Below are 72,089 nucleotides of genomic sequence, written 5' to 3'. Positions count from 1 at the left end.
AAAATGTTACACATGTTATACCTCATTGCTTAAATTTGGCCGAAAAACGTATTTATTAATGTTATATAGAGGTAACAAGGATGTTACAAGGATGTTACATGGATGTTACTTATGTTACGCGTGTCTAAGAGGAAGCGTCCTTTTGTAGTCAAAATGTTACACATGTTACACCTCATTTTTTTAAATTTGGCCGAAATACGTCTTTAGTAGTGTTATACAGATTAACAAGGATGTTACAAGGATGTTACATGGATGTTACTTATGTTACGTGTGTCTGAGAAGAGGTCTCAATTTGTAGTCAAAATGTTACACATGTTACACCTCATTTCTTGAATTCGGCCAAAATACGTCTTTAGTAGTGTTATATAGGTGTAACAAGGATGTTACAAGGATGTTACTTATGTTACGTGTTCTGAGAAGAGGCGTCTATTTGTAGTCAAAATGTTACACATGTTACACCTCATTTCTTAAATTTGGCCGAAATACGTTTTCAGTAGTGTTATATAGATGTAACAAGAATGTTACAAGGATGTTACATGGATGTTACTTATGTTACGTGTGTCTGAGAAGAGGCGCCTTTTTGTTACACATGTTACACCTCATTTCTTAAATTTGGCCGAAATACGTCTTTAGTAGAGTTATATAGATGTAACAAGGATGTTACAAGGATGTTACATATGTGTTACTTATGTTACGCGTGTCTAAGAAGAGGCGGCTTTTGTAGTCAAAATGTTACACATGTTACATCTCATATTTTAAATTTAGTCGAAAAACGTCTTTATTAATGTTATATAGAGGTAACAAGAATGTAAAAATAACACTGTCTTGTCAAACAAAACTAACCAGTACAGCTCGCGTTTACCGGTAAATCAAGCTTTTAAAAGCATTTTCTACACCTTCCTACAAACAAACTGTTCATGTAATATTTCTGTGGTATAGATGGAGGCTTTCGATACTCTTCTTTACAACAAAACATGTCAAGTAGCTGATCAACCATCTGTTCACACAAAGATTAGTGCTATAGTGTGCATTCCTGCATCGTCTGCTACACCTCTTGAACATACTAAAAAAGGTTGCCCATTAGGTTGGGCACATATGGGGATCAAGTGTTCTATCACTTTCCTAAAATTCCAAATCAAGATAATAAAGGCTGACCTGAGGTATCTTTGATAAATTGGAACCTTTCTGGTAGTTTTTGCCTCAAGTACCTGAGTCTCATACCAATAGCTCCTCAAGTGCATTTGCAACCTAGATAAAGGCTGTAGAGGAAGATGTAATTTGTCGAAAGTGCAGAAATGTTCTGCACTGCCTTATGCAAATTAACTAAAGTTGTCTACAATCTCGTACTTGTGTGTACTGACCTGTGTATCTGACATGTACCTTATTTCAGATTTCAGCTCAGTGTGCAGAGTTATATATTTCACAGAATAGTTACTAAGTGTTGTCCGTGAAAGCAACTTTAATATTTTCAGCCTTACTCTTTTTGTTACACAGTTAGCATTACATAATCAATGATTATGTGATCAATTTATTATGCAGATATTCTGACTGTGAGTGCATAATAAGGAACGTTGTTTCATTTGACCCTACTAGCCCGTCGCTATAATCTATTCTTGCATTTCGAAGTCCCAAACCGAATGAGGTAGTTGTCGTACTTGGTGTCGTAGGAACTAAAATTTTACATAGAAACTAAATTAATTGACCTTCACATTCTCCATATTACCTTCCATCTATAAACAAGGTTTCATAAAGAAGTCATTAGAATTTGCACTTTTGAAGTTAATGAAGAATCCGCCATTTGCGAATGACGGACAGACATACAGACGATCAAAATGATGTACAAAAGGAGAAAATAAGATAACAAGCATGCTTTCAATTTTTCCTCCTATATATGTATTTCTCAAGAAACAATCTCTCCTAGTTTTGAAGAATGCAGGATGATATTTTTGTCATATTCATGCACTATTTGTTGGCATAGCAACAACATTAATTGCCATAGGAACAAATTTAAATGACATTGACATTCTCCACATTGCCATCTATCCATGTACCACGTATCATGAAAAAATCTGCTTAGTTTTAAAGTTAATGGAGTATGCCACTTTGCATGGATGACGTACTGACATGCATATGGGGCAACCCATAAGCCCTCTCTGGCTAGGCACTGGTGGGGGAATAACAACAATGTTTCAGTATGCTGCTGTGGAGGGAATGCAAGTAAAATAATATAAATTACATGTAGTAAAATAAAACATCCTTTAGAATATGAAAAAAAACAACACAATGATAATATTAAACAGAGTTTTAAAGGCTAGATTTTAGCCGTTACCATGGAAACAGAAAGAAATTAACATCATTTGAATTTTAATTTTTGCATTTGATGCAAATTTAGGATTTATTTTATCATATACATTTATATTTGGTGCATTTTGGGGATGAATGTAAATATAATGACCTTTCATTAGAATCTTGTAAGGTAAATATTGAGTTTTGGCGGCCATTTTGGAAAATGGCCGCCGTATCGGCCATCTTGATAGATATGAAATGGGTCCCATGAAAAAAAAAATATGCTTTAATAAAAAGCTGTGCCAATTTTGGTGCTTTTCCCATTTTTTGAAGTATTTTTGCATTTTCTGTTACGAATTGATCGGACTAATACAAATATAACCAGTACAAAATGCTTTGAGTGTATTTATGAGATTCAGTCGAATGGTAAATTGCTGTACGTTTTGTGTTACAATATAAAATGTTTAAGAGCTTCTTTCATGTTAATATTTGATATGGTTTTGGATAGCTAATAATAAAGAGTTTATAAATCTCGTTCACTCAAATCTTTGTTTAAGCTTTAAAATCTCGACTCATTTTTTATTTTGAATGTACTAAAACAAAACAGATATCACAATATATGTTACTTTAAAGTATAAGAGTCATATAAACCATATTCTATTGAATTAATGTACCTGTTGAGACTTTTGATAGAGACTAAACTGATGAAAACCGTCATAAAACTTCGTAACATTTCACTGACGCACAACAACTTAAATGTCCGGTGTGAAAGAATAGAATGATATTTTTGAGGTGAAGCTTTAATAAATTAAGAAATTCTCTTTCATGCAATTTAAGGCGATACTTGTATAAACACTCTTATTTAAGGAGCATCAACCAGGCAATATAACATAGCTTCTTAACATTGAAGAATGATACAAAAACTGTCACATTTATAAAATACATTCAATTTGGCTGATTTGCTTAACGTCTGCGATTAATGTAAGTAATGCTTTATATTTACAACTTGAATTCATTTTGGAAGATTGTATTTTATTTCTAATTATTGATTATACATTTCTCTCGTAAGATGTATAATGCAATTATAGCTCCACATCCGCCACGCTTATAATTACTAATATCTAACTTTACAACACTTTATTTGCATGAGGAATTATCAAGCCAAATTTGCTAACCTATATAAACTTCTTTAATACTTTTGCTCGGGTGAGATGTCATTAATTTGCACTGTACCTTTGGACTATATGATAGTTTCTAACAAGATTGTCCTGGTTAGCTTTAGGTCATGATCACACGACTATTGATAAATAATTGAAGGAAGAAATACAGCAAGAATTTGTCTCCTACACAGTGTCATAAAATCTCTGGCACGATCTCAATTGTTTGACCATGAACACTACATTATAAAAGACAATGAAAAGCCGTTCAAAATGAGAAGTTTTAAAATTTATTCAGTATTAGCTCCGCTTATATCTAATTGAACTTAAGGGAAACATTTCGAACGACAGGGGATTAATATGGGGAATGTTTCTGAAGCCTTTCCTACCTTAGATCTTGTAGAACCTAGCGTGGGGACCTAGAAGAATTGTTTGAACAAACAAGGAGAGGATAATACGATGCTGCTAGAGACAAGGTGAAGATCTATCAAATGGTACATGATGCAAAGATGCGATATTTACATTGCAGTGTTGCATCGTATTTTTCGTTTTCGCGTTGTATTTTGTGTCATTCTAAAGGCGATATTACGTAAGCACCAATGTGCGATGTTAATATCACTTTTACGCATCGTAATATTGTTATTTTGCCATTATGTCGAAGGGCAATATTGCAATGATACGATGCGAAAACTGTTTTTCGTTTGCGTTTAGTTGGCTTCTCCCAGCAGGACTAAGTATGGCAGTGATATATTTATTCTGACTCCGCCTTCCTCTTGCGTGCACACGTTTTCCTAGTTTGATATACTTTTCGGTAACTGGAATGTTCGTAAATGTCTGCTTTATTTTGGCAATTATAAATCACTTCAAAGGTTCCCAAGGGTAGGGTAGAAACATTTTGAATTTTAAAGATAATTCAATTTTATAGCCAAATATATTTTCCCAGTGTAAAGGTGTGACCCAAGAACATATTCGAAAAATAGCGTATCAATGCCATTCTTTGACGATAAGATCAAAACTAGACAAGATACGTATATTTTAAGAATTAAGAACGTTCCTATAACCACTCTTTTAGTTCTTAAAATAATGTATAATATGAATGGTAATGCCATATACTTTTGAAGAAATTAAGGAAAAAAGTTGTTACGGAAAACATGGTAATGTTATTAAGCGGAACTGCGTAAATTAGAAGATAAAATGTCAAACTTACTTCTCGAAATGTTAAAAATAAAGACAAGAAAAAAGGAAACAACGTCACCTTATTTGTTCTTATCTATTTTTTGTATTCTTTCGAATTCAAACAATCATACAAATTAAGTATATCAATGACATTTTTTTCACCATCCGATTTTCTATTACCACTTTTGTTATGGCTTTTCGAATTAGCAATGCTTAAGTGTTATTGTTCCACCTACTTATTTCCTAAATTTAATTTACTACAACTCCTATAGTAGTGTCAATTTTCTCAGGGAAATTTATGTTTCCACCGATTTCTGGTTTATAGGCATGTAAGGCAATAAAGACTCGAGGTTAACACACACATCGTTCGTCATTTTAGAAGCCTTCATTTGATAGGTCCGAAAAGCATTTGATGCTTGCTTGGAACGGCTCATTACGGCTCTATCATCGAAACGTTGATTGTATAATGTCGGACATAGTGTCACTGCCAGAATGATAAGTAATATTTCGATTTTTAGTTGAAATACCAGCTTCCAAAACAAATAATCATACTCTTAACGTCATTCTGTGAAACTTTTTCAGAGCATCTAGTGGTTCCTGTAGAAATTTCCAACACGAAGGATTTCATTAAAATAAGTCTCGTGCATCAGGTAAAGTGAAATATGAGTTTCAATTTGATTATAGTGTTTAATTTGTTTCATTAAAGCGTTCATTTGTAAAGCCCACCTTTTGTGTTTTTCTAATCATAGGGCTGTAAACTTCACACAATATGTTTTGTAACATCATCAATTTCAAGGTCAATTTGCTCAGCCAGTAAACCTGTAATAGCCCAGTAAAATCGTGAAAAAATACTTCAGAAAATGGGAAAAGCACCTGTGTTAGGGCAAAACCGAAAAAATGAACATGAGACCCACTCTAAAAAATCCAATATGGCCGAAAAATCCAAGATGGCCGCCATACATGTATACGATTTTAATCCATATTAAAAAGAGCTTTCAATTCAAAAAATGACTCAAAGTCGTTGTTTTCTGACGTCCGAAAGGAATGCTGACTCTTTTATTTTTTAAAAATTTGGGATTAAGCTCAGTATTGCACATGAAACTACAGACAATCAAACTTCAGGCTAGAGGGCGTGGACGGTAGCATGCATTTCCACTACCGTCCATGAACAGGCTCAATCAAACCGAGCCTGCAACATTTTCGTTTCCGTCGTGTTGAGCGACCTGTGAAGTTTTCCACTTTTCTCTATTCTAATGTAATGTACATCAAATGACAGCATATTGTCTGGAAGTATAATTGCAACATGCATTTGTTCCCAATGATAACACCACTTGACATTTGTGGCACATACGAATAAAAAGCAGTTTCCCTAAGTTTCTGTTTAGGTCAGTGATTCTGTGATTTAAAGTTATAATTTCTGTTTGCAAGCTTTGAGTGATGCTTTGCCTTCACAGGCTGTGAAAGAAACATAGGTTTTCCTTGTGCGAAGTATAAAAAATGCTTGGGAAACATTGACCAGTTTCTTTGATTTCACAACATCATTCCCAGTTCTTTTTTTCTTTTAAAACTGAACCCTTCTTAGATCAAATACCTGCGATAGAGTCTTTCAATGCTCTTCCAAACAAAAGAACATGTCCAACAACGAAAGAGTCTTTCAATGCTCTTCTAAACAAAAGAACATGTCCAGCAGCAGGTGTCAATGAGGCTCGCAAGCATCTGTTCACGCAGAGTGGGTCTACATGAAGCGTGCATTACTCCGTAGTCTGCTGCAACTCTTGAATATACTTTAAAAGGTTGCTTATCAAGTCGGGCACATATGGTGTCAGATATTCTATCCCTTTTACCTAATTCACAGCGCCGTGCGATAAATTAGTTTATGATTTTCCTTACAGTTTTGGAGGCATCATAGGTGGCTACGGGCTGCGACGTATCTGCTCACATTATATACGAGCATCGTGACATTTTTGTAAAGGCTATCGCGGGAATGCCAGGAGAAATCCGTACCGATGCTACGCAGAGATTGTATGGAAATCGTGCAATTTCAGTGCAGCTGCCGTGAAGTCTCCGCAAGCTTCTTGCGGAATTCGTAAGACCATCTGAAAAATATTTTGTCATATCAAGGCCGCTACATGGCAATGGTACGTCCGAATTAGGGTTGTCGCGCAATAATTGCTCAATATCCGTGCGAATTCAAGGGTACTGCACGGGCACCGAGCTGCAACGTTGCGGCAGCTATGCGAGAGACTTGCGAAGGACCCGCGAGTCTACAATCTTCGTACGATATCTTTTGGGCACCATGCAGCGTTGGCTGCACGAACAGCGCGCATCCTCTTAACGATGCCCGTGCACGGATTGTGCAATGCCACCTGCGACATGTCTACGGGCTACGGGCTTACGACTTTTTCAAATTTGTACAACACAATCGTAAAGGCTGCGGAGCCCGTAAATCCGAACGAAAATCGCACTGCTGCCCCCTGCCTTCGCACAGAGTACGCACGGAAAGGAGGATACGGGTAGTCTACTGGCTCCACAGACGCATCGCCTAATATGAAACAGGCATTTCCTGAGATTTTAAGTCAAGAGGAATGAGGCTGACCAAAGGTATTCTGACAAATTAGAACCTTCTGGTATTCTTGCCTCAATAGCCTCTCATATACATGTGAAACAATACAAAGGCTGTTGAGGAAGATATAATGCTAAGTGCTGAAATTCTCTACACAGCCTTATGCAAGTTTACTCATGGTGTCTACCATCTTGTAATAGTGTGTACTGATACATATACCTTTTGTCACTTTGTTGAATTGTATATATCACAGAAAAGTTACTATGTGTTTTCCAAGTTTGACCATGAAGGCAAATTCAATATTTTTAGACATATTCTTCTTTGTTACACAGTTTGTATTGCATAATCAATAATTATCTGACCAATGTATTATACAGATAATGTGACAGTCGGTCCAACGTTATTACATTTGATTCTACTAGCCCGTCGCTATAATCTTTATAGTAAATAGTGCATTTTAAGCCCCTAACCGAAAAGGGTATTTGTCATATTTGGTGTCACAGAGACAACAATTTTTGCACAGAAACTAAGTTAAAGGACCTGCCTATTCTACAAATTACTTTCCATCTATAAACCAGGTTTCATGAAGAAATAAAAAAAATCTTCTGAAGTTACAGAAATATTCACCATTTTTCACAGACATACAGATGGTCGAATTGATGTAAAATGGACAAAATAAGATAACTATTGTGTTTTCAATTTTTTGTTTCTATCTATGTACAATTTGTCGAGAAACAATCTGCCTTACTTCAAAAAAATAGCAGGATGACACTTTTTGTCATGTTGGTAGACTAGTTGTTGTCATAGCAACCACATAGGTTGCCATAACAACAAATCTAAATGATTTTGGCATTCTTCGCATTGCCATCCATCTTTGTACCATGTTTCATGAAAAATTACATTGTACTTTTAAATCCCAATTTGCATGACTGACGGACTGACAGACATATGGGGGCAACGCATAAGACGCCTCCGGCTTAACACTGGTAGGGGAATAACAGCAATCTTCTAATGCGTCGTATTAGATAAAATACAAGTAATATAGTACAAACTACATAAAGTAAAATAAGATAAAAAAATAAAATATCAGAAATTGACAAAGATTTTGTTTGATAATACAAAAATGGTGTTTTGTAGCTACTTTTTCGCCGTTACCATGGAAACAGAAAGAAATTAACTGCATTTGAATTGTTATTCTATGTTTTTTTTTATTTAAAATTAAGATTCATCGTATCATATACATTTATATTTCTGTGCATTTTGGGGATGAATGTAAATACAATGAACTTTCATTAGAATCCCTAAAAGTTAATATTAAAAATGGCCACCGTATCGGCCATCTTGAAAGAAATCAATTGGGTCCCATAAAAAAATGTGTCTTTTGCTTTGGTAAAAACATGTGCCATGTTTGGTGCTTTTCCCATTTTCTGAAGTATTTTGGAATTTCGTGTTACGAATAGATTGGACTATATGCATTTCTCTCCCTTATAAACCAACAACTTTACCATTATAGTAAAATTCTACATTACTAAGACCACTGGCTGTCTCCATAAAACACCACATCAGCTTTTCATCTGAAGCCGTCAATGACTCAGCCTGTTTTTTAATCTATATATTGACCTTAATACGATTTGCAATAACATGCAAACGTTTTGCTACAGTCGTACAAACCCCTTTGAAATTGTCTAACACTATCTATAACACAGAAAAACTATAATTAATACATACATTCTTAGTCCTAAACGCGCAAACAGTATAATATAATTTTTATTTTCTGTTTGCGCGTTTAGGACTTGGCTATGCATAAATAGGCATACAATACACTAGCCTGAATATGTTGAATGATGATGTTTAGACTAATGTCAAAATACGGATTTAAACTTAAACGGCCATGGTTAAGTATACAAAGTGCATTTAGTTTCTGTCTATCCTTCATTATATCAACATGTGAGACGTTTTATTTTATATATTCGTTTATTATTTTCTACAGTAAATACTGTCTAAAATGTAAAGAATCTATTTATTTCTACTTTTCATTTGCGAATACAAACAAATAAAAGAGCCATGCTCTATTAATTTTATAAAAGTTTGAAATGAAACATTTAGACTTTACTGTTACTAGACCTGATAGACGTTACATCCTATCCAGATGTATACTACGGGAGCCGTGGTTATGTTCGGGAAAATATACGTATTCTTTCTCACCTAAAACGTGCAGCTCAGTAAATGGGCAAGTAGTTCGCATATTGATCAAATAGTAATTTATCTTCAGGCGTGCACCATTCACATTGTCTCAGTGGTTCTAATTACAAAAACCTCGGATGAAAACTCCGTTTACTTAAAATCATATGCATGGAAGATAACTCATTTTGGCTTTAATATATTGCTGGCTGCTCCTTTTTAGCTCACCTGAGCAATGCTCAGGTGAATTATTGTGATCGCTCGATGTCCAGCGTCCGTCGTCTATCGTCCGTCGTCTGTTTGTCTGTCAACATTTCGCTTGTGTACGCGATGGAGGCTTTATTTTTTTTACTGATCTTCATGAAATTTGATCGGATTGATGGCCTTAATGAAATCTAGGCCAATTTTGAAAATGGGTCATCTGGGGTCAAAAAACAAGGTCATTAGGTCAAATTACAGAAAAACCTCATGTATGCGATAAAGGCTGTATTTTTCAACTGATCTTCATTAAATTTGGTCATAATGATAGTCTTTATGAAATATAGGTCAGGATTGAATATATGTTATCTGGAGTAAAAAACTAGGAATGATAATCTTGATAAAATCTAAGCTAATTTCGAAAATGGATAATCCGGGATAAGAAACTAGGTCACTTGGTCAAATAAATAAAATGAAGAACAACAAAAAACATTGTGTATGCGATAGTGGCTGCATTTCATTTTCCAATTGATCTTCATGTAATTTAGTCAGAGCAATTGCTTTGATAAAATCTAGGTCAAGTTAGAATATGGCTTATCTGGAATCAAAAGCTAGGTCAGTAGATTAAATCAAAGAAAAACCTTGTGTATATGATAGAGGCTGTATTTTTCAACTGATTTTCATGAAATTTGGTCAGAATTATAGTCTTTATGAAATCTAGTTCAAGTTTGAATATATGATATCTGGAGTAAAAAACTAGGTCACTAGTTTAAATCAAAGAGAAATCTTGTGCATGTGATAAAATCTGTATTTTCCGTTGATCTTCATGAAATTTGGTCAGAATGATTGCCTTGATAAAATCTAGGTCGAGTTAGAATATGGGTCATCTGGAGTCAAACACTAGATCACTCGGTCAAATAAAAGAAAAACATTGTGTATGCGATAGAGGCTGTATTTTTCAATTGATCTTCATTATATTATAGTCAGAGTAATTTCCTTAATAAAATGTGAGTCAAGTCAGAATATGGGTCATCTGGGGTCAAAAACTAGGTCACAATGTCAAATCAAGGAAAAACACTGTGTATGCAATAGAAGCTGTATTTTTCAATTGATCTTCATAAAATTTGATCAAAATGGTTACCTTGCTGAAATCTCAGTATTATCTAGGTTGAGTTCGAATATGGTTCATCAAGGTTCAAAAAGTAGGTCACTAGGTTAAATCAAATAAAATCCTTGTGTATATGATAGAGGCTGTATTTTTCAAAAGATCTTCCTGAAATTTGGTCAAAATAATATCCTTGATAAATTCAAGGTCAAATTTGAATACAGGTTATCTGGGGTCAAAAGGTAGGCCACTAGATCAAATCAAGGAAAAAACCTTTTGTATGTGATAGAGCCTGTATTCTTTAATTGATGTTCATAAAAATCAGTCAAAATAATTTCCTTGATGAAATCTAGATAATGTTTGAAAATGGGTTGTCTTGAGTTAAAAAGTAGGTCACTAGGTCAAATCAAAGAAAAATATTGTGTAATGCGATAGAAGCTGTATTTTAAATTGTACTTCATGAAATTTAGTCAGCATGATTTCCTTGATAAAATCTAGGTCGGGTTTGAATATGGGTCATCTGGGTTGTCACTAGGTCAAATGAAAGGAAAACCTTGTGTATGAGATAGAGTTTGCATTTTTCATTTGATCTTCATGAAATTTGGCCAGAATGATTTTTTTTGATAAAATGTAGGTCAAGTTTGAATAAGGATCATTTCGGGTGATAAATTAGGTTACTAGATTATATCAAAGAAAATACTTGTTTAAACTCAAGAGAATGCATTTTTGGTCCAGTCCAGAATATTAGTTTCCAAGAAAGTCAAACATGTTTACATTGTTATGGTGTGTTTTAGAGTCGAGCGACCTAGGACCATCTTGACCCTCTTGTTGTCATTGTTTTTCAATTTCATTGACTTGCTACTTTTCTGTATACCAGTTTAATCCCTTCAATGGTGACTTGTCTCTGACCGTTCCAAGCTAACCTCCATTTCATTACTCCATCTGTTTCTTTTGTCTTTCTCGTTTATGTTTTAATATGCTTATTTATTTGTGTATATATTTTCATGATGTTCACATCCATATTAACACTGATTAAAAAGATTCAGTGTGAGTGGGCTGCATTCTCTTGGCTCTTTCTATTGCATCTTCCATTTTCTTCCTCAGATCATAACTTGAAACGTTTTGGATGATAAAATTACATACAAAAAGTTAAAGATGATGACTGCCTGGCCAATAAACCAATTAAAGAAATACAATGGGGCATTGCCCCAGTGACAAAAATATCAAAAGGAAGTTTTAACCGGTTAACTGTGCACTAAAACCCACAAGACTGCTTTAAAGGCAGGTGTATCAAATGGTAACAAAAGGCACGATATGCAAACCAAAGAAATGCTCATTTATGCGGATACAAAAGGAACAGAGATAGGCAATTTATTCATTCAGCAAAACAGTTGTTATCAAAAAGAGACAAATAATGAAATAGTTGGTACTAACATGGACATACATGTTAGGAGCTTCGAGGTATAGTTTAAACTTACATAAAGGATACTTCACAGTAGCCAGGAACTCTTTAGTCTAGGCGTCTGAAACAATAAAGGCTTTGCAATGCAACAGATCTTTGTAACATTTGAATGTATATATTTGGATTAATTATTTTGACCTATCTGCCCGTTCATTGTTAAAACAGCACCATCTCCTGAAAGTAGTTGAAACCAAGGTAATGATTACACGCTGGATCCTGTTTTATTTTCATGATTCTCATTGATAAGGTTCTTTTCTAAACTAAAATCATGTACAATATGGACGCCCTGGGAATTCAATTCCATTGGTTTAGCTAATATTTAGGCAGTTATGTAGTAGGAGAACAACTCAGTCAGAGTAGAATGATCTCTCACGGCATACGTCAGAACAAATAGTATATAACTCTAACTTGGGATATCATTAACCCTTACCATGCTAAATGTCTATAATGAACTTGTCAATTTTTCGATAACGAAAATACCATAAACTGTTTAAATGGGTGCTTACTAAAATATACTGACTGAATGGCGAACAGTGCAGATCTTGATAAGACTGAACATCTAGCAGTCTGATTATGATCTGCACAGGTCGCAAAGACCAAAACAATCGTGTCCAGCAAGATAAGGGTGAATTGGTAGGTCACTTGTGTAGACATGAAGTAACGAGAACAAGGGTGGCAAAACATTGAAATGAAACTCCGTGAAGTAGAATTTCCACCAATACAAAGTGCGCAAAATCTGATCTATTCTTAAGAGTTGCAGTTTATAGAACAATAATAATAATAATAATTAATAATTATTATTATTACCATTATTAATATTATCATTATTATTATACCCGATTTATAGCAATTATATCACTTAACTTTACAGATAAGTTTATTTATTGTCTGAATCAGTTTAATGCAGTTTTACCTCTTTTCAAGGATAGAAACAGAATTTAACGAGCATTTATCATTATGTGATTTCACCAATCTAAAATATGCTAACTGCTCGACCTAGCCGGAAAAATATCACATAAATACTTGTAGACAACGATAAGCCTGTTACCAACATACCTTTTAAATTATGTACAAGTATTAATGTTTGATAAAAGCCACGTTTTGTTTTGTAAGTCAAGGGAAAATGGTTAAACCTAAAAATCACTCTGCGTCAAAATTTTGACATGTTGGCCGAAAATTCACATCCCAACTTAGACGACCTCAACGTTCACAGAGCTTGATAAAACGAAATGCAATTTATTGAGAGAGAAGAGCGATGTATTTTCAATGTAAATTCAATGTCCATTTTTTCGCCAAGTAATAGAAAGTAAAAAAGCCAGCCCTTGCTGTATTTATATCATACATGTATATAGTACCTGAATGTAAAAACTATTAATACGTGATTGACTATTATCTTAGATTTTGCTCTTGAATATACGAGAGAATAGTGTAACAATCAAAATATGCAGACAACCATTGATATTTGTCACGTTTTTATTATTAACTGAACGAAAAAGCCCCTTTAAGCTGTCATAATTTCTTTTAAGAAATTGAACTAAGTCCTCTTTTGAGGGCTGATGAACGTTCTATTATTTTCCTTTATCTGTATCTTCCTGAAGAATATGATCATAATCTATGGCCGCGTTGTTAATATACATTAAACACATATTACATTGCACCGATTATATTTACATAACTGAATTTTACTTCCTAATTTTATTTTTACTTCCTAATGCGGGTCGTGGGTATTAACATATTTTCAGTATGTAACGAGAAGTCAAATTTATTAGCTTTAAAATGAACGGATATACGTTTATAGTGAGTCATACTTTTTTTTATCCAAATAAGTGTAGTTTATTGACTTATAGTATTTCAAAATAGAACGCACTATGTAAATGCTCTATATGATGGATTATTTTTAGATTTAAACTATGTTGTAGATCTTCTTTTCTTCATTGCATGTACTTAATTCATTATACCTTATGTTTATGATGATATGTTGTCAAGAAAAAACAATGTAGTGCAATATGTGGGCCGGTGGTCAAGTGGTAACACGCTTGACTGTCAATCCAGAGGTTTGGGGTTCGAATCCAGGTCCAGGTACTGGAAATTTCTGAGATGCTCTTGAGTGTCTTCCAGCTAACATAGAGGCCTGTACTGGTTCTTCCCAAGAAAGCCGGCTTCGCCTGTATCGATGCTATACACCGGGCACGTTAAAAAACCAGATAGTCTATTCGCACAGAGCCATGATAAGTTGGCTGGACAAGTCTGTATCTAAAAAAAAATATTCCTCTCTATCTGTTCTGGGGGCTTTATCTCACTCTGTCCCTCTGGTCGATTCGCTCTGTGTCTGTACTGGTAGAGGACGAATTTCGCGCCCTGTGTGGCTGCGTTTGCTATATGTAAAGCGCCTTTGAACGTGTTTATCATGAAAAGGGCGCTATATAAAACCGGTATAGTACATGTAATAATAATAATAACAAAAATAATATGAAACAAGTTACATTACTATCTATACATATTGTCAGTTTGCATGTTATGTTTAACATCATTTTGGCCTACATACCTACATTTTTAAGTTGTTAATCTTCCATTTTGATAAGATTATAAAATAATTATTGTTATTTACTTATACACCCATGCACACCCAACATGTGGCAAGCAAAGACTTTATAATTGTTTTAATTCGTTAATTCTTGTGATGACTAGAGGCGATCTATTCAGATATCGCTATCATCTCCCGGACCGACATATTTTGTTTTAAAATGCTGTTTTTGCGTTTCAAGAAGTGTTGTAACAGGGATGTAAACTATGTAAAACTTAACACAGTTATTCTCGCGTTTACGCTCTACTGACACACCTGATTACGAATGCGCGTTACGCGCTACTGGCACACATGATTACGAATGCGCGTTCCGTGATAGACAATAAACGTGTTACAGTCCTAAAACGCATAATTCATAAGGAAAGGATAACAGTGACATTCCTGTGTTTTTAAAATTTTAATAGGCATATTCTTTTCATGTCATAGCATCTGCAGAATTTGTTCTTTCTTCGGGTACTTACGTGATTCTTCTGTACAGCCCGCAAGTCCCTTTTCACGAATCCATTGCTAATATACATAGACTTTTATTCTTATATCATTACGGAAGCATATGCTGCGTATAGGAATCAAATTAATGACCACTCAATACATTGGCTCGTGCTTTTATCTACTGAACTAACAAGGTGATTACCAAACATCATAACTGTAATATTGACTTTTTAAGTAAGCTATTTATTGTATTGAACTGTCTTGATAACTGTATGTCATCCATCATGCGAATGAATTGAAATGTCTAGAAAAATTGACTGACTATTAATATGGTGCAAACGCGATAACAGTAGGCTAATTTTGAAAGGACAGTGCCAGGTGCATCATGATATAGGCTAGACATATTTGACAATAACAATTTTGCGTACGGAGCCGATCTGTTCGTGATCAAATCAACGGATAATGGCGTATTTTCGAATGATCAAATTTGTCAGAATATGTGTATGTATTTAATGCTTTTTTATGGTTCATGCTTTGAAAATGTAATTTTGCAAAAATATCTTATATAATTTTGTTAATGAAACAAAACAAGTAAAATAAATGGTTTGGTTTTGAAAAAACAACAACAACAACAACAAAAAAAAAAAAAAAAAACGTTTAGCTGTGGAATCCACTGCGAAGAGGTATTCCTCCTATACATTCTGTACATTACAAGGAGTAAAACACTAACCCGTTAAGATCACAATGGAATGTTTCACTGCGTTTTAATTGGACAATTTCTCGAAGTCTAGAACAGGACAGATTGAATACACAATTATTAAAGGCTCAAAATGCCTTTGTTTAAAAAGTGGATGCCATATTTTCCGTTATGAACATAAAATACATTAATTTCTTGTTAAATCCTATTTCTGATAGTTACTTTCATTAACATTTGTCAAAGGTTTGTAATATACTTTATCCTGCCCTCATATAAGATATAGCACAATATCGGCCTGCCTAATAAACTTTGCTTTATCTAGTAAGTGTCAAGATATCACTTTTGCGGGAATTTTTGAAATCACTTATTTTATCAAAATTTTGCATTTAATTTATCACCATTGTATTGGAAATGTCTGAACTTAGAAAATGAGTGGTCAAATCAAAGGTTTTTATTCTGAAACCAAGAAGTTATTGCTATATTTCACTTTTAGAGCACTTCAGCCGGAAATTTTGAAAACAATTTTTTTCCGAATTTTTCATTGAAACTGTTATCATTGTATTGGAAATGTTCTAACTAAGAAAATAAGTGGTAAAATCAAAAGTATTTATCCAGAAAGAAAAAAAAAATTGCATTTTTTTCAATTTTCCACAAACTGAATTAGATCTACACTAGCAAACGTCATATTATATGACGTCAAGTCTGCACACTGTTCCTTTCAACGACTTTTCCCCAGTTTTCTGAACAGGTAGGATAAATAGAATATTAGATTATTGTCTGAAAAAAATTAAATTTATTAGGCGAGTTGAAGAAAATATATTAGGCGAGGCTCTGCCGAGCCTAATATATTTTCTTCAACTCGCCTAATAAATCTAAATTTATCAGACAGTAACCTAATATTCTCTATATATTGCTGAATATACTATTAATATACTGTTCTATTATATCTATTATTTTTTTTAATTGTCTCCCTGTATCACTCTAACTATAACAGTTCATGTGCAGTAAAAGTAGTGCTTTTCAGACCACGTAACTACGCATAACATATATATATGAAACGCTGTTTCATCTGTTTTTAAGATAAAAATTTAAAGCATTAACGAAAACGAATAACGTATTAGACATTTAGTTTGTTTTAAAATTTGTACAGAGACAGACAGTTGTATAAATATAGGTTTTCATTTTGTTGTTTATTCGTTTGTAGGTATGCATGAGTTGCCTGTATCCAATTTTACGTGGAACTCAAGCCCAAGGTATGTCCTTTAATTAATCAAACATAAATACAAACTGAAGTAAAAAAGTTTTGGCATGTCTTCACTCTAATTGAGATACTGACTCCTTCAGCCAAAGAGAGCAATATTTTATAGTAGATTTGATTCATCTAATATTGTACTACGTTGATTTTATATGATGTTTGTTTCATCAACTCATTTCTATAGATCATCTTTACCTTCTATAGGGTGCGAAGCGCGTTGCAATTTTCATTACGCCTCATTAACAGACTCGATAAATCCGAATTTGCTACAACTTTGCTTGGTTGCAGTTTATGGTTCCACAGAATTTTCTTATAGCTTTTATTAAATATCCCAACAGCAGTCTTTAAGTGCCCTGTAGCGGAGCGGCTGTTTAAGGTCTGCACATAATTCAACTCCGTGTTCATATATTTTCTGTCCTTTAGTAGTCTGGCCGTTGAATGACATTAGTCAGCATAGCCGTGCGCCAAGGTCCCAATGTGTTAAGTATTTATGTAGGTACTATAGTATTGAAGTCTGTGAATCCGATTGATGCGGAAGTGGTTTCATTGAACATTTAACCAGAAACAAGGCGGCAGAAAATATTGCGGCTTAAAGAAGAAAACATATAGTTAAAGTTTCAGTATAGTATGCAAATGACTGGAACACAATTTAATCAATATGTATTATTATACCTCATGTAAAACATCAAATGCAAGGTCCAAATCTCTCAAAATGTACTAAATTAAATTGTAATGTCTCTAACGCCGAGACGCGTTTTCGAATAATCTCCGGGTAATGATTCTAATAACACATGTACAGAGGTGCCTTTGCTCGGGTGTTATTAAAATTTTATTTGCTACTATATTTTTCATGTTTTGGTTGCTTCGGTATGATAAAATAAATAACAAATGTCAGCCTATCGGCTAGGGTGTTAATAGATTTTTCGGGTTGACAATATCAATAACACCCTCACTTCCATGTGTTACTTATATAATGTACGAATATTGGTTTATGATGGCTTTTATCTATGCAGTTTGTAATATCGTAGTGTTACATTACCAAAAATAATGAAAGTTAGCATTGTACATGTATCAATGGAAACATACTGTTTGAGAAATAATATTATAATCTTGAATTATAAATCATTTTAACAAATGCATGCAATTCAGATGTTTTATTCGCAGTGTTCTTGAAGGTTTGATAAAATGTATAGTACATTGTACGTAACTGTAAGACAATACATACTACTAAACAATGAACATTATTTCATCATAACAGCGGACAACTGATTTTCTTTTTTTACTGTTTAAGTGTCTTACATCACACACAGTCAAATGAAATTATTCATTGATATGGTAGACGATATGAAATAGGAATACAAGACCAAGCCAAGAAATAAAGTCCGAGTCTCTATTGATCATCCCAGTTTCCAGTTTGAAACTTGAAATACACGTGCCATTTGACAATGCTTCAGCAGTGGCAGGGGAAATCTTACTTCAAGAAATTGAAAATGTCATGCAAAGCAATGATGATTTCAAGGTTCATGATGGTCAACTGCATGCTAAAATTACTCATATTTCCATGCCTGAAAGATCCGGCAAAGCCAGACGAAATATGCATCATGGTTTGCATGTCAGTATAGAATACAAATAGACAATCCTAATGACGGTACGTACTTGGCACGATCATCGTTGTAAGTATATGTCATGCATAGTAATCAAATACCGAGGAATGGAAAAAAACTATGGAATATGATACGGCAATCCAAGAAAACCTTACAAAAGAAGGAAGCTCAGACATTAATAGACAGTGTTGGGATCGGATACAACCAACTTTGGATAGAGGAGTACCAGAAAATCCAGACCAAACTGTACCCCGACTACATTATCAAGGTTCACACACAACACGGTAAATGTGAACCTTAGTTTACCCCACCCGCCATGAGGAAAGGGAGTAAAGTGATACACCTATACCACCATGGAGGACATGATGACACCTTCACTTAGATCAAGGGATTCTACGGATATGGATATCATTGTGAACACTGTGACGTTGGCTATAACAATCTGGAATAGCACACGTTTTGAAACATGTCAGTGTTATTCAATGGAACAGTGAACCTGGCAGACATGTGATTGGTAATGACTGTAGGATTACCTTTGAAAGTGTTGAATGTTATCAAAAGCAGAAGCAAATCACATAACACAAAAAGGAAAGTTTGAATCTGTATGGCAATGTCGAAAATGTCTTACTATTGTTGTAGGTACAAAGAGAAGTCATGCTTGTTCAGGGTCTAAGAAATTTAGGTATTGTAAGAAAATTGTTGGACCTAATCATGATTGTCACATACCAAAATATGTTTTACCTGAATTCGAAGGTCCTTCACATTACATCTTAAAATATTGTGAGAGTCGATTCGATACAAGCGATCACATACCAAAGTGGTGACTCGGTGTTAATAATAAATCCGTTCATCATGCATTCTTCTGCAGTCTTTCAACTTCTCCCTAAAGTCTCCCAATTTCTCCCTAAATCAGCTTGAGGAAGAGGTGACTTCTCCCAAAAAATTGATTCTAGCGAGACCCCTGAGAGACTTATGAAATTGATTTATTTTTACATGCATAAAGGCATATCTGAATCATTTGTTTCATGTATATGATTTATTTGTTTTGACAGATATCAATTACTGTGATCCAAATCCATGTAAAAATGGTGGAGTATGTACTGATGGTATCAATGACTATACATGTAACTGTGATAACACTGGATTTACAGACAAAAACTGCGAAACAAGTAAGCTCAGCAGACACTTTTATGAACAGCATAAAACATGTATTGGTACTATCTGATGCTTTTATCCCACCAGGGCCACCACACACTCCCTATACCTTAGTGGCATATCGGAATTGCAGCAATTTCATGTCAAGTCAGTAACATTTCATTCACGGACGGTTTTTTTCTTTTAAAAGTTAGTGTACCTCCCGAACAACAAAGTTGGAAGTGGGGTATACTGGTTTCAAATTGTCTCTCCGTCCATCAGTCTGTCTGTCTGTCTGTTCGTCCGCAGACACAATCTTGAGTGCACCAACTCTCCTCATCCCCTTGACACAATTTAAACTTCACACAAGTTATCAGTAACAACTGTAGTTGTGCATGGTGCATGTTGGGTTCTTTCAGATTTGTTTTGCAGAGTTACGGGACTTTGTTTTTTGTTACTTTACAATATACATAGAGTCTGCATATGCAAACGTGTGCGTGCCTCATCTCCTGAACCCATGCACACAATTTAATGAAACTTCACACATGTGATCAGTAGTAACCCTAGTTGTGCATGGTGCATGTTAGGTTCTTTCAGAAAAAAAATCTGTACAGTTATGAGACTTTGTCTTTTGTTAATATACTATGTACAGCGACTTTTAATCCCCCGCCACGAGTGGTGGGGGGTTATAGGAATGGTCTCCGTCCGTTCGTCTTTCCGTCCGTCCGGCCGTAACACTTTCGTGTCCGCTCCATATCTCCTAAACCCCTTAAAGGATTTTCATGAAACTTGGGTCAAATCATCACCTCATCAAGACGATGTGCAGAACTCATGAGTCAGCTATGCCAGCTCAAGGTCAAGGTCACAAAGGTTTGAGCCTTCCATTTTGTGTTCACTCTGTATCTCCTAAACCCTTGAAGAATTGTTTTCATTAAACTTGGGTCAAATGATCACCACATCAAGAACTCATGATTCAGCTATGTCAACTCAAGATCAAGATCACAACTCAAAGTAAAAGGTTTGGGCTCTGTATCTCATTAACCCCTTGAAGGATTTTCATGAAACTTGGGTCAAATGATCACCTCATCAAGATGATGTGCGGAATTCCTGAGTCATTCATGTCAGTTCAAGGTCAAGGTCACAACTAAGGTCAAAGGTTTACCCTTTCACTATCCATAACAGTGGCGGGGGATTTAGCTGTCTTTCAGACTGCCTTGTTTTCCTAAAAGTGGTACCGAATATCGGACCCGTTCACAATTGCAAACGGTCTTTCACAATTTACAAATTGGATCTGGCGGACCTATTTAGAGTTGGTGTGAAAATCTCTAAAAATAGTAGGAAAACGTAAAACAACACATTAAAAATCTTTAAAGAAGTTTGTTATCGACTTTTGCGGGGAAAACGTCTGATTGATCAAGATTTGTTATGTTCCTCACCCTATATTATCGACCCCGGAACGTTAATTCATAGTGCGTTTGGATACGAAACGTTAATTCTTAGTGCGTTTAGTTACGAATCATTTAAATGGTTTCGTTCCCCACACCCCAGTGAATAACAAAGTATTAAAAAAGCACAATTAAGGGGGGGGGGGGGCGTGGGGCGGAAATCACAATTTTGAGAAAAACAACGCTAATTGTCACAATTTTTCTGGTTCCGGACCCATTTACAATTTAAAAAATCACTGATACTGTCTGCATATGCAATCTTGTGCACGCCTATTCTCCCTAACCCTTGCAATTTGATGAACTTTAACACAAGTGATAAGTACCAACCCTAGTTGTGCATGGTGCATCTTATGTTCTTTTAGATAAATATTCTGCAGAGTTATGGGACTTTGTATTTTTGCTGTTATGCTATATACATAGGGTCTGCATATGCATTTTTGTGCGCGCCTAATCTGCCGAACCATTGCACACAACTTAATGAAACAATATTCTGCAGAGTTATGGGACTTCGTTATTTGTTACTATACTATATACGTACAGTTCACACAATACTAATAATCTTGTGTGTGTCAAATGGCGATGTACTGTGCCAGTGCGTGCGAGGGGTACATTCATCACCTTCCGTTACTGTTTGTTACTAGTTATAGGTTTGATTTACCTTTAGTATTTTAAGTAACAAGCAGTTAGACATAACAATGCATAAAGTCATCTCTGAATAGTCTGTTTCATGTATAAAGTTAATTTGTTTTAATTTCAATGTAACTTTTCTTTAAGGGTTTTCTCTCTATATCTCTTTATTTCTAACTTTATTGCGTTTGTAAAAATGTTTGATAAACTATCATTTTAGAAGTACACACATTACGGATAAGATAATCACAAACGGACAATACAGGTACCAAATATCCCTGGTTTATCAAAGACCAGAAACATGACCCATAGAAAGGTGTGAGCATTTAGGGTATTTTTAAGACTAGATGACCAAGTTAATTTGAGACTAGGCACATAAGTGAAAACAATATTTCGACGTTTGAATGTTTACCGATAAACAATGCAAAAATGATAACAATAGACAAACACATGTATATTATCTGCTGATCAATAACTAATTGCAGTTAAATTAATACAGAAAATTTTTCACACGTTTTAGCTTTCAAATTTACAATATCAAGATCTTTCAGATGGGCGCCATGTAAGCAGCTTGGTGTGACTATCACTACATTGCTATTCTCTCCTTAAATCGGTGATAGCATTTTAGCAAGTTTTTCGCATCCAAACTTTAAGCATCGAAAATATCAAGATGGGTTTGCAGGGTTATTTAGTAAAGTTTTCTAACATTACTTTTGCAAAAGTCACACGTTATCCGGAAAAAGGGGTATCAGGTTTTCAGGGGTCAGTTAATTGTTTATGGAAATAATAAAATGATAGTATAAAATAACAAACTGAAAGAACATGAAATGTTTTGGCTAACTTCAAGAACAGTCGGTAACTTATTGGTTACTTGCCTCATTCCTTTCTGCCTGAGCACAAACTATGAATCTATCTTGATTCGCATTAATTTATGTTCAAGAAATATCTTGATTTTCTTAAGTGTGGTCTATGAAATTTATTATGAAGTCCTGTGATGAGTTTCTTCAAATGGAATACACTTGGTCCTTTTAAACAGCTACTAGAGCTGAAAAAGGAATATTCTTGACTTGTTCCCCGCTGAAGGGGAGTCATAAAGGAATCAGACCATTTGTCTGTCCATTTGTCTAACCATCGATCCCTTCGGTTTCTAGTTGATAACTTAAAAAGTTTCAGTGCAGGAACTTGGAACTTAGTAGACAGGCTGATCATGGCTTGCAGATGAACTTTATCTATTGTGAATGTTGTTGCTCAAAGGTAAAGGTCGTGATGATCTTGAGCTGAAAATTAGTTTCTGATTGGTAACTGGACAAATCTATGGCTTAAGATCATGATTACATTGAGCTGAGAATCAGTTTTGTATCTTTGATTGAAGAAAGCTTTTTGCAGTCATAAAACTCCAAAGGATCATTGCCAGTGGTTAGTAGATAACCTATACTGTTTTTGAGGTCAGTAGGTCAAAAGTAAGTGACCTTGATACTGAAAAAAATTCCACTCAATAACAACAACGCTTTGGCCTACAGTCTTCCAACACGGGGTGATTGCCTGTGGTCACTTGATGACCCTTATTATGTTTTGGTCAGTAGTCACAGGTGTAGGTCACAGTGATATTCAGACTGAAGACAGTTTCTGCGAAAAAAGTTAGGAGAAGTATGACCTACTCCCTTCTTATTTCTGTGGTCTGTAGATGACACTTTTTATGTAAGGGTCAAAAGGTCAAAGGGCAAGATCACAACGATCTTGCGACTGTAAAGAGGACAGGCTGTCATGTGGAGCATCAGTGTTTTACAAACAACTGTTGTTTCATTATACTAAACACAGTCATTGCAATTCATGATTTATTTTGTCCTTCATATAGTCAAGGTCAAAAGATGAAGGTCAGGTGAGCAACTTAGGGCCATAATGTTCCTCTTGTTAGCTCACTTACCACAAAGTGCTCAAGTAGGGGTATTGTGGTAATTGTGCCCATCTGCAATTTGAATGTTAACACTCTAGAGGTCACAATATCGACCAAATCTTAATGAAGCTTAATCAGATTGTTACCCTGGATATAAAAATAAGATTTTCTACCTCATCTTCCTAAAACTTTGTCCGAATGTTTGTTTCTATGAAGTCTAGATCAGGTTTGAAACTGGGTTACCCGATATCCAAAACTATGTCACTAGGTCAAATAATAGAAAACACTGTAACACTCTAGAGGCCTCATTTTGTACTTGATATTTATAAAATTTCGCAATATTGTTAATCACTATCGAATCTTGATCATATGCAAGATTTGGTTACCTGAGATATTAAACTAGGTCACTAGGTCAAATAATTGATAAACTTTACAAATGTTAACACTAGATCTTTTAAGGTTATAAGCCAATGTCACAGCAACATTGAGATTTAAAATGGTTTCTGCTTAATAACTAAAGAATAGCTTTGCTCATGTCAAATTCACAGAATCATTGCCTGTTATCAGTAGATGACTCTTACTGTTTTAGGGATCAATATGTTGAAAGTCAAGATCATAGTATTCTTTAGAATTAAAATTGTTTCTAATTATTAACTAAAGAATGCTTTAGCCTACAGTTACTAAACTTCATAGGATGTTTGTCTGTGATCAGTGAATGAATCCGTTGGCTTTGAGGCGCAAGGGCAAGGTCACAGTGACCTCAAGACTGAAAATGGTTTCTGCTCAATAATCACAGAATGCTTTTACCTACAGCTGTCAGGTGATTGACTAAGGACAACTATGGTTCTTTTGGCCTTTTTTGGAAAACCATTTCAAGGAGTTGAAGGTGAATGTTACTATTTCGCATAAATGAAAACGACAGTTTTGAACAAAATTTAACAAAAGTATTTATTGATAATAAGATATTATGTACCTGGTATAAAGTTATGTGAAAAAAAAATTGGTGGCTCATGTGCGCGTTTATCATTTAAATTGCACAAAAAAGGATGTGCCTATTCAAAACTAACACGGTACCTTAAATGCTTATGAATAGCTGGTGAATATAAAACATCTTGGTATTGGAAAATGACCTGTGTAACATTTGATCAGGATTCTGATTATACACAGCATTTTACTGTTTCCGTTGCCAAAGCAACCAAACTTTTTGTCCAAGAAAAGAATGATATTACATGCATAATCACTATATTGCCCGTATACACTACGCAAAATTAATGTTATGAACCTTTATTATGTACTTTTGGAATATCATAGAATGCAGCTTTTTCGGACGAACGGTAAACCTGAAGTCCTCTTTGGTTGAAAAGTAAGGTTACTAGAAATATGTCAGTGTCTGGATTCAAATCTAATATTACAAGAAATTTAGCAAGCATAATAACCCACTGCTAGAGTATAGAAAATGTTTTAAAGGAAATCTGTTTTTCTCGTCAGACAGGAATGGACAGATACAAAACAAACTATAATAGAAATTATATTTATAAAAGTAAAAACAAAAAGAAACAAGTAACAAGATATAACTAGAGGTGCTTTTGAGAAAAGCGAATGTCTCCCACAACTGCCTAATCATCTGAATTTGAATCTGAATCATCTGTCATTATATACAGTTTACGTGTTGGAGTAAGCGGCCTATAGGTAATTCCCGTGTTGGAGTAAGCGGCCTATCGGTAATTCAAGGGCCATAATTCCGAAGTGTTTGGGCCGATTTTGCTAGTTATCGAAATTGGCCGAGGACTTATTGGCATACACATTTTGTTAAATCTTGGTGAAGATCAGATGAGAAATGTTTGACTTAGAGTGCGGACAAAATTTGTGACAGAAACACAGACTGACACACAGACGCACACACAGACAGACAGGAGTAAATCAATATGTCCCCCACACCACTGTATGGTGGAAGACATAAAACAACCAGAGCAACTGACTAGTCATATAAATTAAAGCAAATATAAATTCAACAAGGAAATGTTGCTTTTAAAGTTATGGTTTTTGATATTTCGATCTAACCACATTTTAAAGAAGTATTAACTTGTCACTGACGGCCCTTTATTACACACCTTAGTTGACAGTGTATATCTGTAGAAAATGAGAACATGTATATAATACATAAGCAACAAATAGGAATGAAAGTCAAAGGTTAGAATCAAGATGAGTTTATAAAATATTTATATATAGAAATATTCTGACCAGTTGAACATGTGGACCTAAATGTGACACTGTAGCTTCAATAACAAACATCAATGTAAAAGCTTCAAAGTTAAGGTAACCATAAAATTATTTAAACATACAACTGTTAAAGGAATCTGCAAAAATGTGCTCATTCTCAAGTTACATCACTGTACCTATCAACAAAGAAAATAAGACAAAAGGTTAAAAATAAATTAACTGTGGTATAAATGACATTGTATCAGAAGTAGGTCATAGTTTAGTTTATTTTATTTTGAAAAGTCAAGGCTCATTTAGAGCATCTGACATACAAAGAAATGCAACATAAATAATAACATAATACTACACAATAATGGAAGATTAACAATAAGATGATTCTATTTAATGGAGAATGAGACATAATACTTAGGTCAGAAATAGAAAACTTGACTTAGAGTAACCTCCCTTATCAATAAATCGGATCAACGTCTTGACGAAGTTTTAAATAAAAAAATTATTCTCTGCTCTAAAAATAAGGAGAGGAATGACAAATAACATTGTTTTATATCACATAATAATTTGCATCAGATACATTTTTGATGTTTTCTTTTTGCCATTTTTTGTTTATTCACTAAAATCTTTTGTGCAATATCGTGGGTCCTTCAACACACTATTCACTGTGTTCTATTAATCGTTTCGAAACTATTCATAACCATCTTTACATGGTCCAAAATAAAAGTGTATCCAATAGTTACACGACACCGCCTCCTGGCCGCGTCGAATAAACAGGGTGTTACAGTTATTTTAAAATCTGGATTGTTCTTAGTTTTTCAAGAATCGTCTTTTTATTCTTTGTGATACATGAGAATTGTGGAACCTTCCATGATGCTTTAAATAAGAACCTGTTTGATATCGGGTAAAAACTTCAAGTAAGATCTTATTGAAAAACTTTCCTTTAATTCTTTTAACAAAATATTACAAGTTTGGATGTTGATATACATTATCATTGTCTATTTTATATTGTTTGGATATACCAAATACAGTTTGAAATTTGTGAGGAATTTGGAATTATTACTGTTAGGATTTAAATTTGACCAGGACAGGATTTGGACTATTCTTGCATAGTAGAATTTGACTTTACAGCTAGTTAATATTTTTAAGGTATTTAAATAAATAAATTTTGTTACTGTATATAGTTGCTGGTTTGTTTTTCTGTTACCGTTAGTATTTTAAGTAACAAGCAATTGCCGCCCTTGGACTAGCAATGCATAACGTCATCTCAGAATAATCTGTTTTATTGATATGGTTAATTTGTTTTGACAGATATCAATGACTGTTATCCCGATCCATGTAAAATGGTGGAGTATGTACTCATGGTGTCAATGACTATATAGTATGATAGTATAACTTTATTATGTATTAAACCAATTCTGGCCCATGTACATGCAAATATGCATGTAAATATAACATAATCACAGAAGAAATAACAGTGCAAATATTCAAGATGCGTAAGCAAGATGACATTAAATGTATCAATAGATGAAAACTTCATACCAAATGCATGTTATATCTTTGAGAGAGGAAGAGACTGCAAGAACATTATTTAACATTATGACAAATATGAAGTGTTACAACATAATAGAGACGTTTATTAACATTTATTAATGACTGCTACATAGAATGCAAAATCAAGTTTCGTTTTTCAAACGCCTTGTATACATACGCTGAAAGTTTTCTTAAATCAGTAACATTTTCAGTTTTAATTAGTTCCATAAATTTGATATAATTAGGATGAAACCAATAGTATCTTCTAATGTACTGATGCCTTAAATCCGTATATAGAGAGTACTCAATAATAAAATGGTATTCATCCTCCAATACATTACAAAATAAACATTTTCTAATATCCAAAAGGACACTTACAAGTTTTCTCCATCTGCCACTTTCTATTTCTAGCCTATGTGATATAACATGTAAGTATTAAAAGAAGTCAAAACTACAACAACTTTTTAAATCAAGTCACTTTATTTTTATACAACGTTTCGGCTACATTAGCCTTCTTCAGGGTTCAAAATAAACATAACAAAGGAAGTGACGTCAACGTCAAACGACGTCGATGATGACAACGTCAAAATTTAACAAAGACTTTGGCGTAAAAAATCATAAACAGGATCATAGTATGATACATAAATACTGGTGAAAAAATGCAGTATAAGTGCAATGATTAAGGAAAGGCACCAGTAAAAACTGATTATCGAATACATACACAGCAATAATATATACGAATATAACAAGTATTTCAGAAAGGCATTAATACAGAATTTTTTAATTCATTCTTTGTGGAGACACAGTACCCAAACGATACATCCAGGAAGTCTCTTTTAGAAGCCTTTTCCAAGGATTAGTTACTTTATCAATGGGCATAAAAGAGAAATCCTGGATAGTATGTCCTTGAGAATTAAAATGTTCAGAAACATTAGTAGTAGTTTCTGGATAATGATTGATATCAAATCTATGACTATTCATTCTTTGTGAACATTGCTGGTGCGTTTGTCCAACATACTGTTTCAAACATTTATTACATGTTATTAAGAAAATAACATCAGTTGAACTGCATAACAGATCATGTCTAACATTATAACAAGATGAATCGGTGGAACTAGAAAATGAATTATATTCATTAATATTTAAACAGTGTGTACAGCGACGTCTATAACATTTACTTACATTACCATTACAGTTATGTCTTTCTTGCTCAGCCTAGAATGAACTAAAACATCTTGAATATTCTTGGGTCTTTTGTAAGCAATAATAGGTTTATAGTCATATGATTGTCTAACACACTCTTGTTGAGAATACTTTAGAAGATTCCAATATTGGTTTATTATTTTACCAATATTAGACAAAGATGGATTGTAGGTACATACAAAAGGAATTACTTTATCCGTATTTTTGTTACTTCACGAATTAAGAGCATTGATAGAGAAGAGGCCTTCTTTAATGCCTCATTTATAACACATTCAGGGTAGTTACGTGCTGGAAAGTATTCTCTGAGCTTGTCCATTTCCTTGTCAAAAATGGTATTATCCGAAGTAATACGCCCAAAGCGCTTAGCCTGACTAAAGCGAATACCCTTTTTACATGAGACTGGGTGACATGATGAAAATTCTATGTACTGATAGTGTCTTTTTCATGAACACTAGTGTGAAGGATACCATTTTCATTTTTTTCTATGCTAACATCTAAAAAAGTACCAGTATCTTTAGAGTAACAATATGTAAATTTTAAATTATCATGAAAACTGTTCAATCTGTCAAAAAAGTCTAATAATTCCTCTTCTGAATGATTCCAGATGAAAAATATATCATCTAAAAAACGTAACCAGATAAGTGGTTTCTTATCACAGGAGTCTATAAATTATTTTTTTCAAGTTTACCCATAAATAGAGAGGCAAAACAATGAGCCATTTTTGTTCCCATAGCAGTTCCAAATGTTTGAATGTAATTAATCTCATTGAACTGTAAGTGGCTTTTTGTAAGTATTAATTCTATGATTTTAGAAATGGAGTTAATAAAATCCTGTGATCTACTACCATTTTCCATAAAATATTTGCAAGCATCTATGCCCTCACCATGAGGAGTATTACTGTATAAAGATGTTACATCGAGTGTTTCAAGATATGCATCTTTATCTATGCTTGAGAGGTTTTGTAACTTTTTGATAAAATCTGTAGTGTCTTTTACATAGGAAGGTAAAGATTCCATGTATGGTTTCAAGATTGTATCAATATATGCAAACATATTTTCAGTTAAAGCTCCACAACCTGAAATAATAGGTCTCCCTGGGTAACCTAGGGGTAAATCTTGGTCAAACATTTTATGAATTTTAGGTAATATATAAAACACTGTCTGCGTTTGAGGGGTATTGATTTTCTAAAGTTGATTCTCTAATATTTTCTAAATCTATCATGTATGTCTTTGTTGAGCACTTTCTGGGGCTTTTCATCAAGTCTCTTATAATATTTGTTGTTTTCTAGCTGCCTATAAGCTTCAGAACTATAATCCTTTCTGTTCATTATAACGACACTGGAACTTTTGTCTGCTTTCTCCACGACAATAGTTTCATCTTGATTCGGTTGTTTTAACGCCTCTTGTTCTTCTTTTGATAGATTTAATCTGTATTTGTATTTTTTTGTCACTAAGCAAAATTTCATTGGTAACTGCCTCTATATAAAATTCAAGGGTTGAGTCTCTACCAGATTAGGGTATAAAAGTAGGTTTAGAATTATCTCTCTTATTAAAGTTAATATCTGCAGAGTTATTTATAACTTCAGAGTCGGTAAAATAGGCAAAGTATTCTTTAAGGCGTAATTTTGTAGTGAATTCAAAAATATCTTGCTTCAGCTGAATAACATTATGATGTTTTGGCTTCGGGCAATAATATAAACCTTTACCTAGCAGTCTGTATTCTGTGACGGTTAATTTTCTGTCCGAAAGGTTAATTACCCCTTTCGATTTCCTTTAGAATTTTCTTTTGTTGTTTCCATTTCTGTTTGTTAGTAATTCTGATGAATCTTCTGTTCCTTGAAGTTTTAGAAGAACTTTTGTTAGCTGTTGCAAAGTTTCTGTCAGTTGATTTTGTTGTTGTTGCTGTTGTTTGTTCTGTTGTTTCTGTCCACCCTTTTTGACGGCCTCCGAATACATTGTCTTTTTGTTGCCTTAATCATAGGCTATGTGATGACATTCTTAGTCGCGACATACTTATTCTATGTTTTTCAACAATGACATCATTTAAATATTTCTGAAAAGTAAACGTAGCTATTGTTCTGTAAAATAAGGCACGAGAGGATCCCTGTAAGCTGTTGTTCCAATTTTGTTTAAATATATCATAAAGACGTATCTTCAAGGTTTGTAAGAATATAATTATTATTGTCCCCAACTCCTTTGTTTAACCACACCTCATAAAAACCTAACCGTGACAATAAGTTTTTAACACTATGTACCAAATTTATATGATTAGGATGTAATTTAATATCATTTTTTAATAGAACATACATCTGTCGTGCATATTTTTCCTCTTCGCACTGACACGATTTGAACCAGTATTTAATAATATGTAAATATCTGAGCGTAATATATGTCACTCTTTCAGTTTCACCATATACAAAAGTATTTTGACAACAAACTTTAACCCCTAACGGCATTTTACAGAAACAAAAATTAGCTCTTTCAATATGTGTACCCTTGTTAGATCCCCATATCTCTGAGGGATAATTCATTACCGGTGTAACTAATTTATCATAAAGATTCAATATGTGTTTTGGCGAGATAGATGTGAACTTATACAAATATTTATTAAGTTCAAAGATGGCTTTCAGGGCTTGGCCTGCTAACATTTTGTCCATCTTGTTAAAAGCACAACCTGTCGTAAAAAGGTATTTAAATTTACTAACAATTTCTATTTGTTCATTATTATAAGTAATTGCTAAATTATCTGGCAGCCGACCACCTTTTCTAAAAAGCATAATATTTGTTTTCTTCGTATTAACCGTGAGATTTCATTTAGAGCAATAATCATAAAAAACATTTAAAGAGTTCTGAAGACCGTCTGCAGACTGAGAAATAATAATATAATATCATCATCATATAATAAAAGACAGAGTTTCATAGTATCAATATCAATACCTTCTATACCTTTGTTTATGAACGTGTCTTCTATGTCGTTTAAAAATATGCAAAAAAGGAAAGGAGATAGGCATTTGCCTTGTCTGACCCCTAAGTGACATTCAAAAATATCACTGGCATTATTAGAAAGTTTTACTTTTGGTTTTACATTATCATACATAGACTTAATGACATCTAAAATTTTCCCTTTTACTCCTGTTTTAATAAGTTTTTACCATAAAATGTCTCTCACAACGAAATCAAAAGCCGTCTGAAAATCAACAAATGCACAGAAAAGTTTTTCATTACTATTAAATATATGAGAAATAAGGCTGTTTAACACAAAAATATTATCTATTGTGCTCATATGTTTATGAAAGCCAGCTTGCGCTTCAATAAAAACATGATAGTTTTCTGCCCACTTCGTAAGTCTGGTGAACAATTTGCTTAATACACTTAGAAGTGTTATACCTCTATAATTGTTTGGCTCTCTTGTATCACCACTTTTATAAATGGGAACAATAAAACCGTCGCTCCAAGAGTCTGAAAAGTAACCTATATTTAGACATTTGTTAAATAACTGTGACAAGTTTATATGTAAATGTGATAACACTGGATTTACGGGCAAAAACTGCGGAACAGGTAAGCTCAGCGGACACTTTTATGAACAGCATAGATATGTATTGGTACCACAGTAGAATTTCCAGAAACCAGATGACCTATGGACTGAGTATTTATCAGGTCTTTAGGGTATTTACTCTAGCGGGGTTTAGCATTTCATCAAAAGCAGAACTATTGAGACTTTAAACTGTTGTCTATCATTGTAACTTTTCTTTAAGGTATTTCTTTCTATCACATTATTTCTAAACCAATGCATTTTTTTAAAAGAAAATTTATAAGCTATTATTTTAGACTTACAGACATTATAGATAATCCCAAACAGACAATTCCTGCACTAAATGCATCTGATTTATTAAAGACCAGGGATATGTTCCATAGAAATGCGTAAACATACAGGATATTTTTAAGACATCCATACAAATTGACATTTGGGGGCATTCGCTGACTTCAAATCACTTGCCCTTCACCGATGTGGGTTTGAGCCTCACTAGGGGCGTTGTATTCTACATGTGAGGAAGCCATCCAGCTGGCTTACGGAAGACCGGTGGTTCTACTTGTGATGAAATAATGCACGCAGGGGCACCTGGGATCTTCCTCCACAATCAAAGCTGGAAAGTCGCCATATGACCTATAATTGTGTCGGTGCAACGTTTAACTCAGCATTAACAAAAAAGAACAAAATTACAGTCCAGATACTAGATGACCCTGTTCATTTGAGACTAGGGTCGTAATTTAAAAAAAATATTTTGGCGTTTGATTATTTACGATAAATAATGCAAAAAAGATAACAATAGACAAACACACATATCATTATTATCTGCTGATTAATAAGTTACCTAAATTTGGCAATTGTTTTACACATTTCAGTTGTCAAATTTTCACTTCAAAGGTAATTCAAAACAGCGCCGTGTAAGGTGCTAGGTGTGAAAATCACTAAATTGCCACTTTTCCTTAAATCAGCGAGATGCAGTATAGTGAGATTTTAACGTCCAATTTTTAAGGATCAAAACTATCAGGATGGGTTTGCAGGGTTATTTTAATACAGTTCTGTAGCATTGTTTTTGCAAAAGGCGTCCAGTATCAGGAATAAAGGGTATCTGTTTTTTCAGAGGTCAAATATAAAAGAGTACATTGGGGACTAGATAAAACATCTGGTTTTGGGAGGGGGGGTGCTGGTTTGAAGGGGTTCTACTGTATTTGCATGCTTTTATCCCACCACACACTCTCAATACCTTTTTGACATAGGAATTATAGCAATTTCATGTCAAGTCTATAACATTTTCATTCATGGATTGATTTTCAAAAAGTTATTGATGAGATATACAAATAATTCCTTCGTAAAGAAATAATTATTATGTCACCCAAATGTATTTAGGGGGACATATTGATTTAGCTATGGTCCTTGATTTGTAAAAGTATATGATGCTTTACCACTTCCCTTATGTAACAGGGCGTATTTGCACCAAACCTTACAGAGGTGACCAGTGCAAAGTCATATTTTCGGCATTTTAGGCTTAAATGATTTCCAGTGGAGTTGATTTGTCATATTTTACAGTGTTTACTTGCTGTACACAGTTAAGCTGAATTTCACTAAACCTCATGGGTGATTAGTGTAAAGCATAGTTGCGTATTATTGTCATATTCTAATAAAATGAGTTTCAGTGGAGTCATGACCCTTGATTTGTCAGATTCTTTGATCTGTGCTATTTCTCCTGTAGCACTGGTTGGAAGTCCACCATACATGACATGAGTTACCATCGGCAAGCGTATTTGTGTATATCATTGGAATGTTATTGTTCAGTGATTTTCCCTGGAGTTATGGCCCTTAATTTGTGGCATTTTGCATGGTAAGTGGTGGGGGACATACGTTGTTTTATTTTGTGAAAAACAAGCTCTAGCTTTTTATTGAAATAATAATATAATTTAACAAATATTGAAAGATATTCAAATGTTTTTGGTGACACTTCGCTTTGAACTGAGAGTGACTTTCAGTTACTTGCATAATTTCTTTCTGCCTGAACAAGCTATGGCCAAGGGCAGTAAGTTAAAGAAAATTACAAAATTGACTTACCGAAACCTATTTTTAGAACATGAAATTGAAAGTAGAGTATTATTTCCGGAATTTCAAGTACGTCAAAAAAAGAAAGAAAAAAAAAAAAGATTTTGGTAAGATAAATTGACAGTAACATGTATGTCTTGGTTTACATAGCATAAATTAGTTTTCCATATTGTGTGAAAAAGTCTGAAGTTTGATACTGACACCGCTGAATGATGAATTATGTAAGCGCATGCGCCGAGGTAAACGGTGCTATTGTTTTAGTTGCTTTGCTATTTTTATAACTGCTAAGTGTCGTCGACGACAGTTAATAGTTTACCATTGAAATCTTTGAAAGTTCGCCGAATTTAACAATTAACAATTTTTCACTATTGAAACCAGAATTATTTGACCACGTACAGTAGAATTATTATTTTCTATTACGAAATATTATTAGACTGTGGAAAGCAGCTTTAACTAAAGAATACCTTAGCCTACAGGCATTAAACTTCTAAACTTCAAAGGATGATTGCCTGTGATCAGTAAATGAATTATTTTGCTTTGAGGATCAGGGTCAAAGTCACAGCGACCTCAAGACTGAAAATGATTTCTTGCTGAATAACCACAGAATGCTTCGACCTACAGTTGTCAAACTTCATACGAATATTGCCTGTGATCAAACGATTACCCGTTTTATTAGCTGGGCAGATTAGTGAAACAATACTGCATTTGGTGATGCAAGCATGAAATCTGACATGTGTCCTCGTCTGCCTACTTTTTTCAAAAAGCCCGTAAGCCACTTGAACATTCAAAATCACGGCCATTTCTCAAGATGGCCGCCACAAGAAATAGATTTTTTACTTGAACAGACCTATGCCTACTTTTAACTAATTCTAAGGAAAAAAATACCTTTAAGATGTTTTCAATGTGCAAAACATACTTTTGATACACAAAAGACTGGTTTTAAAATCAAATATGACGTCATTTTTTTTTTTCAAGATATAGCCGCCGTTTCATGTAAAAAGTACTAGTTTGCCTTTAACACTGACGTTCCTAGCTAAATTAATTAACTGAGTGTTGATGGCAGTTTTTGTTTCGCCTGCGACTTTAGGAGCTGACGGCGGACTAAGGCGTAGCATTTTAGGCGGCGATGATGGCGGCGGTGGCGTCAGCGTTAAGTTTTCATGTTAAGTCTATCTCTCAGAAACTACTAGGGTTATTGAGTTGAAACTTCACACAATCCATTTGTGGTCATTAGGCGCTGTACCAGGCCAAGTTCCATAACTTTGACATACATTTTAACAAAATTATCCCCCTTATTAACTTAGAAATTTCAACGTTAAGTTTTCGTATTAAGTCTTTTTCTCAGAAACTACTAGGTTTATTGGGTTAAAACTTCATACATGCCTCCTTAGATTTTTGGTCAGCTCTTCTTTGTAAAGATAAAAACTAGTTTTCAAGTTCAAAAGATGATCAGTGTTTATGTAACTTCAGTGTTTTATAAGTTTGAATAGTTATTAGTGGTGGATTTTGTTAAAAGTAAAACACTATTTTAATAAGATGCTTTGCAGCATCTTAATTTTACCCGGCTTTAAGTTGCCCTGAAATTCCTAAAAAAATCCTATATTTTGGGCCTCTCTAACCCCCCCCCCCCCCCCCCCCCCCCCCCCCCCGCCCCCCCCGCAGAAAACACTCAGAATGGGCCAAATTCCTAAAACAAAACCCTGATTTTTTTAAAAAGATTATCCCTATTTTTTGTAATTTCTGTCTGAACTTAAAACCATTTGTACAAAGTCAGGCATATTATGAACCACTTAAGTTATTGAAGTTAAATTTCTTTAAGATTCATTTACAGATGATGCTTCTATCGGTTTCCATGTGTTCCTAGGCTACAGCTTCATGAAACATATATATACTTCATTGAGTGATGATGAAAAGCAACAATATATATGGTCAAAAAGCGGGCTCGACATGTTGCCCATGGGCATCTAGTCCTGATTTAGCCCTTACTTTTGACAAAAAATAGCCCTACTTTTAACCCTACTTTTTTGCCAAACAGTGCTTAAAAGCCTGTAGAATTCAGCTAACAGAGAAAAACTAAAATATTAAGAGAGATAGAAAAGATGCAAACAAATTACACACTTAGGGTTGATATTAGAACATATTTGGCATCATAGATAAGCAATTAAAATGGAAAGTTAAACAAAACAGAAATCAAATGCTAAAACCATTGTACATATGAAGGGTGTAAGTAAAGTTTGCTACAGCTGGAAAAGTAAGTCAGCATGATAAAAATGTGTAAACTAAGATTTTTTCATTTACATTTTTAAGTCATTTGATACTGATACAGGCCTTCCGGCGTTCCTACTTTGTCCTACACTTTCCTTCTTTTTCCTACGTTTCAGTTCGACTATACGAAGTATATGGAGAGCTATCCTACTCAACTCGGCGTCGGCGTCTTTTTTCGCGTCCCTTGGTTAAAGTTTTTTTTACACTTTCTCTTAATTCTCCTTATCTCTGTAATTACTTGATGGATATGCTTTAAACTTAAAATAGTTATTCCACATCATCACCCACATCATCTGGCATAAGGGTCATAACTCTCACACCAATATTTTATGAATTATTACCCCGTTTTACTTAGAATTTCAGGTTAAAGTTTTGGTGCACTTTCACCCTATCTCAGTTATTACTATACGGATTTGATTCAAACTTAAAATTGTTGTTCCACATCACCCCCACATCATATGACACAAGGTTCATAACTCTGGCAGCAATTTTTCATGAATTATGCCCCCTTTTACTTGAAATTTCAGGTTAAAGTTTTGGTGCCCTTTCACTTTATCTGAGTTATTTCTAAAACTTAAAATAGTTGTTCCACCTTATCACCAACAACAAGTGACACAAGGTCCATAATTCTGGCACCAATTTTTTTTATGAATTATGCCCCCTTTTACTTAGAATTTAAGGTTAATTTTGATGCATTTTCACTTTACCTCAGTTATTACGGAGAGGATTTGATTCAAATTTAAGATAGTTGTTCAACATCATCATTCAAATCATATGATACAAGGACCATAACTCTAGCACCAATATTTCATGAATTATCTCCTCTTTTTACTTAAACTGTCAGTTTAAATGTTTGGTACACTTTCACTCTATCTCAGTTATTACTGAATGGATTTCATTCAAACTTAAAATATTTGTTCCACATCATCACCCACATCATATGACACAAGATACATCACTCTTGCACCAATATTTCATGAATTATGCCCCATTTTTGCTAATTATTATACTTATTTAATGTTTTGATACACTTTATCTTTATCTCTCCTATTACTTAATACTTTTGACACAGATTCAAACTATTGTCCAGTATCTTCTTCCACATTGGAGTGATTAAACACTCCAGTGACAGCTCCAGCTTTCTCAGATGTGCCCAGTTTCACTATCCAGTATCGAAATAGTCGAGCGCTCTGTCTCATGTGACAGCTCTTGTTAAAATGCCTTCTACCAAACCATATCTGAACCTTTGGAAACTCCATAAGCATAGTTGCGTTACCCCGTGATGCTCTGCTGAGGGTGCTAGGTTGCATTTGTGTGCTTAAATAGAACATTTTTCGTGTTTTATTTTGGGTTTTTATGTTAATAACCTCCTACTTTTCCTACATCTTTGTCCGCAAACCTCTTATTTTTTCCTACATTTTTGTGTAGGGACCACCTACTTTTCTCCTATGTTTTTTGCAAGGCTATGATGGAAGGCCTGCGGAAATGTTTAGGTATTTAAGCTGAATACTAATGATTGTATTGAATTTTCAACTTTTGAAAATAAACAGGCATTTCTGCTTTAATGATTCTATGTCAGATTTTAACCATTATTTGTACAATGCAAACTCAACTACTGTAATGTAGAAAAGAAACAAACTAAACTTCTAAATATATTGCAACATAAAAATGATGCTATTAAGTCTACAAGTAGACAACCCCTATAAATTATGTGAAACATGCCATTTTCTACAAAAAATATATGAATAGGGGCAGACTTTCATAGAATGGTGTAAATTTGTCTGAACAGACACAGTAGAAAAATCAAAAACTTTATCAATTAAGTGAATAGTATGGACCTTTCTTATTGTCTGTTACATCACACTGAAATAATATAGCGGTCTGTTAAACTGAAACAAACTTTCTTTACACCCTTTAGTTATCATTTTAACAAGAAACGTGGTAAGGGTTGACTGATGGGGAGAATGATCGCCAACATATATCAATAGATGACCAGGTAAGCGTCTCAGACCGCGAAAGTTTTGGTCAGGGAAAATTGGAGTTTGGTCAGGGAAAAGTCAGGAAAAAGTCAGGGAATTTTATTTTCTCTGCTTTGTGGGAACACTGCTAGGTTATGCCCCTTGAATTGGCCAAACTTGCTAATATTTGCAGTGTCTGCTCGATAAATAGAGTAATACTTCTTTGATGTCAACCATGCTTATACAGAAGATGTATTACTATAAAATCTAGGTCAAGATCCATAACCAGCCAGTTTTGACCAGTATCTTTAGAGTTATGGCTCTTGAATTTGTCAAAATTGTGAAAATTGACAGTGTCCGCTTGTAAAGTAGAGAATTTTTTCTTTCATGTCAACCATACTTATACAGAAGATGTATTACTAAAAAATCTAGGCCAAGTTTAATAACCAGTCAGTGCGGACCAGTATCTGTAGAGTTGTGACCCTTGAATGTGTCAAAATGGACAATGTAAACTTGATAGCTAGAGTAATGTTTCTCAGAGCTAAACATAACTTATACAGAGTGTGTATTTCCACAAAATCTAGGCCAAATTTGATAACAAGTCAGTTCGGATCAATATTTCCAGAGGAATGACCCTCGAATGACTCAAAATTGCAAAAAAATGACAGTTTCAAATCTATAACTTGAGTAGTTCTTATCTTATGTTTACTAAATTTAGTCACAATGTTATTTGGCATAATAATCTGACAAGTTCAATAATAAACCAGACAGTCCCAGTCGGTCTTGAGTTATGGCCCCTGAATTACAAAAATGTGAAAATTGACATTGTCTGCAATTCTTATCCAATGTTCCACAAACTTATAGTTAGACTGTTTATCGGCATATGGCCAGGTTTGATAACTGATAGGATAGTCTTAGCCGATCTGGAGTTATAGCCCTTGAATAAGTCAAAATTCAGAAAATTATAACTAGTCTATCAGTGAGTACAAAGTAAAAGTCAAAGGTCAATGACTATATATGTATATACAATTATACAGAATTTTCATTAGTGTTACTTATAGATATGCTGTCAGTGGTGACACATGTAATTGTTTAGACTGGATATACAGCAGAAAAAAACACTAGAATATATATATATATAAACTCCTAAGAATTAATTATTTAATACTACAATATCATTACATTTATGTGTGTGTAGGGGGTGGGGGGGGGGGTGGGGTAGGGGGGCATACAGCGTTGCTGTATGTATGTCAGTCTGTCTGTCCGTACGTCCCGATATCTTGTGCATCTAAGTCCTCCTACACTACTAGCCTGATTTTCTTCAAACTTATAATATGAATACCTCCCCAGAGCAGACCCTCTTAAGCGAAAACCTCTCTATAACAACATTATCAAAATTTCCCTAAGCTGGAATATACTATCAAATTTACCTCTCAGGAACAACAACCTCTCTCTCTCTCTCTCTCTCTCTCTCTCTCTCTCTCTCTCTATATATATATATATATATATATATATATAAAGGGTTTAAAGGAAATAGCCAAATCCTTTTGAGCTTGTATATTTGATTTATTCCTCAACCGGTTTTTTAAAAAATTATCACCAGGAGGGTTACAAATAATGTGGCGTCCTTTGACGTCGTCAATAGAAAAAAGGGACGTCACTGTTAAATAAATGACGTTTAATTTACTAACGAATAAAATGACGTGACGTCGTTGTAAAACATGTCTGTCAGGTATGATTTTTATGTGTCTCTATTTAGTGAAGGTTTAAACTGCCTTATAAACATCATTTCTCGTTGTTTTCTACTGACTATATTGTCCGTGAACATTTTGAAAAATGGAAATATTCTATATTTCTGGAACTTAGCTCCCGCACAAACGTCAATATGTTCGCTTACGTAAATTACCGTTTTGGTGGCGTCACGGATGTGTTGGTAGTGTATATATATAGTACAACCTCCCAAGAGCAGCCCTCGCATAAGCAAAAACCTCTCTATAACAACATCATCAAATTTTCCTTAAGCTGAAATATACTATCAAATTTACCTCTCCAGAACAACAACCTCTATATAACAGTCAATATTTGTATATATAAATAGTGATATATAAGAGGCATATAGCGTTGCTGCTGTCCGTACGAACGCCTGATTGTCTTCAAACTTACACTAAACTGTTTCATGTATATAATTTATTTGTTTTGACAGATATCAATGACTGTGATCCAGATCCATGTAAAAATGGTGGAATATGTACTGATGGTATCAATGACTATACATGTAACTGTGATAACACTGGATTTACAGACAAAAACTGCCAAACAAGTAAGCTCAGTGGACTCTTTTTTGAACAGCATTAAATATTTATTTGATGCTTACTGGTGAAGTACTGAAAATTATCAGTGAGATATTTATCTATCTCACCCACAGTGCTAAACCTTTTTTTTTCAGAAAAAATATCTCCCCAGAAAAAAATCCATATTTGCTTCATTTTGATGCCATTTGAAATACTGGCCACTCTATGGCTATCCTAAATTCTGTATAGAACAACCTAACTATAACATATAACTACATATAAATAGAAAATGATTTTTTTTTTGCTCAGTATCTTTAGTTTTGATGGACGTATTGTCACCAATATTGGTGTATAGATACCTTTTATTGAGACAAAGTTTGAATAGTTTTTATAAACATTGTGATATACATTACAACTGTGCAGTTGCTAGCTTTACATACTTTTGTGGTACATATCAAAGTGTCAGATGTAAAATGTTGAAAACCTGGTTTCATGGCATTGCCACATGTTTCCTGTGTTTTATAATGTGTAACAGAAACATTTAATATTTTACAGATATAAATGACTGCAGTCCTAATAATTGTAAGAATGGTGGAACATGTTATGATCGTGTTAATGACTATACATGTGGCTGTGTTACTGGATATACAGGGAAGAATTGTCAGACAAGTAAGCTTAGATACAATTATACAGAATTTCCATTAGTGTTACTTATAGATATGTTGTCAGTGGTGATACATATAATTGTTTAGACTGGATATACAGCAGAAAAAAAACCTAGAAGATATATATCAACTCCTTAGAATTAATCATTTAACTGGCAATATATATATATAGTACAATCACCCCAGAGCAGCCCCCTCTTAAGCAAAAACCTGTCTATAACAACATCATCAAGATTTCCATAAGCTGAAATACACAATCAAATTTACCTCTCCAGAACAACAACCTCTATTTAAAAGTCAATATTTGTATATATAAAGAGTGAGCTTTCTGAAATTTAATTTTCTTTGTTTTGCAAATAACTACACCATATTTGCATTCATTGTACTTTTGCTAAATATTTGTAGAATACATGTAAAGGAAGTAAACTTCGATCATATCATTTTGTTATGCGCCCACACGTGTGTGTGTGTGTGTTGGGCGGAGGTGGGTGGGGGGTGGGTGATATAGCGTTGCTGCTGTCCGTACGTACGTATGTTAATCTGTCTGTCCGTACGTCCCGATATCTTTTGTATCTAAGTCCTCCTACACTATTAGCCTGATTTTCTTCAAACTTCCACTAATCTGTTTCATGTATATAATTTATTTGTTTTGACAGATATCAATGACTGTAATCCAGATCCATGTAAAAATGGTGGAGTATGTACTGATGGTATCAATGACTATACATGTAACTGTGATAATACTGGATTTACGGACAAAATCTGCCAAACAAGTAAGCTAAGTCGACTCCTTTTTGAACAGCCTAAAATATTTATTTGATGCTAACTGGTGAAATACTGAAAATTATCAGTGAGATATTGATCTATCTCACCCACAGTGCTAAACTTTTTTTTTCAGAAAAAAATATCTCCCCAGAAAAAATCCATATTTGCTTCATTTTGATGCCATTGGAAATACTGGCCACTCTATGGCTATCCTAAATTCTGTATAGAACAACCTAACTATAACTTATAACTACATGTAAATAGAAAATGATTTTTGTTGCTCAGTATCTTTAGTTTTGATGGACGTATTGTCACCAATATTGGTGTATAGATACCTTTTATTGAGACAAAGGTTGAATAGTCTGCTAAACATTATGATGTACATTACAACTGTGTAGTTGCTAGCTTTACATAATTTTGTGGTACATATCAAAGCGTCAGATGTAAAATGTTGAAAACATGGTTTCATAGCATTGCCACATTTAATATTTTACAGATATAAATGACTGCAGTCCTAATAATTGTAAGAATGGTGGAACATGTTATGATCGTGTTAATGACTATACATGTGGCTGTGTTACTGGATATACAGGGAAGAATTGTCAGACAAGTAAGCTTAGATACAATTATACAGAATTTTCATTAGTGTTACTTATAGATATGTTGTCAGCGGTGACACATGTAACTGTTTAGACTGGATATACGGCAGAAAAAAAAAAACTGGAAGATATATATAAACTCCTCAGAATTAATCATTTAACTGGCTTTACCTACCAGCTTCTTTTTTCCGATGAGGTCTATAAACACCTTATAGACCGCTTATGAGGTTTATAAGAATTTCCAGACCTGTCCTATTTCTACTGTCTACACAAAAATCTCAAGTGCCTGTAGCGGCAATCGAACCCGAGTAGCTCCGATGCTAGTCCAATGCTCTAACCACTGAGCCAAATTGTCGACACACTTACGCACTTGTCAGAGATTGAATTTAAAGTTATGCGTAAGCGACCGAAACAATGCAGTAGAATCATGAGAGGTCCGTGCATGACATTTTATGTGAACGCGTAAATGACTCCGTAAATATAGTATCAATTGCTTAGAAAGTACGTTTTAAGTGAAAAAATTCTTACCAGTTCTACATATCTTAAAAATTCATCTAAACATGACTTTACTGTAAAGTTTTAACATTCAATTCTAAGCAGGTCTTGATATTTGAAAGTTAATACGGGCATACTCTTCCGCCAGAGTGGAGAATGCTTCTTGAATCAGGACATTTTATGTTACAAAGAAAAATATTGACATTGATATAATTGCAAAAAATACAAACTATACAAATTTGCTCCAAGTTAATTAATAGTCTGCTAATGAAAATTTTGACGATTTTCTGTACAATTAGGCCTTTTTTTTTTAATTCTTCGTTTTATAAACCAGCCGCTCAAAAAAGGCGTTTTTAGGAAATAATTAAAATCAGTGAACCGCATTCCGTATACAGTCCAATAGTCAATGCCTAATATTACTTTAACCAATCAAATTGTACCTAACATAATTAGCGGTATACACAAAAATGGACAGCACTTGATAGCTGACGGTTGAAATTGATAGTAAAAAAGGAAATCTTTCGTAAAAATTACGAATGAATGCAAGACTGGAGATGTTGTAATCGAACATGTGCCTCACGAGTTGAGAATGCGGAATGTCACGTAGACCTGATTATAGTAACATAACGAGAAAGATATCGTCTTGGAAAATTTATGATAGTAAAAGTGAAAATGTTTCCTGAAATATTACTTTTTGCCGTAACGGTAAATCCTTTTATCACATGTGTGGCTTGAAGATATATCAAATATAAATGATGATGAATCTATGAATTTTAGTGAAAAAAGTTCCTTCGCTGAAGGACTATAGCTTAAAAATGAGAGTATAGAGCTGTACAGTACTGTACCTGCGCTGAAAACTATTACAACAACTGTTCTTTCTCAAGTTGCCATAGTGAGCCCCAAGGTCCCTTCACACTAGGGTGTCCTTGCTAACCAACCATTTTCAAAGTTAATATATATATATATTTATGACAATAACTTTGAAGGAATGGTTGGGGAGAAGTTTTAGAAATGATACCTAGTACAAAATTATAGATTTGTAAAATTTGTATATAAAGCAAAAGTTAATATTAACCATTTGATGTAATTCTTGAATTAAATGTTTTCAAAAGAAAAAAATATTCTAAGAAACTGAAACAACCCAATGCGATTAAGTGTGAGCCTAGGTTTACTTGCATTAAACGACACTACAACATACAAAATACAAGCAAACACAACCATCGCCTACCATAACGCTGTTACTAGCATCATGACATGCGTATAGGTAGCTAATGGATTAAGGGCAACATACTACTTCTAAAAGAGTACATAAAACATTCTACATATATGCAGCTTATTAATATACAAAGTTAGTGCTGACAGTACATATAAGCATTTCTGTACATTGAAGCATGTATTTGTGCATTTTGCAACATGAACCAAGTTCTATACATAACATTGAGACAGACATGCATGCACAAGATGGATAAAAATACATCCTGCTTGAAAATCAAGTTTCTTTCTCCGACGAAAAAAAAAAAAAAAATAGAATCCTTGATTTTCTTTTTCTCCTCCTACAGCCTGGTTGGACCCTGGTGGTTTGTAAAACAAAGATTAAAAAAAAGGCCTTAACATGGAACATAAGTAACAAAGTTATACTTTGAAAAATTACCCAGTTAACTCATTCTGCCCTAAAGCGTTATCTCCACTTCTACTCTGCTGATATTTATCTTTCAGCCACCTAGGAGACTGATAAGCCAATCTACCCTGAATACCGAGAGATGTTTTGAGAGATAGCATTGATTTCGTAGTTTTTTTGCTTCGGATATTGTTGTTAATTAGTGACATATGACATCAAATATGTGCTAATAGGTATGGAATTTGCACTCTTTGTAAGTAAATTGAAGTAGATACGCAACAAAGGTAATTTCATGCAGCTTTGTAGTACAGTCATTTATACAGACTGTTGAATTAAAGACACAAAACAAATGACCGTATTCTCTCATCAGATATTGTTTTGGCTAAACAACATTTATAAAATGTTAAATTTTATCATGCACATATTTAAACAACAAATATGAACAATTCTTAAAATAATTTTATAAATACATATTATTGTCATTTTCTAACACTGGTTTTACTCATTTATACGCATCCAGGCAAACAAAACGCATCGAAATAAAGTTATTTCTCATAAAAAATAGCGTATGTGTTTAGTATGAAGATGTAATAAAATGAATATTTTAGCTATTTTAGGCAAAAACTATTGTGCTGAAAATGAGATTCTTTTGGCCTAATTTTCAGAAAACATGTACATGTACCTTATGAAAATTTGAATTTTGAAAAAATGTTGTGGAGTTTTCTAAAGAATCACAAACAAGCTGTCGAAATAATTGAGTTATCATTAACACTTTATTCTATAGATCAAGAGACAGTCTCGAAGTTTAACAACAAAATAAATAGATGAGTAAATAATAAATAAATATATGAATAAATAGATAGATACCAACGAAGATGTTTTTACTTTTTTTTATACACACATGAGCATTGTTATATCGCAAAGGTAAGAATTAAATATATGGTGTGCACGAGTTGAAGATAGTTTTTTGAATATTTGTTGGTATCTATTTATTTATTTATTTATTCATTTTTCTTTTATGTTTCGATCATATAAAGAATCATCCGTAATTTTCAGACTTTGAGAAATCACAAATTATAACTCGAACGACGCTTGCTTTTAAAGCTTTTTTCAACGAAAGCATTTATTTTTTCACAACATCCGGTTTTATTTATGTTTTAAAAATGTTACGCAACAAAAAATTGATTGGTCCAACTTGTTAGAAAGAACTAAAAGATTTTATTTAAGACCAATGAAATGTGACGACTGAATGCGTCATGCGGAATTCAGAGCTATTACTGTAAAGACGCATGTACGCGGCGTGCGGTTTCCAGATGTAGATAACAACACCGCCTAGAAGCGGCACGCGGTATTCAGATAACAACTGGTCCACGCATTAATGCGTCGCGCGGGCAGAATGAGTTAAAATATCGTGATACATTCCGAGCGTGTCTGAAATAAGACTGACAGTGTAAACATATTTAAATGCAGTTTTAGGTAGTGATAATTGGTGGGAAACTGGTTAAAGTACATTTCTTGCTTTCTGAATTTTTTTCTGATTTTGCTGAATGTCGTTAATTTATATCGAACTAACATGTGACATTGTTATGCCTTTAAATATTATTAGATATTTTGCTCTGTACAAGGTTTCATTGATCCTATACTTGTATTGACATCAACAAGTATATGACAACTTCTTCACGTGAATCAGGTGCGGAGAACCAAAACAACTTTAAACTATATAATGTTTATTCAAACCGTTGCCATGTCAATCAAAACAGAGGCCTCAAACTACAAATCTCTTAATTAATTGAACTCATTAGTTTCATTGTCAAGAAAACTAAAGATTTTTATATCTTCTCGATTGTTTCCGCGCAGTTTTTATCACATTTCGTTGTGTCTTCTATGCGTGTGCTAAATTAGGGTATATTATCATTCGCATTTCTTGTGATAATGTAATGATAAATCGATATCAATGCTTTTTTATACGGCAATGTATATTTAAGTGCCAAATTAAAGAGCTAAATAAACCTATTTTTTAAAAAAAAATATGAAAAAAAAAAACAAAAAAACAAAAAGAAAACAACATAAAATACCATTCGCCTCAAATTCTAACTAATTGACTAGACACACATTGATGATCTCAGAAAGAGACTATTTCCCAAATATGCACGGATTTTTCATGCAAAACAAAATGTCATGTCCTAGTTGCTGACAAATATATTTACAGGTTCGTAGCAAGTAGGGCATTTTGTTATATTAATAGTATCAAATAAATTGTGACACAAATTGTCGTGTTCTTTCTTCTAACTATTTGTTTTTATCATACATGCATGTTACAAACGTTCTTCAAATCCGAACAAATCTGGACTATGTAAAACAAAGAAGCATATAGGTAAGTCAGTTATCATTCTCGGAATAGGTCTGCATTGTGTTTATAGACCTGTGACGAGATTTGAAAACCTCGCTCGCTACGCTCGCTCGGTTCACAAATCCCTCACAGGTCTATAAACACAATACAGACCTATTTCTCGAACAATAACTATTACAAATATATATAGTACAATCTCCCCAGAGCAGCCCTCTCTTAAGCAAAAACCTCTCTATAACAACATCATCAAGATTTCCTTAAGCTGAAATACACTATCAAATTTACCTCTCCAGAACAACACCTCTAGAACCCCTATATAAAAGTCAATATTTGTATATATAAAGAGTGACCTTTCTGAAATTTAATTTTCTTTGTTGCAAATAACTACACCATATGTGCATTCATTGTACTTTTGCTAAATATTTGTAGACTACATGTAAGAAAGTAAACTCCGATCATATCATTTTGTTATCCCCCCCACACATTTATGTGTGTGTTGGGGGGGGGGGGGGGGGGCGGATATAGCGTTGCTGCTGTCCGTACGTACGTATGTCAGTCTGTCTGTCCGTACGTCCCGATATCTTGTGTATCTAAGTCCTCCTACACTATTAGCCTGATTTTCTTCAAACTTCCACTAATCTGTTTCATGTATATAATTTATTTGTTTTGACAGATATCAATGACTGTGATCCAGATCCATGTAAAAATGGTGGAGTATGTACTGATGGTATCAATGACTATACATGTAACTGTGATAATACTGGATTTACGGACAAAATCTGCCAAACAAGTAAGCTCAGTGGACTCCTTTTTGAACAGCATAAAATATTTATTTGATGCTAACTGGTGAAATACTGAAAATTATCAGTGAGATATTGATCTATCTCAACTACAGTGCTAAATCTATTTTTTTTTCAGAAAAAGTATCTCCCCAGAAAAAAAAATCCATATTTGCTACATTTTGACGTCATTGGAAATACTGGCCACTCTATGGCTATCCTTAATTCTGTATAGAACAACCTAAATATAACTTATAACTACATGTAAATAGAAAATGATTTTTGTTGCTCAGTATCTTTAGTTTTGATGGACGTATTGTCACCAGTATTGGTGTATAGATACCTTTTACTGAGACAAAGTTTGAATAGTCTTATAAGCGTTGTGATATACATTACTACTGTGCATTTGCTAGCTTTACATAAATTTGTGTTATATATCAAAGTGTCAGATGTAAAATGTTGAAAACCTGGTTTCATGGCATTGCCACATGTTTCCTGTGTTTCATAATGTGTAACAGAAACATTTAATATTTTACAGATATAAATGACTGCAGTCCAGATCCATGTAAGAATGGTGGAACATGTAGTGATCGTGTTAATGACTACATATGTAGCTGTGTTGCTGGCTATACAGGGAAAAATTGTCAGACAAGTAAGCTTAGATACAATTTTACAGAATTTTCATTAGTGTTACTTATAGAGATGTTGTAAGTGGTGACACATGGAATTGTTTAGACTGGATATATCGCAAAAAATAACTAGAATATATATATATTAACTCCTCAGAATTAATTATTTAACTGGCAATATATATAGTACAATCTCCCCAGAGCAGCCCTCACTTAAGCAAAAACCTCTCTATAACAACATCATCAAAATTTCCTTAAGCTGAAATATACTATCAAATTTACCTCTCCAGAACAACAGCCTCTATATAAAAGTAAATATTTATATATATAAAGAGTGACCTTTCTGAAATTTAATTTTCTTTGCTGCAAATAACTACACCATATGTGCATTCATGGTACTTTTGCTAAGTATTTGTAGAATACATGTAAAGAAAGTAAACTTCGATCATATCATTTTGTTATGCGCCCACACATTTATGAAAAATTAACGTGTGTGTGTGTGTGTGGGGGGGGTGCATATAGCGTTGCTGCTGTCCGTACGTACGTATGTCAGTCTGTCTGTCTGTCAGATGTAAAATGTTGAAAACCTGTTTTCATGGCATTGCCACATGTTTCCTGTGTTTCATAATGTGTAACAGAAACATTTAATATTATACAGATGTAAATGACTGCAGTCCTAATACGTGTAAGAATGGTGGAACATGTTATGATCGTGTTAATGACTATACATGTGGCTGTGTTACTGGATATACAGGGAAAAATTGTCAGACAAGTAAGTTTAGATACAATTATACAGAATTGTCATTAGTGTTACTTATAGATATGTTTGCAGTGGTGACACATGTAATTGTTTAGACTGGATATACTGCAGAAAAATAACTAGAATATATATATAAACTCCTCAGAATTAATTGTTTAACTGGCAATATATATAGTACAATCTCCCCAGAGCAGCCCTCACTTTAAGCAAAAACCTCTCTATAACAACATCATCAAAATTTCCTTAAGCTTAAAAAAACTGAAAATTATGAGTGAGATATTTCTCTAAACATTTTTTTTTCAGAAAAAATATCTCCCCAGAAAAAATCCATATTTGTTTCATTTTGATGCCATTGGAAATACTGGCCACTCTATGGCTATCCTAAATTCTGTATAGAACAACGTAACTATAACTTATAACTACATGTAAATAGAAAATGATATTTTTTTTGCTCAGTATCTTTAGTTTGGATGGACGTTTTTTCACCAATATTGGTGTATAGATACCTTTTATTGAGGTAAAGGTTGAACAGTCTTATAAGCATTGTGATATACATTACAACTGTGCAGTCCAGATTCGTGTAGGAATGGTGGAACATGTACTGATCGTGTTAATGACTATTTATGTGGCTGTAGTACTGGATATACAATGAAAAATTTACAGACAAGTAAGCTTAGATACAATTATACAGAATTGTCATTAGTGTTACTTATAGATATGTTGTCAGTGGTGACACATGTGATTGTTTAAGACTGGATATACAGCAGAAAAATCTAAACTCCTCAGAAAATAATTATTTAACTGGCAATATATATGTAAAGAATGACCTTTCTGAAAGTTTATCATGTAAGGAAGCCGTCCAACTGGCTTACGGAAGGTCGGTGGCTCTACCCAGGTGCCCGCTCGTGATGAAATAATGCTCGGAGGGGGCGGTGGCGGGGGCACAAGAGGTCTGCCTCCACCATCAAAGCTGGAAAGTCGCCATATGACCTATAATTGTGTCTGTGCAACGTTAAATCCAACAAAATAAATAAATATTTCTGAAGTTTAATTTTCTTTGTTGCAAATAACTACACATATGTGCATTCATAGTATTTTTGCTAAATATTTGTAGAATACATGTAAAGAAGGTAAACTGCGATCATATCATTCATACTTTGTTTGCCCTGTCCGTCTGTCCGTCTGCAATTTCGTGGCCAGACGGCATATCATGCGCAAACCCCAGACCCTTTGCTCAAAGGTCAAGGTCACAATTGGAGGTCAAATTTCAACATGGCATTTTTCCTATCCGGTCCTTAACTCTGCCATCCATGAAGGGATTTTAATATTGCTTGGCATAAATGTACCCCATAATAGGACAATATGTCATGCAGAAATTCAGACCCTTACATCAAAGGTCAAGGTCAGGTCTCTAGATCTAAGATCAAGTCTCACTTAGAGGTCAAATGTCAGATTAAAGAATGACTTTGTCCTGAGCATTTCTTCTTCATGCATGGAGAGATTTTTATGTAACTTGGCACAAATGTTCATCACCATGAGGTACCCTTGTTTTAAGAATTACTTCCTTTTGTTGTTTGTTACTATAAATAGCTTATATTGTAACTTTCTTATTACTGGCCGTAGGGAAAAATCGAGAACGCTTTTGTGGTACAACATGCTATATTTAATTTTTATGTGTATTTTGACCTATCTCTACCTGGTAAAGCGTTTTGTGTGGACCTATATAGAATTATAGGATTAACCTCCCTTTGTTGTTACTATAATTGACAGTAGAAATAATTAGGTGCCTTCCAGTAGGGGACTTTGTATTGCATGGCAATACTTCATTCACTTGTTTCTCATATTTTCCCGCCAATTTCAAAATGAAATGTTATCAAAATTGAAATTAATACTATTTTATATTTATAGATGTTATGAAACAATCAGCAACTGTAGATTTTTGTATATGCAAATTTTAATCCAAATGTTGTGTTATAATATATTGTATATATAGTACGATATTGTTTATACATCATTGACAGATGTAAGATCATTATGTTACACTGCAGTAGAGAAAATTAGGTGCCTTCCAAAAGGGGACTTTGTATTGCATTGCAATACTTCATTCACTTGTAATTTAATTAATTTCAGAGTAGTGTTGGGGTGTAATTGACAGTGACATTTCAATTACTTTCCCATTACATGGCACATGTTTTAACTCAGTTTGTTGAACAAATAGTATATAAGTTTATTACCAGTGACACTTCCTTTAAACATGCCAATTTGCATTTCATAGCTATGAAAAATAACAATAGAATATTATGGTAAGTGTTAATCGCTTGTATATAGCTCCTTTGTTCTGATATAATTGTCTTATCAGAATCAGCTGGTAATCCTTGATGATGTTCGTCACTATGTTTTTGAAGAAAATGATCAAAATCACGAAGTAAAAATGGAAAAGCTTAGCATTCAGTTTAATCATTTTTAGCTCGACTTTTCGAAGAAAAAGTGGAGCTATTGCACTCGCCCCGGCGTCGGATCTTTATTATACCTGGTATTTGGGAACCTAATTCTTTTCATTCCGTAAAGTTCCGTTAAATATACCTGGTATCTGGGAACTTCCTTTTGTTGGGATCTGGGAACAATAATGGATCATCAACAAAAGAATTTTCCACAAACCAGGTTGTACTATATAAATAAATAAATAAATACTTACTTTATATTATATATAAGCATAGTATTGTATAAATCCAATATACAACTCCCATCTTATCTGCTGCTTATCAGCGATTTTGTAACAGTAGCTGTGATTAGAGGGTAATTAGCACAGAAGGGGTCCCATCTTGACCATAAAGATGTGTGCAGTGGAGTTGAAAGAAATTGATTTTCATTCAGTTAATGTGGAATGATATATTATTATTATTTTCTTTTTATATAAAAAATAATTTTCATTATCATTATTTTAATATTATATAGATAATAATTATTGTTATATACTATTACAAATAAAATAATAAAAGATATAGTAATAATACTAGTAGTACTAAAAAATAATAATAATGAAACCAATGAGCTAAAAAAATATATTTTATACTTCTTTGCATTTTATACTTCATTGATAAAACACAGATATAGTGAAAACTCAATGAGTTCTTTATGTTGACAAACAATAGTTTCCAATATCATATTTATAACCAGTCACCGTGGCCCAGTGGATAAGGCGTCCGCCTCGGGATCGGGAGGTCGAAGGTTCGAGCCCCATGGGGAGCGTTCGTCCGGGGGATGTTTTTCATGGGACACATTCCGAAATGGCCGGTTCGTGAGCCGCGAGCTAGTTAAATGAATGGTTACCGATTTCTATCCGCCTGGCGCCTGGCATAGTGGTAGAAGTTGGGAGGCAATTGGTACGCACAATAAAAGGTGTCTCATAAGTCAAATTGGCTGGCCCTTTCAGTAGGGGTGACACTATAATAAACAAGACCTTTTATACTGAAAAAGGTCATATTGATAAAGGTGATCCTTACATTATATTTATGTAGAATAATTACAAAAAAAAAATGGGAATATGATTTTCTCATATGCATGCAATCACCATTATTGGAATTTTATTCTATTATAATATTACTAGGTAAAAATACATTATTGTGTTCCATCTATAATGAATTTTCAATTTCAATAATAAGTTGCCAAAAGTGTACTTTTTTCATGCTTTACTTTATAAAACTAAAATGCACATTCGGTTTACAATCTTAGACAAATGTTATTTACAATATTCTGCAAGCATTAAAACAAAACTTTAGATGAGTGGAAGTCACATTTTTCTAAAATATCACACATCTCCAGACAGAACTTGAAAAAATAAAACTTGCTTTTTTCCCTAAATAAGTTTTTATTATTTTATTATCATGTTTGATCAACAAATATTTTTCTTTACATGAAAATGCTAAAAATAGGTATAACTTTTAAAGTTATCACATATTCATTAAATAAAATACTCTATTTCCCCTTCTCACTTATTGATACACTTGTAAGGTAGACTGACTCTCAAATAAACAATGACCCTTGTTTCTGGAACCATACTGTGATAGCCATTAGCCCCCAACTGTGCTGATGAAGACAGAAATCCCTTGGGCCACTGCCAAGATCTAGGCCTTTACAGGGAAAATTGTCAGACAAGTAAGTTTAGATACAATTATACAAAATTTTCATTAGTGTTACTTATAGATATGTTGTCAGTGGTGACACATATAATTGTTTAGACTGGATATACAGCAGAAAAAAACCCTAGAAGATATATATAAACTCCTTAGAATTAATCATTTAACTGGCAATATATATATATAGTACAATCTCCCCAGAGCAGCCCTCTCTTAAGCAAAAACCTCTCTGTAACAACATCATCAAGATTTCCATAAGCTGAAATACACAATCAAATTTACCTCTCCAGAACAACAACCTCTATTTAAAAGTCAATATTTGTATATATAAAGAGTGAGCTTTCTGAAATTTAATTTTCTTTGTTTTGCAAATAACTACACCATATTTGCATTCATTGTACTTTTGCTAAATATTTGTAGAATACATGTAAAGAAAGTAAACTTCGATCATATCATTTTGTTACCCCCCCCCACACATTTATGTGTGTGTGTGTGTGGGGGGGGGGGGGGTGATATAGCGTTGCTGCTGTCCGTACGTACGTATGTTAATCTGTCTGTCCGTATGTCCCGATATCAATGACTGTAATCCAGATCCATGTAAAAATGGTAGAGTATGTACTGATGGTATCAATGACTATACATGTTACTGTGATAATACTGGATTTACGGACAAAATCTGCCAAACAAGTAAGCTCAGTGGACTCCTTTTTGAACAGCATAAAATATTTATTTGATGCTAACTGGTGAAATACTGAAAATTATCAGTGAGATATTAATCTATCTCACCCACAGTGCTAAACTTTTTTTTCAGAAAAAATATCTCCCGAGAAAAAATCCATATTTGCTTCATTTTGATGCCATTGGAAATACTGGCCACTCTATGGCTATCCTAAATTCTGTATAGAACAACCTAAATATAACTTATAACTACATGTAAATAGAAAATGATTTTTGTTGCTCAGTATCTTTAGTTTTGATGGACGTATTGTCACCAGTATTGGTGTATAGATACCTTTTATTGAGACAAAGTTTGAATAGTCTTATAAACATTATGATGTACATTACAACTGTGTAGTTGCTAGCTTTACATAATTCTGTGGTACATATCAAAGTGTCAGATGTAAAATGTTGAAAACCTGGTTTCATGGCATTGCCACATGTTTCCTGTGTTTCATAATGTGTAACAGAAACATTTAATATTTTACAGATATAAATGACTGCAGTCCTAATAATTGTAAGAATGGTGGAACATGTTATGATCGTGTTAATGACTATACATGTGGCTGTGTTACTGGATATACAGGGAAGAATTGTCAGACAAGTAAGCTTAGATACAATTATACAGAATTTTCATTAGTGTTACTTATAGATATGTTGTCAGCGGTGACACATGTAATTGTTTAGACTGGGTATACAGCAGAAGAAAAACTAGAAGATATATATAAACTCCTCAGAATTAATCATTTAACTGGCATTACCTACCAGCTTCCTTTTTCCGATGAGGTCTATAAACACCTTATAGACCGCTTATGAGGTTTATAAGAATTTCCAGACCTGTCCTATTTCTACTGTCTACGCAAAAATCTCAAGTGCCTGTAGCGGCAATCGAACCCGAGTAGCTCCGATGCTAGTCCAATGCTCTAACCACTGAGCCAACTTGTCGACATACTTACGCACTTGTCAGAGATTGAATTTAAATAAAATATCACACATCTCCAGACAGAACTTGAAAAAATAAAAACTTGCTTTTTTCCCTAAATAAGTTTTTATTATTTTATTATCATGTGTGATCAACAAATATTTTTCTTTACATAAAAAATGCTAAAAGTAGGTATAACTTTTTAAGTTATCACATATTCATTAAATAAAATACTCTGTTTCCCCTTCTCACTTATTGATACACTTGTAACGTAGACTGACTCTCAAATAAACAATGACCCTTGTTTCTGGAACCATACTGTGATAGCCATTAGCCCCCAACTGTGCTGATGAAGACAGAAATCCCTTGGGCCACTGCCAAGATCTAGGCCTTTAACAGATATCAAATGATCAGGTTATACTGCAGTTGAGATACTAATAGTCACCTTCCAGTAGGGGACTTTGTATTGCATGGCAGTACTTAATTCACTCCTTAAATATACAGATGCCACATTTTCTACTTAAAAACTGGATTATCGAAATCAAAAACTAAGTCACTAGTCATAGAAAGACATTGTTAACACATAAAAGGTCACATTTCCTACCTCTTCTCCGTGTGACTTGGTCAGACTGTTTGCTACTTGGGTCACTTGTGAAAATACTAGGTCATTAGGTCAAGGCATAGAAAAACTTTGTTAACACCTTAAAGGCCACTTTTTTAATTTGAACATCATAATTCTTTGTCAGAATGTTTGTTTGTATGAAATCTAGGTCAAGTTAAAAAATGGGGTACATGAGGTAAAAAACTGTCAAAAGGTTAAATCATGAAACACTTGGATGATTATCTACCTCAATGATTTACATCAAACATGGTCAAAATGTTTGCCTCTTTGAAATCTAGGCCAGATTAGAAACTAGGCTATGTACATGAGGTAAAAAACTGTCAAAAGGTCAAATCATGAAACACTTGGATGATTATCTACCTCAATGATTTACATCAAACATGGTCACAATGTTTGCCTCTTTGAAATCTAGGCCAGATTAGATACAAGGCTATCTTGGGTAAGAACTAGGTCAGGTGAGTGATTCATCGCCTTTAGGGCCCTCTTGTTTATACTTACCACAGCTGTTACCATCCACGATTCAGTTTGTCATACATGTATTCACAGTCAAATTGGCAATTTCAGATGAGCGAGTTGTAGTTTAATTTATGTTGCTTTAGCCTGAAGCCAAATGTAACACATTTATTACACACATAAGTTAAACATGTATTACAGATATAGATGATTGTACTCCTAACCCATGCCTTAATGGAGGAACATGTACAGACAGAGTAAATGATTTCACTTGTGCATGTAAATCTGGATTCTCCTCTAAAAGATGTAATAGTAAGTAGTATTTGCTATTTATTAAACACTTATATGGCTTCTAAACAGGGTGCCTATAATACATTTTACAGTAAAAAATGTATATGTGTTTCGGAAGCATTTTGCATTAACTACACTAGTGTCACTGTATACAGACCACGATAGTTGGTTGTTTATATGTTGACTTGATAGTTGCAATGTTTTAATATTTTTGTAAATTAAAAAGTATCAACTATCTTAATTCAGCCTAAAAAAATTAAATTTGGAAAATTTAAATAAAATGTTAATTTGTGTTTCCACAAAGTCCAAAGTCCTCTGAGTAGTACTAAGACTTAAATGAAATGATTATTTTTAAACAAATAGAGGCAGCACTTGGAGCATTATGTTCAGTTCAAGGTACAGCTTGTGAAGACACAAATTCTGAGTGTGGGAGTGGAAACATGTGTGTTTGTAAAAAATCCTACTATGATAACGACGGAACAAACAACATTGGTGGGTCATGCAGGCAGAGTAAGTGATGAAATAAATTATCTACTTATCTTTGCTCCTGCACTCAGAAAAATACAAATTTTGAAATGATAATGTATAGAGAAAATGTCATCACAACTTCCATGTGGCGTGGTCATTTAAGAACGATTAAACCTAACTAGTTAAACATATACTAGAATCAAACTGCATATTTGAAAATATGAACAATTACTGTAATACTGTATAGAGTGTGTAAACATACAATCAACAAGTTCATGTGTATTAACAATAATATAAATGTATGCATTACTATGTATTACTATATCTATAGCATAACAAAGTATAAAGCTAATGTGTACAACCATTAAAAACCTGGAATTTTTTGTAACAAACAACTGTTACTATATGACATTTTATTATGAGTGTAGCTCTAAATACGTATTTAATTTATATGTTTTAGTAAAATTGAATATATATTACGAGGATTGTCTACATTTGATTATAAAATATTTCATAACAATATGGACATTGGATATCTTTAAAGAACAACTTCATTAGTCAGTCGTATATTTAAGCGACAAGTAGGATTTATATCAATTGAACAAGTTACTTGTAACAGGTTACTTTTTCTGTGTTTTACAAAAAACTAATAATTCATATTTCAGAGGTAGTCGTTGGCGGAATATGTCCCAGTCCAACTACAGCTGTACCAAAGACAGCAACATGTTCAGAAAGCATAGCTACATGTGAACTAGATGGTAGTGACTACAGATGCTTATGTCCAAGTACACACTATGATGATAATGGAGTCAATGTAAATGGTGGAAAGTGTGAGAGCAGTAAATATATTATTTCATTTTCACATTAGTAGCACAACTATCATCTATCATCTGAACCTATTCTGTACAGTTGAATATGTTTTGTGGGGGATGTAGTAACAAGATTAATGTCTCTTGAATTTCAGAGAAAAGGCTCGGAGAAGTATGTCCCCGTACTAGTGCAATAGGAGAAAGAGTTACATGTATTGACTCCAATGCTAGATGTCGTTACAGTGGAGGATCTTATAAATGTCTGTGTGAAGATACGCATTATGACAATTATGGTACAAGTAATATTGGTGGAACCTGCGTATCAAGTGAGTTGCATTGCATTTATATATAGATCATTGTGCTTGACAAGAATCCTTTTACAGTCACTATGAATGGGAAATTTTATTGGTAGGCAAACATTACTTGCTCACCGTGTTGTACTTAAAGTATTTACTTAACACTGTCTGCTTTAGAGCTTGTATGGATACTTATTGAACAAAGGTCAAATTTATGTTTCTCCTATAAATATATTTTTCACATTCACATTGAATCAATATATTGCTTTTTGAGTTGTTTCATTAAATTCCTGAGTAACGAATTTGTTTTCTTGGGGCAAATTTTCCACAAGCAGATGCATGTAAAATATCCTGGTTAGAATGTTCCAGCAGTCAGAAATGTGTTTGTCAGTCATCATATTACGAAACCAAGCAAATACTCTTAGAGGACAATGTAAATTTAAGTAGGTAATAGTCAGTATGAGGGCTATCAAGTTAAAACGTAAATCTTAATAATATGAATAGGAAAACAACGAAAAATTCACTGTCACTTATTCATCCTCTTGGCTCAGGTTTTAGCTCACCTGTCACGTAGTGACAAGGTGAGCTTTTGTGATCGACCTTCGCCCGTCGTCCGTCCGTCCGTCCGTCCATCGTCCGTTTACAATTTCTTGTGAACACGATAGAGACCACAATTTGCAATCAATTTTAATCAAACTTGCAGACAACCAGTACTGGCACAATATCTCGGTTCGTTTAGAAAACTGGCCAAATCTCTTCATGGGTTCTAGACTTATGGCCCCTTAAAGTGCCAAAATTTGCTATTTTGGCTTGCGAACACGATAGAGACCACATTTTGCAATTAATTGCAATCAGACTAGCACCCAACTTGTATTGGCATAATATCTCGGTTTCTTTCGAAAACTAGCCAGATCAGATCATGTGTTCCATAGTTATGGTCCCTTAAAGGGCCTGAATTTGCTATTTTGGCTTTTGCAGCCATACAGAGACTGCATTTATTGTTTGATTTGATACAAATTGAATTCACGAGATCTAATAATAGGATCCGGAGTTACTGATAAAGCTTGTTAACACTCTTGAGGCCACATTTATGACCCTATCGTCATGAAACTTGGTCAGAATGTTTATCTTGGTGATTCCTAGGACTGGTTTGAAACTGGGTCATGTGGGATTAGAAACTAGGTCACCACTCAAATCAAAGGAAAAGCTTGTTAACACTGTAGAGGCCACATTTATGACCCTATCTTCATGAAACTTGGTCAGAATGTTTATCTTGATGATTGCAATGCCAAGTTTAACAGGTGAGCGATATAGGGTCATCATGACCCTCTTGTTTAATGTTCTGTCAAAAATTTGCAATGCCACATTTAAAATAGTGATCACAAAAGACTCTTTATCTGCAATTACTTGTCTTTGTTGTACCTCGACTGCCAACTAGGTCAAGATCAGACTGAGGGGTCAAAGCTGTGTAGGTTAAAGTGCCTTCACGGCTCTGTAACTTAGAATTCATAACGCGCCCTTTTATATATTTTAGTTCAGGAGCTGATATATATTTTTGTATTAAGTATTTATTTTATTTATATTTTCTGCGATTTTAATTTCAAGAAGTTTATTCGAGACAAGCGCAATATGATATAATATCTGTTGAAACGTTTTTTCTAAATCTCCCAACATCACCGTCTGTCGCATTTAATTTTTTTCCGCGCTTCGTCTAAGAAACCACTGACCGAATTTCGATGAAACTTCACAGCAGTAACTGGTAGTTGTGTATATGCCTCTTAAAGGTCAGTTTGGATAAATTTGTCCCAGGACTTCTCCTTTACAACAGGAGGGATTTCAATGAAATTCCTTAGGAAAGTGTAGTTACACATGTTTTAAGACGGGATGGTTTTAATCATTGAGTTATGGCCTTTTGATTATGACATAGAGTTTCTTTTGCGATCATCTGCAAAACTCCACTACAGAATTTGGTAAAACCACACAAGAGTAATTAGTATAAAATAACTTGTGCATATCGTTTGTACATCCTTCTCGATTTATTCTGGGCAGAGTTTTGGCTCATTGAAATAGATTTTTCCAGAACTACTTCTATTATACTATTTCTGCGATTATAATAAAACGTTTTATGAATTATCAGTAGCAATAACAGTTACGCATATATTACCCGTTTTCATCTGATATGCGAAAGACCCTTTGGAAGGACAGATTGCAACCAAACAACATAATATCAGAATCGGTTTGACTGGGTCTGTTCATGAGAGGTAATGGAATGTGGAATACCCCTAACGCCCTTTAACAGCGGCTTTAGCGGAATTCTATTATTATACTACTGAATGTTCACCATAACCCAATGGACAAGAAAATATAACAACATCAGGTCTGAGCACGGGGAGACATTTTACTGCCACCCACTCGGACCTGAGCCATACGTTTCTTTGTCTCCTGCAATTTCTGCTTTTTTAATGTTTTCATTTTTGGAAAAAGAAGGGGCGGGGCATATAGATTTGCCTTTGTCCGTACGTCTGTCCGGATGGCCGTTTGAATACTTGTCGTGCATATCTATATAGAGAGGTAATTTACTTCTAAAGTCATGAAACATCCTAGAATTGTCATGTGAAATTATGCACATGATCAGGTTCACTTAGCTAGGATAGAGGTATGGTCATTTGCGTGGTCAAAAATATGCATATAGTTGTGTCGTAAGTATATCAAAAGGTATTTAACCTAGGGTCATGAAACATTGTAGGAATGTTATTCAGCATAATAAGGAGAGCAACTTGGGTATTGTTTGGGGTTTCAATCAGCCAGATCAGACGGACTTTGACTTAGTCAAAATTATTCTTACAGGGTCTTAAAGTTTGCATCGCATATATATCTCAAAGGTATTTTACCTAGAGTCATGAAACTACTTAGGAATGTTAATTAGCTTATGAAGTTAACACCCGCCATGGGTTTTGTTTAGGAATTCACTCAGCCAGGCCAGACTTTATGACCCTGGCCTATTCGAAAATATGCATTAAGAATTTAAACGATTTTGCCGCATGTTTTTCATGGCGTATTTAACCTAGGATAAAGAAACATTATTGGAATGCTATTCAGCATGTAAAGTTGTGCCCCTCCACCCACCTTACTACTCTCAGCACCCCCAAAAAACATTTTATTCTTTAAGTTTCTTTTGTATTTCTTGATAATAATAAAAGTGCATTTGCTTCCCCCTCCCCTGACCAACCCAGTCTTAGGTAAGATAATAATTCAGTTTAACAAGTAACATACGACCATGCAGTGACAGTGTGTGGGATCACCAATGCCCTGTTGACACACATCTAGTAAGCACACAGTCATCCAGTAACAGATCATTTTGAAAGTGTAATTTAAATATAATTTGAAATGTTTGACATTCAAGTAGTCATTGGACATTTGCATGTACAAAATATCTGATAGAGTTAAAATTTGCACCATGTCATTAAATGATAGGGTTATCCCCTGTCACAGGTGGAATTGTATAGGGTTCACATGCCTGTCTGTCCATCTGAATTTTGTGACCTTTCCATATCTTCTTAACTCCTCAAATGATAGTTTTATAGGCTGGAATGTTGTCATCCAATCAAGACAATATGGAAGATCAAATTCAATTGTGACCACCCAAGGCCAAAGTCACAAATGTTTTAGCCTCGAATTTTGTGTCTGATGAATATTTTGTTCAACATATAACACATAGGATAAATGTTCTAGAAAAATCAATGTACAATTTGCGTCTGATCAAAGTTCAAATGCTTGAGCTTTGAATACTGTCCCGTCCATATGTTGGAAGTCAACCCATAAAGAATAATTTTGAAATCTGAGATGGATGTTCCACTCCTCAATACAACCTGAAGAATATTCTTCCTATTGTCCCACGTCAAGATCATAGCTTCAAATCAAAGTCAGGTGTGTCCATTTTGTATCTTATAAACTCCTTAAAAATACTTATATATCATGGATGGAATGTTTTTCACGAAGAAAGTGTTAGATCTATAATATAGTTGTACAAGCTCCAAAATCATTCAGCCCTTAAAATGAAGCGCAAAAAATAATTCAAGTGGCATGTTCGATGGCGTTTGCCAATATAATTAATTTTCTTGTCTATCATAATAGCAGCAATGCTTTCATTTAAGCAAGAATTGATGCTAATTATTGTATGAAGGCTTGAAAGACGTTTGGGTGTGGGATTGTTGCATTTTCCATTACTGCAATCAAACCGAGTCTGCAATTTTCACTGTTTGCCTTGTTATCGGTGCTTCCGAGGGATCTACTTTCCACACGCCATGTACCCGGATAATCTTAACTCTGTTCAGCGACCCTAACTCAGTGCCAACATGGCGGATGTAAAGCCGATACAACTTTGTTTCTGTGTAATTACGATGTATAAAGGAATGTTTCTGTTGTTATATCTATCTCCATTGATCAAGTGTATATTTATTTCAAAATGTATCGTGTTAAATATATCAGCCCTTGTGTTTTCAGGTGGAATACCGACGAACAAGGCAACTTTTTCAATGAAAACTTTTACAAAAAATCTTTAAAAATACTTCTATGCTTTTGATGCCTCGACTATTTTGTTGTTTGAAGCAAAGATACACTGCTTTATAGGCCCGTTTACACTATGTTGTTAACCCAATCATGTTCAAATGTACTGACAGCGAGAAAAAGGATAAAAACCTAACTTTGATTTGATAAAAACCGAACTCAGTTTACATGAGGAATGGATAAAAACCTAACTTACACGAAATTGTGTGTCGGATAAACACCTAACTGACTAGTATACTATAGAAATGAATGAGTTGACATGTACATGGTCTGATTATTGTAAACATTACTTTATAAGCGGTATTGTCTTCAAACTCTGTCATTAATTTTACAAGATGTTATATGTATGCCCACTACAGTCAAATATTTTTTCATAATTTTGATATTATGCAAATAGCAATGTTTGGAAAAATCTGGATAAACCCTCAAAAATAACTTAGTATAAAAGTCAAAATTATTATGTTATTATATAAGAAATTATTTAATACCACCGATGTTCGAAGTTCAGTAATCCCCAACCCCTCCCCCCCCCCTCTCTCTCTCACACACACACACACGCGCGCACGCACGCACGCACACACACACACACACACACTGTTTCAGAAGAACTGTGTTTGTTTCAAATCTTGTATATCGTATAGTGTAAGAGATTTTTATAGAGGTGCTAATAAAATATTTTTGATATTGTTTAAATGGGATTAGATTTATAATTAATTATTAAATATGATACTTTTCAGACGGTAAATAGGAAAGAAAAGTGTGTGTGTGTGTGTGGTGTGGTGGGAGGGGTGATGCATGGACTGACGGGACAGGGGTGTGGGTATCCTTACATTTTTCACTTGTCCACGGACACTTAAAAATCCACTTGTCCATAGTCAAATTTCACTTGCTCTGATTTGTAATATTAAACCTTCACGAAAGCGCAAATAGACTGGAGATCGAGTTCTTTATGTAGGACAATGAAAAGAAAAGCATATCACAGTAACTGTGATAAAAAATAAGCTGTTGAAATATTTGCCTTTTAACGTTTATAAAAGTCTCAAATCGCGTAAGCAGTGTTCGGAATCTTTTGAGGTCATGCCCGAAACACTGCCCACGCAATGGTACAAAGCCAGATGAATTCAGAGAAAGACTGTTAAAACGTTCCGACTTGTTTTAGTCATACTTGTGATCTCTGTGTGCTTTTGATTTTAATTTGGCTGACTACTGACTCAAATATTTCCTTTGACAGTGACTTATTGTCTCAGCAGTTGGAATTCTACTTACAAACTTGTCATAATACTTTTTTTAAGTTGTTTACGTTTCTTATGTCTTTAAATGTCCTTTTAGTTCTGTGTGTGTAACCCTTGTTTTCCTTTTTTAGTTTTTGTTACAGAATGCTATATGCTGATGATGCAAATATTTTTCTTCAGCTGCTTTAAGTAGTTCTTATTCTCCCTTTAGCATGTATATGATTTCTTCTTTTATGTGTGTTTTTTTTAATGCATGTTGTAAAATGTGACTCTTTTTATTTTTGTGTAGTGTCAGCTAATCTTTTTTTTATGTTGCTTTAAATGTGCTAAATCTGCATGTGGTAAATTACTTTTTCCATTTATTTGCTAGTACCTATGTGCTATTTTGTTTTAATGCGCTGTAACATGGATGTAATAATTTGTGATTTGTTTCTTATCTACTTAGAGCCAGATGCTTTATTTGCTTTAATGTGCTTTAACATATTTGCATTTTATTACAGCTGTTTTACTTATGTTGAGCTTATTTACATGTGTTTGTCGGAAAATAGCTTTAAGCTAGTGTTATATGTTTATACTTATCCGACGTTAAATAAATCTTCTTGTATCTAAATCTTCTCTGATATTTTATCATAGTCACCGAGTTACAGTGTGCGCGAGACCTAGTCAAAGAATCCATTATCTTTATCACCTCCGTACACTTGAAGCAACACACAATCTAAATGATATTTTATGTTTTCTCATTTTATACCTGAAAAAGTATGCTTGTCCGCGGACACACAGACTGAAAAATGCACTTGTCCGCCGGCAAAAAATCACGAGTCGGATAAGTTGGACATAGGAATCCCATATCCCTGCAGAGGTGGGTAGGTGAAAGAACTTCGAGCATCAACAGTCCATAAAAAAGCACAGACGAACAGCCGTTTTCGTTTGGTTAGGTGTTTATCCATTCTAAGTTCGTATTTATCCAGCACTGTATCCTATACCAGTTAGGAATTATCCACAAATTTAAACCCATCTCATAATCAATACATTTTTAAGCTATAAAAATCAATTTCAAACTTTGATACTGTTAAACATTGTCAAAGAGATGTTTATGGAACTAATACATTTAATAAGTAAGGTCTTACTGCAATTTCTGGTACTTTAAAACAGTTAGAAACATAAAACATGTTCATTTTGAAGACTACTTTGAGTACATTTTAATGAATTCCAGCCACATAATGTGACATTTCGATTGAAATATTTAGTACACAAAACATGTTATCAATACATGATATTATGACTATCAAAAGTTTTACGATAACATTGCATACTAACATAAAAACATGAAAAAAGACAAGGAAATTAACTACATACATCGTTTTTCAGTCAGCCATGTTGGCACTGAGTTAGGGTCGCTGAACAGAGTTAGGATTATCCGGGTACATGGCGTGTTCCAGATTTTATTCTTTTTACTTCTTATTGGATATTGATTTTTAATAGGGATGGGAACGAATACTGAAATCAATATTCGAATATTCGGTTTGCCATATTCGAATATATTCGAATATTCGGTTTATTTTAATGGAAGCTTTACATACTTATTAAGTGATTGGCATATACACAACGTATTCATTTGTTTAAAGCGTTGATCATCGTACGTAATAAGGCCAAAAAATGTTTGATTCAGGTAACCCGATCCTACCTTAGGCTAGCAAAACCCGCCGATCCTAGCATTTTATTTCACGATTCTGTCAGTATAATCATGAACATATTTAACTAATTCAGTGTTTTAGCTTCGAAATGATACAAAAAATCAAAACGATTATAATTTAGACCGTCGCAATTTTATCTAAAAATAGCAGGTCGTCCCAGTTAAACACGTGACGTGCTGTTGTATTACCGCCGCCATTTTGAAAATTTTCAATCGGCGTGTAAAAATCGTCGTGTAAAAAGCAAATAAGGCAGACTTAAACCTCCTTCAACACGAACTTATGCACCAATCATATGTTATTTCTTGATTGTAATATAAAGTACTTCAAAATTTAATTTGAATACGGCCGATTGCGGATGAAAATCGATTCTGCGGATGGTCTAAAACGTCGTACGAAATATTGTGAAAAGATCGACAATATCTACAAGTTTGGTATTGTTTTCGAAAAAAAAATTCTACAACTTGTTACATAAAACAGGCGCCAATAAAAATGAACAAAAAATGAAAAGATATCACATTTACGTCTAATACAAACTGTTAATCCGTAGCAATGACCCCAGGTAATTATGCATTGCAATTTTCTTGTTAATTAGACATCTTTTGACATGCATCTGACACATTGACGCCTGTTGCAAACTGTTAATCCGTAACGATGTCCCCTGCCAATTATGCATTGCTATTTTCTTGTTAATTGGGCATCTTTTGATACGCGATAAACAAACATGATGTGGTTTTATTCTGTAGAATTAGCATGCTCATATTGCCCAAAATCAATGATACTTATTTTGAAAAAAAAAAAATATACAATAATTTACGAATATTCGAATTTGATTTTCATATTCGAATATTCGTCCTATTTTCGAATATTCGAATATTCGTTCCCATCCCTAATTTTTAATGACTAGTACAATTTCCGTAGTCATTTTGCAGAGTTTAGTGTTGGTACATATTTGTTATTATCGTACAGCCATCAGTTTTGGATAAAATCGAATTCTTATAATTACGATTTGGCATTCTTGGCAATAATTCTGTAAAGCGTAAAATTCTTTGATGGCAACACATGTTCATACTATGAATTTAATTACTTAAATATTTTCAGAGGTTGGACTTGGATATAGCTGCCCAATGCCAGATGCATGCCAGTTATCACGTGCTGAGTGTACAGGCAGTACAGGTGGTTCAGTGTGTAAATGTAAAACAGAATATTATGATGACAACACAGATTCTACGCTTGGTGGAACATGTCGGGATAGTAAGTATATGTTCATCTATCGGTGATGCTTTGTTATCTATTGTTACACGAAAACTGCAATTTGACAACTCGTCTAAGCCAGTTCTCTAAAATATTCACGAATAACATCCACTTCCTAGGTCAAACGATTTTTTATATGTGGAGGTGTTATCCCTTTTCCACCCGACTTAGTTGACCATTAAATTAACCGCTATTAGGCGTAACTTCTACTTTACATTTACCTTAACTACTAGTGCCATAAATCGGTGTTGCAGGTGTAATGAAGTATTTCGACCCCCATAAAATAATGACCCCCGGTCATTATTCTATAGAAAAAGTGACCCCCGGTCATAGTATTATGACCTCCAGATCATAGTACTATGACTCCCCCACGTGAAGTAAACTGAACCTCACGAAGAATATTGACTCCCATAAAAAAACGACCCCCGGTCATTTGGTCAAATTTAGTGATAACTCGTGTATCTAAGGCCTAATTGCTGCATTTTATGCCCCCACACGGGGGAGGGGGGCATATAGATTTGCCCTTGTCGTCCGTCCTTCCGTTTGACCATTAGCCCCAGATACCATCACTTGACACAGAAATCAGAGCATTCCGCAACGGGAAAAGGGATTCTATTTCTAGACGCTGTATCTTGGTGTATACATTTTTTTTCAGGAAAATAACAATTCACAATACGTTCACACAACACACAAGTGTCAATAATCCCTGCAAACTTCGGTATGAAGTAATTCTTCAGAAGAAAACTGCACAAGAAACTGCTAGCATAGAACACAGTATTAATAGAAGTTGCAATACTTAGCAGTGGCAGTAAAGTACGGTAGCGGCAACAATAGAAAGTAGTAGTAGTAGTAGTAGTAGTAGTAGTAGTGGCAGTGGTAGTGGCAGTTGCAGTAGTAGCAGCAGCAGCAGCAGCATAGGAATAAGTGACAGCAACAACAGCAGCAGGAGAAGAAGAGGTAGATGTACAAGACGTATTAGTGGAAGCAGGTATAGTAGTAGCAGTTGTAGTAGTAGTAGTAGAAGTAGTAGTAGTAGTAGTAGAAGAAGAAGAAGTACATGTAGTAATAGCAATAGAAGTAGCGGCACCAGTAGTATTAGTACAATTAAAATGTTAACTATTGGCAATGGAGGGTATTAGAGTTGTAGATCTAGTAAAATTGTCCGTTAGGTTTGGTGGGGATCACTTTTTAATAGATATTATCGTCGAAAGTCTTTTTAGGAGCCGGTGTTTTACACGGAAAGAGTAACTTTTTTAAATAGAATAATGTCCGGGAATCGATATCGTATGAGAGTTCGAATGTAGTAATTTCGGCAGTGAGTATTTTACATGGAAGTAGTCACTTTTTCTATAGAATAATAACCGGGGTCGTTATTGTATGAGATTCGAAGGGAATCATGTTTAGGGAGTCAGTATTTTACTTGGATGGGTCAGTTTTTCTATAGAATAATGACCGGGGGGTCGTTATTCTATAGTGTTTTCAAAGGGAGTCAGTTTTTTATAAGGGGAGTAGTATAAGAATTACAGGAATTAGCGTAGTTTAACCTAATTTAACGTTCAGTCCCCGGTCCGAACCAACTAATGCCGGACAATTTAAAATCCACAGGTTTTAACTTTACTTTCGTTTTCCCGTATTTTCGGAAAACCCGGTTATAAATAACTGACATATTTACTTTACTTTCGTTTTCTTGTATTTTCGGAAAACCTGGTTATAAATAACTGACATATTTCCTTTACTTTCGTTTTATCGTATTTTCGGAAAATCTGGTTATAAATAACTGACGCATTATCTGAAAATGTTATATGGGATTTACGTGATATTTTCTGAAAAATGGTCGTATTTTGCAACACAAACCTAACTGATTAGCACCAGAACATTCTTTGCTGACTTATAATACATACAACGATAGAACAGAAACAAGGAAAACGATTACAATGTAAGTTACTTTTCAACACATTTACGTCACTATGTTCAAGCTTTAGCAGATCTTTGACGGATCTCATTCACTAACTTTAGAAATATTATTTTGTGTTTCTTAGAGATAAATTTATTTTTACCTGCTTATACTTATGTAATTCTTTAGATTGTGTTTCTTTTTAGGGATAAAAATACAACAGCAGACCTGTTAAAGATTTGACGGAATTAACAACCCATTTAAAAGATAATTACAAAGAAGATTTTGTATGCCAAGAATGGGCTACAACATTCAGTTCAAAGTATTACAAGAAATTGGTTGATACATGTAAGCCAACAAAGCGACAAACAAGGAGTACGTTAAAAGAAAAGCTTAAAGGAAGAAATTACGAAATCATTCGGACAAGAGGAGGTTTTAGAAATTTTAATGTGGATATTTCAAGCGAGGACAATGTATTGAAAGCATTAGAATTTAGACAGCAGATATACAGAAACAAACGGAATATTGTTTATTGTACACATCAGATTGGATTTATTATTAAAATTTAAGATCAGTTTGCCCAAAGGATTGTGATCTGGGACTTTATTTTCATCTCAGAGGTGTACATTACACAGATTCCTACTGTCGAAACCTGGCTTTAGTTTATGAATTAATTGAGAAACATAAGAATTTATTGAAGTGTGCTTTAAACACTGGAACTTTAATCAAAAATAGGAAATTAATCGAAGAAATATGTACAGAGTTGAATTGGTAACAAAATCAGCTTTTAACAGTAGAAATCTATGTAAGGATTCCATGTATAATGTTCACATTTATTTATAGTAACGTTTACACTGTAAACGCACGTCACTTCCGTTCAAGTTTATTTTTAACATTAGTGGAATTTCCATGTACGATGTTCACATTTATTTATAGTAACGTTTACACTGTAAACGCACGTCACTTCCGTATACCATGTTCAATTTTATTTTTACCATTAGTGGAATTTCTATATATCTATACTTTTATTTATAGTAACGTTTACACTGTAAACGCACGTCACTTCCGTTCAAGTTTATTTTTATATATCTATACTTCTATTTATAGTAACGTTTACAGTGTAAACGCACGTCACTTCCATATACGCTTTTGAGAGTAGTATGGAATATAATGTTTATGGTACATTTTTGTTAGTAGTAAAGAATATTACGTTCTTGGTACTTTTTAATACATTTTAACTCATTTTATTAAAATAATTTATAATAGTTTGTTCATTTACTCTTTGATTGTTTACTTTTAGTATTTTATACAATAAATCATACAACGGTATTTTATTTTGTAACATTTTAATGAAAAATAAACAATAATAACCACAGAGTGTACTTGTTTTGTCTTGATATTGTATGCTGTTATACTTAACCCCAGGTATATATTTAATTACTTCTTTTGGTGGAGGAAGTCCAAATGGATCGAAGTACATATTATTTAAGTAACAAACCCAATGTGTTCCAGACCCAACAGAGTCATCTAAATTGATTATTCCGCACTCATCCTTTGCTTTTAATTTTAATAAATTATTTCTACTAAATACACCCCTACAGTGTTTAATTTTTAATTGTTTTACCCATTGTTCAATTTCAAAGTTAGAAATTGGTTTGTTTATAAATTTTATTTTTTTTTTACTATAGGAATTCGTCTGTACGGTCTTCTCTGAGAATCAATCTGTATACCCTGACCATGTCCCTTACCACTTAACAAAGATGTAATCAGAGGTATTCCTAGACTAGCAGCCAGCTACCCAGGAAACCCGCCATTTTGTTTCTGTTTTTGTGTTAATTTAATCACTCCAGATCTACTAGTTGCTTTCTTTGATTAGGTGTAAGATATGGTGATATCATATTCTCTTATCATTAGCTACTGAAATCATACCATTTCCAAGTATTTTACTAACACCAGTACTGGCCAGTCCGGAAAGGGTTCCGATGCCTAGAGGGGCTAATATTTTTGGAACTATTTTCGCTGACATTGGAAGAATTGTTTTTCCTAATAAACCAGCCAAAGCTCCTAAAAATCCACCATTTTGACCTTGACTGGACATTTGTTTTTTTGAAATTTTAATTTCTAATCCCTTCTTATTTGCAACAGCTTTTTTAATTTGATTAATTTGTGTTTTTGTTAATAGTAAAGGGAAGTTTCCATGTAATTGTTCATATTTTAATCTAAAAGTATGCGGAATTTTATTATTATAAGCTTGTGCTAATTTTTTCTTTTGTCCATCTGTTAGGTTAACTTTATATTCAATATAATTTGATGTCATTATATATAATTTATATTTAATTTATTTTTAAACAATAACAAGTTCATTTCCAATAGTATTTATTTCAACTGTTTCTTCATACAATACAATTGCGTAAACACGAATATTAGCTGCCGGTGGAATATTTAATTTAGCTGTTAATGTAATATGCTTAGGATCTTCTGTAGTTACTTCCTTTTTATATTCTAAGTTAAAATGAACAAATCCAAAATAATGATAAAAGTTTGATCGATTTAAAAGACTTTCAGTAGTCTTATTATTTTGTTTATAATAATAATTAATTACATCATCATATATTCTTGATATACTTGTGTATTCTGTTTCTGGATAAAAAACACCATTACCAACTTCAAGACGACAAGAGCTCAAGTGCAATTTTCATTTGCTGCATTAATTCTAATGTATCTAATAAATGTGGATTATGTTCTTGTGAATTACTTTTATCAGGTCGTTGTAAATAAACAAATTACATGTTGTGGTTTTGTTACACCAGCCGTTATTCTAAAGGTTATATTAGTTTGTTGTGTATCAGTTGATTGCGTCACCATTTCCCGTAGGTATGACCATCTTGCTTTTGTAAATCTTTCATGAATTAGATTAAGTCCAAATTCATTAAAAACCAAACGTGGAACCCATAGAATTAATTTTGTTACAATTACTCTACCAGCATCAGCAGCATTAGCTCTAAAAATTAATTCATCATCATCTGTCAGCTGCAGTGTTATTTGAATTTGACTTGGAGGTATAATATTAGTTTCTAAACCCTGAAAAAATGAATAATTATTTAATGGAATTTTAGCATTTACCTCTTTACCACCCTAGATTGATAACTTCCTAGAAGCAAAACCACTATTATATCCAGCTTGACCATTCCTGCTCTCAGCAGTATCAGTAGTATCTAAATAAAT

General features: G+C 33.9%; 1 protein-coding gene across 1 annotated transcript; it reads left to right on the top strand.

The window, feature by feature from the left end:
- Positions 1–18,824: 18,824 nt before the first annotated feature.
- LOC128552637 (fibropellin-1-like) lies at positions 18,825–66,970 on the top strand (the record flags this gene model as incomplete). The annotated part of the gene is made up of 15 exons (XM_053533677.1): positions 18,825–18,981; positions 19,750–19,866; positions 40,766–40,882; positions 41,409–41,522; positions 42,175–42,291; positions 42,780–42,893; positions 48,019–48,135; positions 48,663–48,776; positions 49,412–49,525; positions 54,857–54,970; positions 56,565–56,675; positions 57,018–57,164; positions 57,788–57,961; positions 58,087–58,257; positions 66,818–66,970. Coding segments are annotated over exons 1-15 (1,951 nt in total), but the record flags the coding sequence as incomplete, so codon positions are not given.
- Between the last annotated feature and the right edge of the window lie 5,119 nt (positions 66,971–72,089).

The sequence above is a fragment of the Mercenaria mercenaria genome, unplaced genomic scaffold, assembly GCF_021730395.1.
Source record: "Mercenaria mercenaria strain notata unplaced genomic scaffold, MADL_Memer_1 contig_2981, whole genome shotgun sequence".
Lineage (NCBI taxonomy): Eukaryota > Metazoa > Mollusca > Bivalvia > Venerida > Veneridae > Mercenaria > Mercenaria mercenaria.
This window is presented reverse-complemented; position numbering and strand designations above follow the sequence as displayed.